This window comes from Globicephala melas, chromosome X (genome assembly GCF_963455315.2).
Source record: "Globicephala melas chromosome X, mGloMel1.2, whole genome shotgun sequence".
Taxonomy (NCBI): domain Eukaryota; kingdom Metazoa; phylum Chordata; class Mammalia; order Artiodactyla; family Delphinidae; genus Globicephala; species Globicephala melas.
Window position 1 is genome coordinate 113,114,780 of NC_083335.1, and position 67,673 is coordinate 113,182,452.

Consider the following 67,673-nt stretch of genomic DNA (forward strand, 5'->3'; position numbering starts at 1 on the left):
AGAAGGATGATGAAACTACAGATGCAGATTATCTATCTATCTATCTATCTACTTATCATCTATCTGCAGATAAAGATACAGGAGAGGGGGCCCAGTTCAGGACTGCAAAACGAGAACTTTGAGCGTCATTTGCTCCCTCACTTGTAAAATGAGAATGGAAATTCTGTCAAAGACGGTGAAGGATTGCAGTGATTGCAACAAACTTGCAAAATACAAATCGATTTTGCAAAATTATTGCAGTAGCGGTGATAAGCAGTTTCAGATTTACGTTAGAGAATTCCATTCTGCTATGATGTTGTAGACAAGCGATTCCAAAGAGCGCCAGATTTCAACACTGTGTAATTGTGTGTAAAATTTGTTCCAGAGGTTCAGCAGGGCTGAGGCATAGGGCTGTAGCTTTGCCAGTTGTTTTCAAATGGGCAGTCAGGGCATATGGGACAGTCAAATACTCAGAAGTATCAATAGTAAGACAAAGGGGAGTCGATTTGTATCACACATTCTCTTCAGAGATGAACTTTTTTAGTCCCTAAACAAGTTATGTTGCTACTTTTTAAAATGAATTACCAGTTCCCCTGGTAATTAAAGGCAATTTTCATCATTTAACAAGCAGTCATAACGTGCATTTGGCAGTGAGCTTATACTTTAAGGTTTTTTCTTCAGAAAGCTTTCCTTCAGCCTGTTTGGAGGTTCTAATAACTACAGTGACTATGTCTCATTGGTTTGTGGCAAACGCTAGTGGGCTCTTCGCCACACTTGTTTTCTTTCCTCCTAGGCCCACAGCTGGACTTCATTTCCCAGCTTCGCTTGCGGTTGGGTACTTTTAGGAGTGACTGAGCGCTGGTCCATGGAATGTAGGCGGAAGCTATGTGGTTCAGTTTCAGGTTTGACTCTTTACAAGTTCCTTGAAAGTTGCAAAGTCTTAGTCAGCCTGGGTCTCTGGAAGACTCTGTGGAACAGAGACCCAACCCACATCCCCAGCCTCCAGCTGACTGGGCTTGATTTGTGAGAGCAATCAGTTTTGATTGTTTAGACCACTGAGATTTCTGGGCAACCAGCATCACCCTAACTCACGTACAGGGTAGAGAATGAAAACACTCTAGAACAGAAGCAACAGAAACATGGACAAACAACAGAAGCGGGAATTGTGATGATCATTACAGTTGTAAAAATAGAAACGACAGAAGTATGTAGGCACACTTGACCTCTCCCATTGTAGTGATCTGAGCCAATCCATTTTCAAAATATTATGCAGCAGCTGCCCACATGCTGGGAAATAACTGAAGTGGGGCCTCAATAAGGACCAACGAAAATAATAACCAAACTGAATGTAAAACATTTCAGTTCAAAAAACCATTCATTAATGAAGAAGGACACTTTCCTATTTATAATTCAATGACAGAAGGGTTTTATTGCTTTTTTACTTACTGTGGTAACTTATTAAAAGTGGTGGGGGTGAGGAGAGGAAAGAGAAAGAAAGAAGAGAAGGGCTGTAAGGGAATAACAGTTGGCTTTCTCCAGTGGCTTTTCTGGTTCAGAACTTGATCCAAATAAGGTTGAGTGGGTCATGCAGGGTGTGACCACTCAGGAAAGGGGCACTGTGCTGGCCTAGGGCAAATATCCTAACCTTCACAAGAAGAGCCCTTGGGGACTCTGTAGTAAGAACCCCTCCTTGAGCATCATGAAGATGGAATATAGTAGGAAGGAATGAGAAATATAACCAACAGGATGATATACCATCAAATCCTGCTCCCTGAAGCTATCAGGCGAAAAAGACAGAGAAAAAAAAAAAAAGATCTTTTATGCTGAGTGAAAATTGAGTATCTCTTCAGCCCCTCTTATGATAGCATCAAAGCTTCTCTTATCCTAATACAATTTAACCCAATATTAGATAGCCCTGCGGAAACGTAAACCATACGATTATAACTAGGGTCACCATATAAGTTAGTCCAAACCAGGATGCTTTCAAAGTGAAAGGGGGAAGGTCTAAAATAAATATTTATTTATTGACCATCAAAATAAATATTTATTTATTGACAAATGATTTGGTTTTGTTATACTGATGGATCTAAAAATAGTTTTATTAGAAATAAAATCTTTCAAAATAAAAGTAATATATATGTGTATACATTACAGCAAAATGAAAACATTTTTACATTGATAACTTTGACATTAAAGAATAACAGAAGCAGAGCAATTATTGTATATATTTATACATTAAAAAGTTGAGGTATAACTAATATATAACATTATATTACTTTCAGGTATATAACATAATGAGTTAATGTTTGTAATTTATACATTTTTACTAGTTTCTTAGCTGTCTTTCTGCATTGAAACTGTGTCACTGATGTTTATCTAAAGAATGTATTTTTTTGGTAAATTTATTTATTTATTTAATGGCTGCGCTGGGTCTTTATTGCTGCGCGTGGGCTTTCTCTAGTTGTGGTGAGCAGGGGCTACTCTTTGTTGCGGTGCACGGGCTTCTCTTTGCGGGGGCTTCTCGTTGCTGAGCGTGGGATCTAGGCGCGTGGGCTTCAGCAGTTGTGGCTCATGGGCTCTAGAGCGCAGGCTCAGTAGTGGTGGCGCACAGGCTTAGTTGCTCTGAGGCATGTGAGATCTTCCCGGACCAGGGCTCGAACCCATGTCCCCTGCAGTGGCAGGCGGATTCTTAACCATTGCGCCACCAGGAAAGTCCTAAAGAATGTGTTTTAATATGGTTTTATTGTTTTTAATCATTTTTTCATAAAACTGGTTGTAATTTTCTTTAAAGTTGCATTTTTGTGGTTGATAATTTGAAGTTGTTGACAGATCAATCAACTCTTTCTCTTTAGACCACAATATTTTTAGTTGAGAATTTACCCTCTTTATAGATTCTGAACAAATTCTGCTAAAGGGGGATCCTCTCATCTCTATGTTTGTGGATATTGAAATGTGTAAGCATTTAAGCCCAACTAATTTTTTACAGGTACTATCATTTTGCTTCCAGGTATGTTCAAGAAATATTTTACAGACAAAACTTATCCAAAAAATTGTCTCTTTTTAATTCTTTTGTATGTCACCACATTTAGATGCTGCAAAATTGTAAGCTTTACCAATTTGAATTCATTTAGTGAAGAATCTATGGATTAACCCAGTTAATGAGAGGAGCGCCATCTAAAGGCTCTTCCTCAACAACATATCCCAAAACACAGTAATAGACTCTCAAAGTTAAATCATGTACGTGATCTGAGTTCTCATCATTTATATTGTTTGCTTTCTCTCTTGCATCTGCATGGATATGTTTTTGTGTGTGTGTGTGTGAACAAATTGTCATTTAACACTAGATATCATTTAAACTCTATTAGACAATTACTTTGGAAATACATGAAAGCAATTTCTGCTTAGATGAGGGTGATAACTGTTTTAACCTGCATGGATGTTTTAATGACTTCTGTTTACAGGCTTCATTTCAATTACTACAGTTTGTTGAAAGCCAAATATTTTGGTTCTCCATTGTTGAACACTTGACTAAAGATTTTCAGTAGATTTTGGAAAAATGTAACCAAAAGTTAGAGAACTCTTTGCACACTCGCAAAAATCCTATGCCGTGGGAAGACTCAGAAGCTCAAATATTTCTAAAATCGGGTGGATGAGGGTAGCAAAGAAAGAAAGCATGTATTGCCGTGCTGATTATTATCATTATTATTTGCATTTAACACTGTCTTTTTCAAAAAATTTTGAAATTCATTTGCTTTGTGTATTTATAGACACATTTGGAATTTTGACAGCTACAGCTTCTATTTTGATGGGTGGAATACTCCTGCTTGTTTGAGCACCATCAGATCATGAATAATGTATGCAGCAAACCAATTCCAAGAACCGTTTTATCCATAGGTTTCTTAATGAACTAATGCCATTGTTTGTACCGTATCACTGCCCTCCACGAAATAAGAAGTATATATTTCACATAAAAACAAGTACTTTTACCTTCCGTGTTGAGCTTTATAACTGAATGTGTACTAGTGTTCACAGCATCAGCTGCTTCACTTTCAACAGAATGACTTGAACTTTGCTTTGTTTTCATGAAACTGATGGAAAAATTGTCATTGGTATTAACTGACTTTCCATTTGAAACATCGGAAACCATTGATAAAAATCTGGCCTCATTTAATTGGGAAGTTCTTTTCTGCTAATTGACTTGACACATTACCTGTGATGTTATGTGCGCCAGAACATTTGGAATTGAAAATGAGCAAATGAAGAGTTGTCAGCTGGTCAAAATGAGCAGCCTTGCTGCGGAGTGCTAGATCCTCAGAACTTCGGCAGCTGCTTGTGTTAAATTATCTTTAGCTACAGAGGTTTTAAAATGGCAAATTTTGAAGGGATGCTGAGGCCTCCTTAGTAGGTTTGGTCTTCTGGTTTTCAGGTGGAAAATGATATCATAAGGATACCCTCACTGTAGATGGTAAATGTTAACAAATATTTTGTGCAAATTATAAATGTGTCAATACCTTGCTTGAGGAAAGGAAATTCAGTACTTAATATTTCATTAAACCTTTTTTGTTAGCTACAAAGTAAAAAAAAAGGTTTGCCAAACAATAAAATAAATCAATGTTTATGATTTACCTCATACGATAAATGACAAGAGCACCATAAAAAGAACATTCAGACTACTCTCCGCATACTCTACGACAGAATTGTTGTCCAGCCTTTCTTTAATTTTCTTTTTTTTTTTTTTTTTTTTTGCGGTACGCAGGCCTCTCACTGTTGCGGCTTCTCCCGTTGCGGAGCACAGGCTCCGGACGCGCAGGCTCAGCGGCCATGGCTCACGGGCCCAGCCGCTCCGCGGCATGTGGGATCTTCCCAGACCGGGGCACGAACCCGTGTCCCCTGCATCGGCAGGCGGACTCTCAACCACTGCGCCACCAGGGAAGCCCCAGCCTTTATTTTCCACACGTATTTCGCATAGTCTTATCCTAAATTGTCTTGTGTTCCCACCAGCACCACTTAGTGGTGACCTGACTCGTTTGTGTATTTCTCAGGCCGATAACAGACCATGTACTACCAGATGGCTCATGTGACCAGCTGAGTCAGCAGCGTCAACTATTTGCCCTACCACCACCTCGTTCTAGAAGGGGTTAGCTGTCCGAGGGAGATTGTTTGCCAAGAAGGCCATATCTTTGCGCTTCTACCACTGAGACCTGGGTCCTACTTCTTTTCCCTTTGAACCTGGGATAGCCCCGTGGTTTGTTTTGACCTTTAGAGGGTAGTGGAAGCACTCTTGAGGGATTGCTGATCAAGACGTCAAGACCCTTTGTAGCTTCCTCTTTTACTCTCTTTGCTGCCCTGAGATCACCATGGCTGGGGGGGATGGGAGACTGTATAATGAGAGAGAAGCCCGGGGGTCAGCTGGTACCAATTTTCAGACATGTGCACGAGATCATCTTAAGCCAGCAGTTCTCAAAGTGTGGTCTGATGACTCTTGGTGGTCCCTGAGGCCCTTTCAGGGGGTCTGTGAGTTCAAAACTATTTGCATAGTAATCCTAAGACATCTTATCCTAAGATGGGGATAATCCTAAGTGCCTTCTTTGCTCTCCTTCACTCACAAGTGCGTATTTGAATTTTCCAGAGGTTGTGTGATGTGTGATGACATCACTGCTGATGGTTAATAGAAAGTGTGTGCTTATGTATTCATGTTTAAAAAAAATTCTGTTTTCTAATATGGTGAATATCTATAACTATAATCCAGTTAAATGAAAGCTCTTTGTGGTCCTCAAGGGATCCCAAGACCAGAATGTTTGATAAGCACTGTCTAGATCATTTAGTGATATTTGAGCTACCAGGCCAAGCTGCCGGCACGTAGACTTATGAGCAAAGAAAACAGTGGTTGTTTTAAGTCGTGAAGTTTTGGGGTGGTTTGTTAGACAGTAACAGGTAACTGATGCCCTGTCCTTAGATGCTCTAGTCTGAGAGCACTTCATTTTATCAAGTGGTGCTCTGCATGCTGTCCTTGAAAGGGTGGTGGAGAGAAATCTGTATCTGGAAAAGACTGGAAAAGAAGCGATTGGTTATTAGTAGCCATGTTTAATACTTAATCACTTGTTAAAAGGTGAATTCTATTGGCTGCCTTTGGGTGTCGCACACTACTGCAGGAGGCCATAGCAGAGGGAGAGTGTAGAATGATGGTTGCCAGGACATGAGGGAAGGGAGAAATGGGGCGATATTGGTCAAAGGGTACAAAGTTTCAGTTATGCAAGGGGAATAAATTCTTTTTTTTTAATAGCCAATTTTTATTATTTATTATTTATTTTTGGTTGCGCGCGGGTTTTCTCTAGTTGCGGCGAGCAGGGGCTACTGTTTGTTGCGGTACGCGGCCTTCTCATTGCGGTGGCTTCTCTTGTTGCGGAGCATGGGCTCTAGGTGCATGGGCTTCAGCAGTTGTGGCACACAGGCTCAGTAGTTGTGGCTCGTGGGCTCTAGAGCGCAGGCTCAGTCGTTGTGGCGTACGGGCTTAGTTGCTCCATGGCGTTTGGGATCATCCCGGACCAGGGCTCGAATCCGTGTCCCGTGCTTTGGCAGGCAGATTCTTAACCACTGCGCAACCAGGGAAGTCCCAAGGTGAGTAAATTGTAGAGATCTAACGTACAGAACGGTGAGGATAGTTAACAGTACTGTGTTGTAGACTTGAAATTTGCTAGAAGGATAGATCTTAAATCTTCTCACCACACATGCACAGTGATAACTCTGCAGAGATGATGGATATGTTAATTAGCTTGATGTGGTGATCTTTTCACAAGATAGAGGTATATCAAAACATCATATTGGACACCTTAAATATATACAATTTTATATATTATATATTTTAAATATATACACAGATATCTCAATAAAGCTGTTAAAAAATAGTGTCACTTCATTAAAGATGAAAAATCCAGAACAAATGCTAAACTTGACAAGATGCTGGGACAGTGGATATATAAGCTGGCCTGTTCCAAACCAAAGAGTATGTGTCGTTATTTTATCTCTAACCCACCATCAGCTGGAGATACGTCCTGGGTGACCCTGCTTGTGGTGATGGTGATGCTTTTGAAACATACCATGAGAAGCCAGGAGAAGTATCAGTAGCATTGAATAAAATTGTAAATAGGTTCAAGACATTAAAACATTAGGTAGGTGTTTTTAAAAAGAGAGAGAGAGGGCTTCCCTGGTGGCGCAGTGGTTGAGAATCTGCCTGCTAACGCAGGGGACACGGGTTCGAGCCCTGGTCTGGGAAGATCCTACATGCCGCGGAGCAACTAGGCCCGTGAGCCACAACTACTGAGCCTGCGCGTCTGGAGCCTGTGCTCCGCAACAACAGAGGCCGCGATAGTGCTAGGCCCGCGCACCGCAATGAAGAGAGGCCCCCGCTTGCCACAACTAGAGAAAGCCCTCGCACAGAAACGAAGACCCAACACAGCCAAAAATAAATAAATAAATAAATAAGCCAAGCATTTGAAGCCCTTTAAAAAAAAGAGAGAGAGAGAGAGAGAGAGAGAATGGTCCACAAGGAATATAGTCGATATTTTATAATAATTTTATATAAGGTATAATGTACATTGTATACCTGAAACTAATATAATATTGAAAGTCAAGTATACTTCAATTTTAAAAAAAGAATGGTTACCCTAGGCATTTAAAGAATCATTGAGGGAAGCATTTCGGGCTCTTTGTGAGCCGCAGGCAATCAAATATAGGTGGAAGAGGGGTATGCTCTAGCATCAGCTGACACGGATTTGAATTCTGATGCATCTACCACTTAGTAGTTGGGATTCGGGGCACATCATTTAATTCCATATGCCCTCCCTTCCCCTCATCTGTATCATGGGAAAAATAACTACGTTTGCCACAGAATCCATCCAGGGATTAAATGCATAATATCTATAATACATTGAAAACAGTGCCTGGTCAATAGCAAGTACTCAATACAAGTTTATCATCGTCCTCAGGCTCTTAAGATGTGTTAGTGAATACAGTCCGTGACAACACTGGACCAGAAAAACCACAGGTCACGCCCAGTATAACCTTTCTTGCAGCTTATGTGTTTTATTTTTTTAGGTTACATGTTCCATTAATCAGTAATGATGGACACTGCCATTGCCATTAATGTTGGGTTGGTAGATCACACACATCAACCCATCTGAAAATCACCAACCAAACAAAGAAGCTGTAATCATTGGTTGGGTACACAACCGAAGTGGCTTAAACAAACAGTTATTTAATATTTTTCGCATAACAAAGAGTCTGGAGTTGGACATTCTAGGCCTGGTGACTCCGTAATGACTCCCCGGCTCCAGGCTCCAGCTCCTTCCTCAGCCATCCTCAGTGTGCGATTGCTGCTTGCGGGGCCGTAATCAGCTATTCCCCGCCCCCCAATGACCGTGCCCACATTGCAGGCATGAAGAAGGGCAGAGCAGAGCGTGCACGGTGGAGGATGCCGTGTCTGAGTCTGCCGTGGTGCAGGAGCTCCCTTAGAAGCCCCGCTCAACTTCCTACTACACTTCATTGGCCTCAGCTGTGTTATCTGGTTATCCTGTCTCCAAGAGAGGCTGGGGAAAGAAGTTTTTAGCCGGGCATATTGCCTCTTCCAGCAAAAGCAGAATTCTGTTAGGAAGGAAAAGAAGGAATAGCTATTGGATTGTTGTTCTTTTGTTTGAATTTTTTTTTATTGGGGTACAGTTGATTTACAATGTTGTGTTAGTTTCAGGTGTGCAGCAAAGTGATACAGTTTTATACATATATATATATGTAAACACATGTATACACATATATATACACACATATATTCTTTTTCAGATTCTTTTCCTTTGAGGTTATTACAAAATGTTGAGTATAGTTCCTGGTGCTCTATAGTAGGTCCTTGTTGGTTATCTATTTTACATATAGTAACGTGTATATATTAATCCCAAATTCCTAATTTATCCCTCCCCCATCCCCTTTTCTTCTTTGGTAATCATAACTTTGTTTTCTATGTCTGTGGGTCTGTTTCTACTGTGTATAAGTTCATTTGTATCTTTTTTTTTTTTAGATTCTACATATACGTAATATCATATATTTGTCTTTCTCTGACTCGCTTCACTCAGTATGATCATCTCTAGGTCCATCCATGTTGCTGCAAATGGCATTTTTTCATTCTTCTTTGTGGCTGAGTAGTATTCCATTACATATATGTACCACACCTTCTTTATCCGTTCATCTGTCGATGGGCATTTAGGTTGCTCCCATTAGGTCCCATTTGTTTGTGTTTGGTTTTATTTCCGTTACTCTAGGAGATGGATCCAAAAAGATCTTGCTGCGATTTATGTCAAAGAGTGTTCTGCCTATGTTTTCCTCTAGGAGTTTGATAGTATCCATCTTACATGTAGGTCTTTAATCCATTTTGAGTTTATTTTTGTGTATGGTGTTAGAGAATGTTCTCATTTCATTCTTTTACATGTTAGCTATTGGATTGTTAAAGGTAGAATTCTGTTTTCTGCCTGTAGGTCTCACTTGCTATTGCGTAAGACCATTGTGAATCTGGAATTACAAAGTGGATGTCTACTAAACCCATCCCAGCCAACTCTGCTCCACATCACGTTTTTCATTTTCCATCCAGTTGTCATGAAGTCACACTGATAACATTCATTAAGGGACTGGAGAAATTTATAAGCACCCGGGAGACCCAGCTCTCAATATGTTTATTTGAAAGACCATTTAGCCAATTCAAGAGATTGCATTGTGAGCAACAATTGGTCTTTTTACAGCAGTATAGGGAAAGTCGAGCCGTAGTGCTTTATTTTGGAGAATTTGTATCATCCCATCCGTGCATAGATTTTAACACCGCAGGCAAGAAATAAAAACAAGATTTTTTCTTGTTCTCAGAGGATTTTAAGGACAATCATATCTTTGAGTCCAGGTTTCGGTTGGTTTTCTCTGGTTCTTCTGCAACTGTTAGCAAATGCCTATTGTGATAATACCCAAATCTCTGTGAGAAAAATGATGCCGAAACACAGCAGGGTGATTTTCTGTGTATGAAATCCACGCCCACCCCGCCCAGAATCCCCCTTCAAATAAAACCCCGCGATGGAATGATTCCCTCCCCTTCACTCGGGTAGCACTCTCTCTCTCTATTCTTTTGTCTCACAGTCGCTCTGTCTTGTATCGGTTACTTTTGGATCTATTCCTCCTCTCCATTTCTCTCTCCACTATACTAAAGTCATCTTAAAGGTCAGAGACTAAGCCACTCATCTTTCTATCTCTGATAGCTTCTAGAGCAGCACCGCCCAGTAGACATAGAATGAGTCACTAAACTGCCTTCATGCTAAATATTCTCATAGCTACCTTAAAAAAGTAAAAAGAAATAGGTAAAATTAATTTTAATAATATATTTAGCCCAATATGATCATTTAACACGTAATCAATATAACATAATTGTTGAGATATTTTACATTCTTCTCTTCATTTTTTTGGTACTAAATGTTTGAAAGCCAGTGTGTATCTTATACTTACTTCACATCTCATTTTGGACCAGGCACATTTCAAGTGCCCAATAGCCATATGGGACTGACAGTTGCCATATTGGACAACATAGGTCTAGACGATGCCTTGGTCATTGAGAGTACGTAATAATCACCAGTACAGTTTTACTTCGGCCCCCAAAGAGGTTGCTAAATGCTAGGATTTTAGGATATATCTTAGTTATAGATTAACGTGGTTCGAAAAGATTTGAATGCTCCTTTATTAGTGTAGCCAGCTTTATGCTTCATTAATCAGGCTTAAGAGATGGGAGAGTAGGGAGACATTTCGCTTACCTGATTTCATATAGTAACTTGACCTCAGAGAACATAGAGTTGAGTTCTCTCATATTACAGATGGATGTAACTATGATTCAGACTGGTTAAGTGAGTTGTCCAAGGTCACGCATCTTGTTAGTGGCAGAGCAGTATTTGGACCCAGTGATTCATCCAGCATTTACTTAACAAAGTTATCGAGACCCATCTCTGTACAAGGTACTGTGGTAGGTGCTTGGGATACAAAGCTAATAAAACACAGTTCTAGTTCATGAGGAGTTTACAGATAAGAGTGGGAGACCAGGAATCATGCTCTAGAACATTCTGGGTATTATAAACCTTGTACGGTGGAGCCCAAAGAGGGGGAAGTGGTATAAGGGATGGGATGTGGGAAGGCTTATATGTCACCCACATCATTGCCTCCTCCATCCTGAATTCAAAATGGTGGGCAGGTGGGAGCACTTGATCCTTTAAATAACACACTATTAAATATGGAATTTCTTTCCTTTTGAATATAGTTAGGCATTTTCATCTGACATCTTTGGGTCATGTCTCCTGTTGCCCCAAAAGCATACCCTGAGACAAGGACTTGGGAACCGATCACTCAATTGGGAGGTGACTCCAGGATGCACGAGTGAAGGAGTGGGGAATGAGGTAAGGAAGAGAGAAAACCTGAGAAACAAGTTAATGTGTGTGTTACAGCTGTGGGCAACTGGGGCTCAATCCTGCTGGGCCTATTGGAAGACAATGTAGGAGACTCCTCAGAACTGTCCCAGCCTGTGAAGCGGAAGCTGGAGCATTTAGCCACTGACTCCTGTCCCGCCTTCATTGATTTGACCGAGGTGTTGAGACTGGGCTGCCCAGTGCACAGGCTGAACGCGCTTCCTTGGTCACAGAGAGGGACATGGGTGCTTGAGGCAGGGAGCTGCCAGGGGGTCTAGGACCACCCACTTTAGCTACAGGTGGACTCTGAAGTGGGTGGAGGTGAGACTGGGTGGGACACCAACAGCGTCTGCCACAGAAGATGTCCGACCCTTCATCATTCAGAACTAGTGTTATGTCTTAGTATCTTAAGTAGTAATGTTTTCTTCTCCTGGATCTTCACGTTTACTGTTTGCCCCCGTTGTCCTGGTTCCCCTTTGCAATGCCTATTTGCAGAAGCTTGCGTCTTTGTCCCCATAGCTATAGTCTCTTACATTTTCATCCGTCTATTCTTTTTCCTCGTCATTTTTGGAGTGCTGTTCAAGTTGGCCTTACACATTTTTGATTTGTTTGTTCTCTAATGTAGATTCCACCCCTTTGTTAGCTCCGGTGGACACTTCTGCCTTGGTAGTTTCCTTGGAGTCTTTTCAATTGTTTTCGGCTCTCACTTCGCGCTTGCCTTCTCAGAGCCTTCTATTTTCATTCCGGCCTTTTGTGCTTTCATTTCACCTTGAATTGCCTACTTCAGAGAGTTCGCATTTTCTTCTCTATTTTTTGAAAGCCCAGTTTTCTCCTGTTTTCCCACAGTCCCATGTTTCGCAGTTTGCTACTCAAACTGTGGTCTGAGCTCCAGCAGCATCCCCGTTCCCAGGGAGCTTGTTAGAAATGCAGATTTTTGGCCTTCACTCCACATTTCCTGAATTAGAAGCTGCATTGTAACAGGAAACCCCCCCCCCCGCCCCACTCTCCGCGATTTGTTTTTATAATGGAGTAAGGGTGAGAAAGTATTGAGAATCACAGATCCATATTTCCCTGGAAGACGGTTTGGGGTTGTGATTAGGAGCAGAGACTCAATTTTATTTGAGTCTCAGCCTTGCTGTTGCAGGAAGGGGGACCCCTTCCAGGGCCTGAGAGTGGGCTCTTGTCTAACACTCGGAAATGAATTGAAAAAGGAAGAGACTTTATTGGGAAGGGGCACCCGGGTGGAGAGCAGGAGGGCAAGAGAACCCAGGAGGACTGCTCTGCCACGTGGCTGGCAGTCTCGGGTTTTATGGTGATGGGGTTAGCTTCTGGGTTGTCTCTGGCCAGTCACTCTGACTCAGGGTCCTTTCTGGTGGCACACGCATCACTCAGCCAAGATGTATTCCAGCGAGAAGGATTCTGGGAGGTTGGTAGGACAGATGGACTGGCGTCTCCTCTCTCCTTTTGACCTTTCCCAAATTCTTCCAGTTGGTGGTAGCTTGTTAGTTCCGCGTTCCTTATGAGGACCTCCTGTTGTAAGATAACTCGTGCAAGTGGTTACTGTGGTGCCTGGCCAGCGCGGGCGGTTTTGGTCAGTGGTTCCCCTAACATTGCCACCCACCAGTCACATGACTTTGGGAGATTTAGCTATCCTTCCCACACTTCAGTTTCCTCACCTCCAGAATGGAAATAATTTCTGTTTTATGACGAGGGTCTGAAAATTAAATTAGATGAGTATGTAAAGTGCCAAGCAGAGTACCTGTACCATGATCATTTGAAAAATAGCTGCTATGTGATCAATCTTTAATGTTGCAAAATATTTTTATTGCTCTTTCCATGTTCAATTCTTTTTTTCTTATCTTCCTGCCAGTGTATCCTTGAAAGAAAGACCTAGCCTGTGTTGGGGAAGAAGAAATTTTCCTCCACCCTTCTAGATTCTTGTGACTGGTCTGAGAATTAACTTGACATGAGAAAGATTAACAGGAGAAAATCAAAAGTTTAATAACGTGTATATATGGGAGAGACCCAGGAAAACTGAGTCACTCGCCAAAATAGTTGAAACCCTCACCTTAAATACCATCTTCAGCTCAAGACAAAAGAGAATGTTGAGAGTAGTGGTTTGGGACTTCAGAAGGGAGAGAGGCAATTCACATGGAGCTGGAAAAGCAAGTGTTTGGTAACACATATTTGCTGGGCCAGGCAGAGACAGTGGGACACACAGTGGACTCTGATCTCTTAAGAGCTTCCCCGACCACATCTAGCTCTAATTGTTTGAAGATATCTCTGGTGATAGGTCTATGCCAGGAACAGGCCCTTTAAATTCTTTAGGGTGAGGTAGAAAGACTTCCTGAGTCTTTTGTTTCTTAAAAAATAATCTAAATTAATCCTCATGCCAAAGAGACGCGTTTTGGGGTGGCAGTTGCCCCCCTACACCTCGAACAGTGAAGATGATGCTATTCCCCCTGGTTAGGTTTATGGACCAAGTAGGGATTGTCACAATTTCTGACTCAGATTTTAACCTGGGTGGGGGGAGTTGATGGGTACAGCCCTTAGCCAAATTTCTGGTATCTGTAATCCTAAATGCCTCAGAAAATGGTTTTCCTGCAGAAAAGGTGTGGTCAGATCTGTTCTTTCTGAAATAGGAGTGGCTATTGGAGCAGGCAGTTACATCTCACCCCCACCCACTTCCTCTCTGACTCTGTCAGTTTCACAGTCAGGCTCATCTCCCCTACAGCCCTCAGAATTTCTCCCAGAGAACAGGGTGTTATTAATTGCTTTGCTCAGCTTCCAAGGCTACTCTGAATCGAACTGTGCTGTGCATCAGTGGACAGTCTGCAGGCGTAATGGATATGGAGAATCAGTGCAAGCTTGCTACCATCATACCTGGGAAGTTCAGAAGTGCTACCATCATACCTGGGAACGGGGATGCTGCTGGAGCTCAGACCACAGTTTGAGTAGCAAACTGCGAAACATGGGACTGTGGGAAAACAGGAGAAAACTGGGCTTTCAAAATTTTACCTTGGGGCTGTGCAGACCTTTGTCATTTGAGTTTTATGCATCCTACATATTAATCCATTATTCTTTGGGAAATCTTTAAACTGCCTTTCCTGAGCCAAATTGAAATTTTCATACAACAGGTGATGAATGAGGATTTCAGGCCATCACATATTGGGGCTACCTGTCATTCAGCGTAACCCAGCAGGACCCTATGGAGCCTTCCCGGGACAGACCACCCCCCACCCCCGCCCCCCATCCTCTGCTGTAGCTCCTCTCTGAAGTACCTAGATAATAGTATCTGATGCATATCTCCTGAGCTGTTTTACAGATGCTAAAACCACCACCAAATTGAAGAAATTAACTACTCAATGATAAGGAGAACGTGGTGCCAGACCTACCGGAGCCTAAGGACTGATATTGTCAAACCCCTGTGACACCGCCCTGTTACTTCGCCATCAACTAAGAATCAGAGAACTGTGCATGAGCTAATCACATACCCTGGGACGCCCCACCTTCACCTGCCCTTTGAAAATGCTTTGCTGAAACCCTGCGGAGAGTTCGGGTTTTTCAGCACCAACTGTCCTGAACTCCTTTCTTGCTGCCCTGTGATAAACGTTGCCCTTCCCTTCACCACAGCCTGGCGTCAGGAGATTGGCTTTACTGCTTGCGGGCCAGTGGACCCAAGTTTTGTTCGGTACCATCCACAGTCAGGTTTGGAAGCATCTCCATCTTTGCACAGCAGTGCTTGTGCCATTATTTGAATGTTTTGTTACATTTTTCTTTATTATTTTATAAAAATGTCAGTGAGAGAAGCCTGCATCTCAAACACAATATAGATTCTTAAGCATGCTGAAAGCTGATAATCTTTAACTTTATTTAGACGCTCATCAGACTTAGACATGTAGACTTCGTTAATTGTGAAGAAAATGAATACAAATAATAAACATCTCCAAAATGGTGAAAATATACTATTGAAGAGTGTGTGAAAATGATCGATGTGTTTTGAGTTTTTCTGATACTTTTTAATATCTCTGGGAATTACATCCTCTTGTAAGGGGGGAAAAATAATTTCCCTTTCACCCTTCTAGGTTCTTGGATGAGACCTGTAATAAAAGACAGATTAATGGGAGAAAAACAAACAGAAGTTTAATATCATGTATGCCTCTTGTATACATGAGAGAACCAGGAAGGCTGAGTCACTCCCGCAGATGGCCCATGCCACCACCTTCGATACCATCTGCAGCTAAAGACAAAAGACGTGGGGCAAGGGGAGAGCCAGGTTTTCAAGGCAAAGCACAGTAAACAAAGGTAAGGATGTTATGCACATTTAAGTCCAAGCTTTCTCCATTGATAAGAATTTCTAAAGATCTAGTCGTCCTCCTCTTCCTGGCACTAAGAGGGAGACACCCTTACATATGGAGATTTCCCTTGTAACTGTAAATTGTTCTTACTAAAGGGTAACTTCCACTTGGTTTTTAGAGCTTTTCGCATGTCTGCTGGGAAAAAAACCAGCCTTCTTAAAATAATCCTTATCCCAAAGAGGCATATTTTCTGTGGCAAATTCTGCTCCCTTTCATTCCTGTGTAATCCTATCGTTTGACTTTCTCACACTGGAATTTGCATACATCGTTAGAAAGATATTTTGTATCAAACTATGGGGCTCTTACACTGTGACATTTATAATATCATAATTAGGATTTATTTCCTATGTTTTCTATTTCTTTTTCCTATGTTTTCCTATTTATTTCCTATGTGTTACTTATTTCCTATGTTAAACATGATTAGGATTTATTTCCTATGTTTTCTGTATGTTTAAAGGTAGTTTAAAAATTCAAAGGATGGAGATTCCTATTAATTAATAAATAATCCTGTTGTTTTTTTCCTCATAAATGTGTTAAAAAGAAACACCAAGCCTCAAATGGAGTCACTTGTGCTAAGCCCCATGAAGACTTTATACCTGACCTAACTGCAGTTTCAGTCTTTCCCAATTGTGGAATTTTAAGCCAATCAATCTAGAATTTCCTAGTCAGCACTAGTGAGAAAAGAATCCTTGAATAAATCCAATTAGATCTTCGAATTTAGTCAGTTGAACTTTGTTTCTTAACATACGTGATGTGGCTTAAATAATGTTTCTGGGCTCTTGTTGGCACTAGAAAAATGACTGAGGACTATCGGTATCATTCCCAAGTTATAATTAACCTCATAACATTCAGGGAACTACCAAAAGAGATTTAGGATTACCCAGAGGCTAGTTCATCATTGAATAGCTTTTACAAACATCATAGCTTATATTTTCCCATTCCACTTGGGAAAAGGTATTTTCAGGTCTCAATTCCTGGCTGGAGAGTGTTTATTTTAGAAAAAAAATAGTGTTATTTTTTTGGCTCAGACCCTACATCCAGTTTTTTTACTAAGAACCTATGAAAGTTGCTGGCTTCCAAGACTACTTTGATGTGTCGAAATGTGATCAAAAGAATCCTGTGGATACATTTTGGGATTACATGTGGAATGAGACAGACGTGGTTCTTGCCATCAACCTGCTGTGTGATGTGAGGGGGTCTAATTAATCTATGGGAGTCCTGGTTTCCTCATATGTAAAGAGGAACCTAATAGGGTTATTTGGGCATTAATCTAACAGACTGATGATTGAACTAAACCAGTTGCACCTAGTCTATAATGCTTTTTCAGCAGCTTAGTAGAGTATTGACACATTTATTCATAAACTTCATCATCAATATCATTAATAACTTTATTCTCAGAAAGCACATTTGATGACTTTAATGACTGAATGTTCGAGAGTGCAGTGATAGGATGTCGATGACTAAATATAGATGGTGGTGGATATAAGTGGGTTCTGTGAAGTCTTTCTACGTGTCAGGCCCTGAAGGACACCTAATATTTATAAATGTTTTTCCATACTATATTTTCTTCAAAATAGGTGAATCATTTTTGACATCTTAGGCTATGAACATTCTATGATTGTTTTCCAAATGATTAATAGAAGCTCAGTAATATGTACAGTCCTAATTTCAGTTCCTACATTCATACCTGGGAACGCTGGAATGACCCTGTGAAAACCTTTCTGGATCATTTGTTTGTTGGGAGATAATCCTCCACGGGTGTCTCGCATTTCTGCACATCTTCTGAGCAAAGGCATCTGCAGATTTGCATTCTAGACTGTCTTTCAAAGGATACTTGTGTAATGAAAAGCCTTACAAGATAGAGATAGTGTCTTTCTCCAAAGTAGAGGGCAGATTTGCTTGCTTTCCGGGATAGTAATGAAATTTGTCTCTCTCCAGGGCAGATTTAGTAGCAGCCCTCTTATCAAAGAGCTGCGTTTCCAAGGCTCAGAGTTCCTCACTGCATGTTCAGGCATCAGTGTGGGAACTGGGGCTTGGGAACCAGTGCAATTGATGTTACTCTGACTACTGCCATTGCCGTCCTTCATCTTTGGCCTCTGAGCCAAGAGTCCAATTATTTCATATGTATAGAACATAGAGGATGGGACTGGTGCCTGAGAGATTTTATCTAGTTACTCCCAGCCTCTGCATCCCCTCCTCTCACCTCCCAGCAGGTGTGGCCAGGGGACAGAGGGAACCAAAAGCTAACGGTAGGAATTACTTCTTAGAGTTGTGTGAAGATTACAGATGATGGGTGTAAAGCATTCAGTGCAGTGTCTGGCACAGAGGAAGGGTTCAATAAAGCATAGCTATTTAATTTTTCGTCTTTCTATTCAAGAGCTTTGGTTACATTTCCCCAAGGTTCATCTGAGGATGCCTTTGGTTTTCTCTTAATTCGTGGATACTTGTGTCTCCGTTGATTTGAGTGGTCATTTGAAAATCAGCCCTAACCGACCCTTGGGGAAACAACCCTAGATCTTTATATATATGAGATGACATGGTGGGACTTCCCTGGTGGTCCAGGGGTTAAGACTCCGCACTTCCACTGCAGGGGGCACAGGTTCGATCCCCGGTCGGGGAACTAAGATCCTGCATGCTGCGCAGCATGGCCAAGAAAGAAAGAAAGAAAGAAAAAAAAAAGATGATTTGATACCTACCAGAGTAGTGCATAGTTTAAGGCAGAAACTCAATGAGTGTTAGATATGATGACAGCTGTTACTGTTACTTTTCCTTCCATCCAGACTCATGTATCTAACATCTTACTCTATTGCTTAGCCCAGCTCTTTTCCACCTGCTGGCTATACATAAAATTTAAAGTTACAGAAGGAGAAAATATTAAAGGAGCTTAAATTAAAAATGTGGAAGATCCTGTGCATTTTGTGGGGGGGGGCAGTTGGAGGAGGCCACTTTTTCTTGTGTTTATTTCTGTATCTGATTATGTCAGGTAAGGAAGCAAAATGGTGAAGATAAAAACTAAATGATCTTATATATCAGTGAATGCAGTAAGTAGACCTTGTTTGGACCTGATTAAACAATCCAAAGTTTTTTGAGATGGGGGAGGGGGTGGGAATTGAACATATACCAAGTATTAGAATTAGTAAAGAATTATTTTTAATTGTGTTAGGTGTGATAATGGTATTTTTAACAGTCCTTATCTGCTAGAGATACACTGAAATATTTATAGGTGAAATTATATGATGTCCAGGGAGTCTTTAACACACTTCAGGAAAAAAAAAAAATGCAGAGAGGGATAAGAAAGGCAAAATCTTGATTGTTGTTGAAACTGGTTGATGAGTATATGAAAGTTCATTGTAACTATTCTACTTTTTATATGTTTGGAAATTCTCTTAATAAAAACTTTAAAACAAAACAAAAAAGAAACTACCTGATTTTAGTTTAAGTTTCAGCTTTACTATTTAACTAGTTACGAAACCTTGCAAGTTTCCTTAACTTCTATGTTTCCTCATCTGTAAAATGTAGAAAATAATAGTATTGACCTCAAGGAATTATGAAGATTAAATGAATTAATACTTCTAGAACAGTGCTTTTTTCATGGTGAGGACTCAAGAAATGTTGTCTTATGAATACACTATTGCCTATTGTTTAGGAAGGCAGGGAGAGGCTTTTTTGTTGTTGGTGTTGATGTTAAGAAAAATATATCTCAACAATTCATGGAATTCAGAGCAAAGGAGATATATTAGTGGGAAAACTCTTCCTTATTTCTTTTGAAATCAATCACTTTCTATGATATTGTATCAGTTGTATCAATTCAGACTGAATTTGGCTATAAGAAATACAAAGCGTAACTTTTATGACTTAAATAGGAAGTACTGCATCTCTGGAGGCAGGGAGCTACTGGTATTGATTTGGCAGGTCAGCTATGTCAAGGCCCGATATGTCTTAATTCCCTAGGCCTTTTCCTCATGGTTACAATAGGGCTGCCACAGCTCCAGGCATTGGGCCATAGCCAAGGCAGGAAGAAAGAGGGAAGAGTGGTGGCAGCATTATTTGCCTATTTTATCAAAATCTTTCCTGGAAACCCTTTAAACAAATGACTATTTCTGTCTCATTGGCCAGCATTATGTTACATGGCCACCACTGATGGCAAGGGAAGCTGAAAAAACCAATTAGTAGTGTTTCCAGTGTGTTAGTGTGAAAGCAACAAGTGATAAGGGAATGATTGTTGGGTCATCCAATTAATGGTATGGGTTTCAGGTAGTGTTTGGACTTCTTCTCTAAAAGTGAGCATTCGATCTAGCAATCTGCAGATTCTATTGAAAGAATAGTCTGACAGATTCTGTGATTATCCATGAACATCAAAATGTTATTTCTGGAAGGAGCATTTAGTCCAACTCTCATTTTAATAATGTCTGGCATGTTAGGCAGTAAATATTTGTTGACTGAATAAAAATAACCTGAGAAATGGCAACATAAAATGGCTCCTCCTACTGGGTAATTGTATTAGTTACCTATTGTTACTGTAAGTACCCCAGAATTTAGTGGCTTAAGAGAATGAATGCTTCCAGTTGACCTTTGAATAACACAAGTTTGAACTGCACAGGTCCACTTATATGCAGATTGTTTTCAGTATACTTGGCCCTTCATATCCGGGGGTTCCACATCGGCGGATTCAACCAACTGCAGATAATGTAACGACATTTGTGATGTGATGTGTGCTTGGTTGAATGTGCAGATTCAGAACCCATGCATATGGAGGGCCGACTACGGGACTTGAGCATCCAGGGATTTTGGTATCAGCAGTGGGTCCTGAAACCGACGCCCCGTGGATACCAAAGGACGATTGTATTATGTCATAGTTTCTGAGGGTCAGGAACTGAGGAACTACTTAATTGGTTCTGGCTCAGGATCTCTCATGAGGTCGCAGTCAAAATGTCAGCCAAGACTTGAGTCATCAGAAGGCTTGACTGGGGCTGGAAGATTTCCTTCCAAGCCCACTGAAGTGACTGTTGGTCATAAATCTCTGTTCCTCACCATGTGGGCTGTAGGGGAGGAAAGTTTCCCTTCTTCTATCCTAGGTTCTTTGGCTGGTGTAATAAGTAAATTGACATAAGACACATTAATTGTATGTATGGGAGCCACACAGACATGTGAGGGTCAAAGACAGTCAGGCAATTGAAGCTTATATGCCATCCTGAGCTAAGGAGAACGGGGTAGGGATCTGGGGCTGTAAAGAGGAGGAAGGCAATTCACAGGGAGGTAAGAAAAGCAAATGTTTGGTAAACAAATGTTTGTCATGCCTGCAGAGACAATGGGACATGCAGAAAGCTTTGAACAAACAGGCCCTGCTGACATCCCCTCCCAGTCCCCAAGCTCACCACACCTAAGCCATACTCTTTGTAGGTATCTTCTAGGACCAGGACTTCTATGTAAATTCTTTTTTTTTTTTTTTTTTTTGCGGTACGCGGGCCTGTCACCGCTGTGGCCTCTCCCGCTGCGGAGCACAGGCTCCGGACGCGCAGGCTCAGCGGCCATGGCTCACGGGCCCAGCCGCTCCGCGGCACGTGGGGTCTTCCCGGACCAGGGCACGAACCCGTGTCCCCTGCATCGGCAGGCGGACTCTCAACCACTGCACCACCAGGGAAGCCCTATGTAAATTCTTATATGGAGTTAAGGGGGAGGTAAAAAACTCTTCCTGAGTCTGTTGGACCTTGACTGTCTTCAGTTCAAAATAATCCACATGCCAAAGTGGCACATTCTGGAGTGGCCTTCCCTGAACCCCATCAGGGCCCCTCCACAGGGCTGCTTGAGTGTTCTCATAACATAGCAACTGGCTTCCCTCAGAGTAAGTAAGCCAAGAGAGCCAGGTAGACAAGCCACAATGTCTCTTATGCTCTAGCCTCAGCAGTGGTAAACGTTACTTCTGCCGTGTGCTGTCAATTACATAGACCTACCCTGATGGAATGTGGGCGGGGACCATGTAAGTGCGGAAGGAAGAGATCATGAACACCATCTTGGAGGCTGACTACCACACTCACAGACCTATTTAGCCGAGAAATGAGAACTGAAAGCCCTGCTTTTCTGATGATCAACCTGTGGCCCACGTGACATTTCGCTTCCTCTTAGTAAAGAGAAATTTTTGTTAAAAACAGTTATCATTTAAATTAGCCTATTGCTTCCTCTGTGTTTTGTATATGCCCACACAGACACATGGACACAAACACACAAACACTCAAATGGGTGTTTTGCTATGGCTCAATTTCTGTCTGTATTCTTTAGAGAGGACAAAAACCAGAGTTCTTGCCTAATGTAGCTAAAACCCACAATTGGAAAATTAAGAGAGCTCTGTCATCAACAGGGTATAGATCTACCATAAGAATTATGCAGTTGGCTTCCTTTTCCATAAGTGAAATGGAAAGCAACCAAGAAAGAAGAAAAGCAGTCATCTGTAAGGTAGAACAGAAGGAAGCAAAAGGTAATTGAAACATTTTTAAATGAAAAGAGCAGCTATTATTTTTTATTGTGGAGCAGAGTTCCCAAACTATTCTTTCATGCACCTGTGTTTGTACAGAAGTACAGATTGCTAGAAAATTTCTCCCTCTAGTTAAATCCTATTGTGAAAGGAGACCACATTGAGTTTCAACTTATTACAGTGATTTTATCTTCCAAGTGTATCTTAAAGGAAGTATACATTTGTTTTCAGAATGACCAGTGCTTTAGAGCTTGCAGAAATACGCAGTTTTCAATTTTTATCCATTCTAGTTTTGGAGCTAAAAATAATAGTAAGCATTTGCTTTATTTTATTTTATTTTTTTTTTTTTTTGTGGTACGCGGGCCTCTCACTGTTGTGGCCTCTCCTGTTGCGGAGCACAGGCTCCGGACGCGCAGGCTCAGCGGCCATGGCTCACGGGCACAGCCGCTCCGCGGCATGTGGGATCTTCCCGGACCGGGACACGAACCCGTGTCCCCTGCATCGGCAGGCAGACTCTCAACCACTGCGCCACCAGGGAAGCCCATTTGCTTTATTTTAGTAGTGTACTTTTGTTCCTATTCCTCTGAAGTCCATGAAAACCACTTTCTGGGTGTATGTCAATAATTTGACACCTCTTGGAATAATGAAGGGGGAAGGAACAAAGAAGATTCTTTTGATCTGGCTTCTTCCTTATAGAAATGTATATTTCAGTTACCTTCAGTTAAAATTGAAGTGGGTTCCTTTGTGGCTCATACATTTATGTTTTTAAAATATGTGTTCAGATCTAATTGAATACAGTTACTCACTGGTTTAATCTGAGTATATGAAATGGATCACACTCCAGGGCCATTTTTTGAATTCACTGAAAATACCAGTTTTTGAGACAGGAAGGAAACTTAACGTTTCTGAGGCAGCAAATAGGGGGTTAAAGACTGTACCAGGCGATGTTGATGTTTTCAGGTCGGATCCCAATTTATAGCTGGGAGAACTGAGGCTCAGAGAGGTTAACCTCATTCATTCAATACCTGTTCCTTGAGCTCTTGCTGTAAGTGATAATGTACTCTACTGGGTGGTAGAAATACAGTGATAAATAAGACTAGGCCACACAGCCAGTGAGTGGAAAAGGTATGAGTAGGAGGTTTCAAAGTCCAGTGTCCCTTGATCCTACCTCTGTGTACTTACACACGAAGAGCCATGACACAGCGATGAATGTATCATTGGTCATAAAGAGGTTCATATTGGGGGCATACTAATACTGAGTGCTGACTTTCTGCCAGGCATTAGGCAAAATGTTTGCCATGTTTTAGTGTATATGACACTCAAAACCACCCTTTGAATTGGGTATTAACATTTCATTAACCCATGAAAAGTGGAGGCACAGAGGGGCTCAGATTGTTGCTAGTACTTGCTCAGCTATTCAGGAGTGGAATATAATATGAGCCAAAGAGGGAGGGTTTATTTCTAGCAGGAATGGTGAGAGAAAGCTTTTATGGAGGAGGGAGATGTCTGCTATGCAAAAAATGGCAAAGAGCTGGGACATACTTTACTACTTCCTCTTTCTGTGGCGATCGTCAACTCCACTAATCAGTCACGGCACCTTTGGACATGGTTTCAGAAACCTTCTCAGCATATACTCCAGGCAGCCACCACCAACCAATTGGAGTTTGTACTTGAGAGAAACCGTATTTTCCACTTAGAGCAAGCATTTGTTACTGTTTTTGATCGCCCAGCGTCCATCTCATCTGTCTGGTATCATTTGGATTTCTTTTGGGGGAGTTAGGTTTTTGCATAGTGTAGTCTTGGTGGGAGAGTAATTCCAAATGCCAACAAATTTTTACAGAAGCCAAGAGGACCTGGCAGGATAAAAGTATATCACCTAAGGGACTTCCCTGGTGGTGCAGGGGTTAAGAATCCGCTTGCCAATGCAGGGGACACGGGTTCGATCCCTGGTCCAGGAAGATCCCACATGCCACGGAGCAACTAAGCCTGTGCTCCACAACTACTGAGCCTGCGCTCTGGAGCCCGCGAGCCACAACTACCGAAGCCCATGAGCCCGTGCTCTGCAGCAAGAGAAGCCACTGCAATGAGAAACCTGCGTACCACAACAAAGAGTAGCCCCCGCTCACCGCAATTAGAGAAAGCCCACGCACAGCAACGAAGACCCAACCCAGCCAAAATAAAAAGTACGTCACCTAAGCTTGGCCAACGGGAAGTTCTCTTCTGGGACTTTAACTCAAGGGCAGGAAGGAATGGTGTGCTAAACAGACTTTGTCTGATCTAAGACTGTGGCTGGGGTTTCTGCTTCCTAATCCTCTGGGATTCTTTTGGTTCTTGTCCATTCCCAAGACCCATCATTTCTGTAAGCATCTATAGTCCTCCAGTAAGTTGCCTTATGTTCAAGTCAGCCAGACTTGGTTTCTGTTCCTTGCAAGTATGGAATCCTGATGGATAATACCATCCTGGATGGTTCATTGTCACTGCTGACCGTGGGTAACTCTGTGGTATCATCACCTGAAATTATCAAAAACAAAACAAAACTCTCTTCTCTGGAAGCACCCTGTCCGTTTGAGTTGAATTCACACTGTCAATTTGAGTCTTATACCCTTAAGATAATTGCTGGGACAATCTCAGCTTGGAGAGTTAACCTGTACTTTCCAGCTTTTTCCATTTTCATGCTTTTATTTTTATGCCTCTACTTACAGACCCAGGCTTTGAAACTCACTGTGCTTATTAATTCACTCAGGTAGGCTGAGCTATCTTTTTCCAAACCATCAACGTTATCAATATAAATGAATCTTTCCTAAATGTCCCATTATTGGTTTCAGGATGCAGGTACCCTACAGGAACAAGTTGTCCCTTTGATTGGGAAGTTCATCTGGGCATTCTCGTCAGGAGGCTTCCATACTGCTCTGCCTGTTATGGAGAACTGAGTTTCCTTTTTCCTACGAGTGCATATCGATGCCTATTCCTCTACTTCAGGTTTATTCCTTTTTATCTCCTTTTTCTTCTCCTGGCCCTCAGTATCCTAGGGACTCAATGCTCAAAGTGTGGTGCACGGGTCAGAAGCATTGGCATCACTTGGGAAAGGCAGAATCTCGGGCCTCACCCCAGACCTGCTCATTCAGAATCTACAGTTGAACGAAGTTCCCAGGTAACTTATAGGCACATTGAATTTGAGGAGCACTGCTCTAAAGGAGCACCTAAGTGGTGGCAGATACTGTGTTCCGGCCGACTTACATTCCAACCTGTGTATTCTAAGCTCTGCATCAACTATTCCAGCCTTGTGGTCTAACTCTGGAGACTGGAAAGCTAAGAACTCATATCTCCAGCCTCCTTTCCAGCTAATATTGGACCCATGCGTTAGTCTTGACCAAATGAGATATATGCAGAATCTGCTGTGCTGTTTCGCCTCCTCCTTCCCGCTTGGAACACCTCTGATGCTAAGAGGTGTCAGCCCTGTTGCTAAGAATGGGAGAGACTGAAGGAGCCTGTTTTCTCCTGCCATCTATGAGCTGCTGAACCAGCCCTGGCTACCTACTCCCAAACTTCTTGGAGCCTGAAATAAACACATCCCTATTTGGGTGAACTATAATCAACGGCTTCCCAGACATGGCTAACTAAAACACTGGCTTCCCCAGCTTGTCTGGTTAAGCACCAAACATGTTTAAATTTTGATTTCTTAACTCAGATACACGGGGCTGGCTTTCAACCTTGAGGCTCCAAGCCATTTCCAAGAAAACAGTGGAATTTAGTGGTGAGACGCAAACCTGTGTAGTTGTACAGGCTCCCGTGCTCGGGAGCGCTTTATGTTTGGTTTAATGCTCTGCTGTTGGGATCTTGAAATTCTTAATTTTTGAACAAGGGGCCCATTTTCATTTTCACTGGGCCCTACAAATGATATAGCTGATCTGGGTAACAAACTTATACCAATCAGGTTCCAATTTATCTTATGAACTGAGCTGGGAGAGAATTAATTTAGTAGCAGAACTTAGATTTCTTAGTCTTTGGCTCAACATTACCCAAGTTATAGTTGGATTGTAGAAACCTTTTTTTTTTTAAACTACTTAACAATGTTTCAAAAGTTACCTCACTCTCAAACCTTAGATAAAAGCATAGAAAGGGTATGAATTTACCAGAAATTTGAGATTCAAGGAAAAACTTTATTCTGAGATTGTTGCTGCTGAGGCTAAATGTGCTTAATATAAAATATAAATATATTACATTTGTAAATACAGAAGTATTTTGGTAAATATGTATAAAAATAAATATAAAATATTCATAACAGCTCCAAGGACTTGGAGTCAAAGTTCCTCATCCACGACAAAGGAAGCGGAACTCTTTGAAGCCCCACTGACAGTGCTGAGGAACATCACGCAGGTGCTGGGAGAGGAGGGTGTTACAGAGAGGACCAACGCCATCCCAGCCAGAGAGCATCTTGACACCTGACGACAGCAGGAAGGCCTGATGCCAGAAAAAACGTCAGCGTAACATGAATCCCCGTAGGTATTTGTGGCTCTGCTGCCGAATTGATTTTACAGTACTGACAGCAGAAATTGAACAAGGGGCTCATTTATAGACTAATTGGGCTTTATAGACCAATTTCCAATGTCCACACCTCTGAAATCCTCCATCCTGCACCCAGTTTCTAGATGGATACTATAGCAATTTGTTGGACTAATCAGGACCTTGGGTCTTGATGGACATGTTCACATCCACTGAAATACAGTATGCACGATGTTGTGTTGGTTTTTCAGAGCCTAGGCAATGGCAGGCTTTGCCAAAGTAACTCTTTCAAAAATTTTTTGAGTTAAGGGGTTACCCTAAAGCGAGAGGAGAGAACAATGAGATTGAAAGTAAAATGAGGGGGGCTTCCCTGGTGGCGCAGTGGTTGAGAGTCCGCCTGCCGATGCAGGGGACGCAGGTTCGTGCCCCGGTCCGGGAAAATCCCACATGCCGCGGAGCGGCTGGGCCCGTGAGCCATGGCCGCTGAGCCTGCGCGTCCGGAGCCTGTGCTCCGCAACGGGAGAGGCCACAGCAGTGAGAGGCCCGCGTACCGCAAAAAAAAAAAAAAAAAAAAAAAGTAAAATGAGGGGATTACATGCTTTAATATTTGAAAGGAAGGATATGATTTTTGTCAATTAGTCAAGCACTCTTGCTCTGAGCCAGGTTCTGTATGCTGAGTGGTGGAGGGAAGCACATCACCCAAAGTCTCCCGGGTACCTTGGCTTCAGGCTGCTGGGTGTGGGTGCCTGATGTGCAGGGGAGATGGATGATTCCCGTGGATGGGTCAAGGATGATTCTAGTTGAAGTGCTAAAGCAGATCCCTAAGAAAAGGAAAAAAAAGATTCCTGCATGGAGGAAAGGCCCTCCAGACTGGCTAGGGGAGTTGATGTGTGTGTGAGAGGAGATAAGAGGATACAAAATAGGAATCCCCTTCTCTCCTCACCAGAGAAGGTAAGACAGCTGCAGCAGTGATGGATACAGATGCAGGGGTGGTGGGAAAGCTCACTGACCAGGGTTAGCAGGGGGGACTGAGGCTGGTGGGCAGACTTGGGGATTCCTCTGAGCTGTGTGGTAGGTGGGCTTTGATGCTGATGTGATCCAGTTAGGAGGAATTGGGGATTAAACAGAAAAGGATGTTGCTCCAGAAGCCAAGTAGCAGAGGGTGGACAAGAGCCACACAGAAATCACTTCGCCTTGGATGCGCAGGGGAAAGGTAGGCGGTACGGGGAACTGTCATCCGGTGACAAGGAGTGGACTTGAAAGGTTTAGACCTCTGAGCAAAGGGACATAGTGGTTGGTACTTATCCACTTGTGTCCAGACTTTGGCCCAAATGTTTTTAAAAATTAATTTACTTCCGTATATGTTTTATTATAATGTAGTTTGACTCACAAGGAATTGCAAAAATAGTACAGAGTTTCCATGTACCGTTCGCCCAGTTTCCCCTTATGATAGCATCTTTTAAAAAAACTTTTCTTCCTGTGATAACATCTTTTTTTTAAATTGAAGTATAGTTGATTTACAGTGTTGTGTTAGTTTCATGTGTGCAGCAAAGTGATTCAGTTGTATATGTATTGGGTTGGCCAAAAAGTTTGTTCGGTTTTAAGTAAAAATAAAAGACACATTAAACAAAAAATTTTTTTTTGTTTATTTTTTGGCTGCTTTGGGTCTTCATTACTGCATGCGGGCTTTCTATAGTTGCGGTGAGCGGGGGCTACTCTTCCTTGCGGTGCGCGGGCTTCTCATTGCGGTGGCTTCTCTTGTTGCGGAGCAAGGGCTCTAGGTGCACGGGCTTCAGTAGATGTAGCACGTGGGCTCAGTAGTTGTGTGTGGGCTTAGTCGTGGCTCGCAGACTATAGAGCGCAGGCTCAGTAGCTGTGGCACACAGGCTTAGTCGCTGCGCGGCATGTGGGATCTTCCCGGACCATGGCTCGAACCCATGTCCCCTGCATTGGCAGGCGGATTCTTAACCACTGTGCCACCAGGGAAGTCCCAAAAGACACATTTTTCATTTTCACCAAGAACTTTTTTGGGTAGCATATTCATTAACACACATAGGTATTCTTTTTCAGATTCTTTTCCCATATAGGTTATTACAAAATTTTGCGTATAGTTCCCTGTGCTATACAGTAGGTCCTTGTTGTTTATGTATTTTATATATAGTAGGGTGTATATGTTAATCTTAAACTCCTAATTTATCCCCCTTCCCCGCTATCCCCTTTGGTAACCATAAGTTTGTTTTCTATGTCTGTGAGTCTGTTTCTGTTTTGTAAAGAAGTTCATTTGTATCATATTTTAGATTCCACATATAAGTGATATCATATGGTATTTGTCTTTCTCTGTCTGACTTCATTTAGTATGATAATCTCACAAGAAACTGCAAAAATAGTACAGAGTTTCCATGTACCATTCAGCCAGTTTTCCCTTACGATGTCATCATGGGAAGAAAAGTCTTTTTAAAAGATGTTATCTTGCATAACCACAGTACATGTCTTAGTCCTTTCAGCCTGCTATAACAAAGGACCGTAGACTGCGTGGCCTAGAGACAACAGAAATTTATTTCTCATAGTTCTGGGGGATGGAAGTCTGAGATCAGGGTGCCAGCCTGCTCAGGTTTGGTGAAGGCCCTCTTGCAGGTTTCAGCTGCTTTGTTAGCTTCCTTGATGTCTTCTTGCTTATCCATCCATCTATCCATCCATCTGCTGCCAGAATAAGTGTCCTAAAACACCGCACATATTATGCTCTTCCTCTGCTCAAAAAGCTGTAATAGCTTTCTGTTTTTTCAACGAAGAAGTCAAGACTACCAGTGTTAGGGTAGGTGATCTCTGCAAGGGTACATTTGATCTAAAGGGCAAATTCAAGCAAGCAGTCTCTAAAAGGACACGCTCATCTTAACTGATAGCCTCTTGAAACTCTGTGCCACGTTCAACTCAGTATTCTGTTTTCTTAATTTGGGTTCCCCAGCAAGTAGACCTGCAGACAAGGATTGAGTGCTAGGAGTTAATGTGCAAGGCGGTCCCAGGAAACACCAGTAGGAGCATGGGGAAGGTAAGGAATTCATTGCAGGGTATGGTATCAAGACATTAAATTAAGGGCAATTTGAGCTTAATCCCAGTCTGGGGAATTCTGGTGGACAGTGTAGATTATGGAAGTTGGAGTCATCCCACCCAAGGGGTGAGAGGGCTGGAGTCTTGCCCACCAACTCATGTCAGCCAGTGGTTGAAGGCTGCTCCTGTATCTGTAGCCTGCTCTGTACTTTGAGCCTAAGCATGGGCAGCACAAGCTTTGGCAGCCAGAGAAAGTCCCCTGACAAAATGTTGCAGGCATTCACAGTTGGAAGTTGAGCCTATGTGCACTGAAAAGTAAGAGCCAAGGGGCTGTGGGCACGGCACCAACGGCACTTATTACGTGTAAGTTCCTTTATCCCACATGCACTGGGCAGTGCCTATGGGGAAGACTCCAGGAATTCAAAGATGTTTGTGATCATTTCTTTGTCCTACCTCATACCCTGGACAGGAAGATGGCAATAGAGTGTGGCCATGGCTGGAGTTGGTGTATACACTGTTAAGAGAACAAAGGAAAGGAGAATCAACTCTGCTTGGGATCATTAAGGACCATCTCAATAAAGGAAGAGACATACGCACTGGTTCTTAATGAGGTCCAGATAAGTAAGATTTTGCCAGGATGCCAGGGGAATAGTGGGGAAGGTAGGGGAGGCATTCTAGGTGGAGGGAATAAAACATGACAAGATTAGATGGAGAGTAATGACCTGTTCCAGAAAGAATGGCTATTCGTTAATAATTAGAGCCTAGAAAGCATGGTAGCAGCAGGGTGTGATGGGAATTAATGTTGAAAGACATGTTGGAACCAGGTTATAAAAGCCTTCTTTGCCATGCCTTTGGTATCGCAACTTCAGAATCACATTGTTTTTGCAGATTTCCAAGAAAAAATTTAAGGAATTCCAATTTCCAGTAACAGGCAAGAGTGATTTCCTTTTATAAAAGAGAAATGACTATACATTAAACTTTATTTTATTTATTTATTATTTATTTATTTTTGGCTGCGTTGGGTCCTCATTGCTGTGTGTGGTCTTTCTTTAGTTGCGATGAGTGGGGGCTACTCTTTGTTGCGGTGCGCGGGCTTCTCATTGCAGTGGCTTCTCTTGTTGCGGAGCAGGGACTCTAGGCGTGCGGGCTTCAGTAGTTGTGGCACGCAGGCTCAGTAGTTGTGACTTGTGGGCTCTAGAGCACAGGCTCAGTAGTTGTGGCGCACGGGCTTAGTTGCTCCACGGCACGTAGGATCTTCCTGGACCAGGGCTCGAACCCATGTTCCCTGCATTGGCAGGTGGATTCTTAACCACTGCGCCACCACGGAAGGCCGCACATTAAACTTTAAAATATTATTAGACTTAGAGTCTATGTTTAGCCTTATATAGGGAAACATACATTTTTTTCCCTAAAAGAATTTTCTTGTTTAGAATAGAATTTTTACTTGATAGCTTATCTTACCTAAGTAAATAGCAGGAATTTCTTTCTGTCCTAGTTAGTATGACATATTTGGTACCATTGCCTTTAAAATATTGCATCTCAAACTCCAGCTAGGATGATTTCCATGTATGGATGTTAACACTGATTTTTAATTCAGGATTTAAATTCCTTAATCTTATTTATTAGTGTACTGTACCAAAGGTCATCAACTGTCTTTCTGAGATCCAGATAAATTGCCTCTGGTGGCACTGCTAGCATCTGTTATCCTTTTCTACCACTATAAAAAGCAATGTGATTTTTTTTTTTTAAGATTTATCCCTTAAACATATCTGTTAACAGCCACTTCATTTGCTACACTCTTCAACTTACATTCATCTCATTCTTTAGTAAAAGTAAACAGAAGTGGTGTGTGGTTTATAGAAAGGCAGCCACAAAGAAACCTCTTTATTCATGACGGTTCATCCGTTTTAAGGTGTTATTCAACACGGATAAGTCATCAGCAGCGGAGACTCGGCTGCCTAAGGAAGGACCACTTTGTTTTTCCAACCACTTGCCCATTTTAGAATTGATGCCAGGCTCCATTTAGACCATTCTTCAATCTTCATGTGAAATGCAGTGGTTTAGATTATTCTGATCAATGTCAGTAACGAGACGATTATATTTTTAGTCAAAAGATGGTATTTTTGAACAACGTCTCCTTTGCTGCTGCTGCAGCACCTCTTCATTGTGCTTATCTGGAGGAATATATTATGGCCTCAGGAAAGAGCTTCCAAAAACTGAGGAGGGATATTGCATTTCTTGGCTCTATACTTAAGGAAACCAAGTACATTCTTCTCTCCCTTTCCCCCAAGGGTGTCTTGGTTAGAAATAAATGTGATTCATTTTCGGCAAAAGTGGGACTGGAAGATGGCCTTGGGTGTAACAACGTCAAAGCACGTGATAAATGAAGAACACAAAGCCAGAGAAAAATACATTTAGGAAGCCATTTTGGACTTGATTGGTTAAAAACTGACAAGTCCTTCCCCTAGTGATTTGTTTTGAATCATGAGGGAAATATAAAAAGCAAGAGGGAGAAAGTTACTTAGCCAAACCTAGAAGGGAATTCGCTAAATTTGTGTGTTGGGTAAAGGTCCTTCCCCAAATGCCTGAGATTTTGTTAGCACATTCTGTCATGTAGCTTGAGGCTTTGCTCAGCAGTGCCATCTGGGAAAGCATGACACTGTGACAGGCCAATACTTTCAAAGGGGAAGTCCTTTTTTTTTTTTTTTGGCTGCGTTGAGTCTTCATTGCTGTGCGCAGGCTTTCTCTAGTTGTGGCGAGCAGGGGCTACTTTTCACTGCGATGCGCGGGCTTCTCATTGTGGTGGCTTGTCTTGTTGCGGAGCATGGGCTCCAGGCATGCGGGCTTCAGTAGTTGTGACACATGGGCTCAGTAGTTGTGGCGAGCGGGCTCTAGAGTGCAGGCCCATTAGTTTTGGTGCACGGGCTTAGTTGCTCCACCCATGTGGGATCTTCCCCCCTCCCGTGCCCCCTGCATTGGCAGGCAGATTCTTAACCACTGTACCACCAGGGAAGTCCCTGGGGAGGTGCTTTTAAAATGCAGGCACCCAGTGTGCAAATGATGGGGTAGGAACTCTGCCCCTTGTTTGGAAATGTTTAAGCCTGTGCCCCTTTGCTGCTCTGATCCATGCAGAGATTAACAGAGGGGTTTTGAAAGGCAGCTTGTTGCCCCCTGAACCCATTCTCCTCTTCTCCCAGGTGGTAGAATCTACACTCCGAGATCCCCTTGGAATTAGGTGTGTCCATGGGACCAAGTTCTCCTCAGTGCCATTTGAAAATGTGCAGCTTCCAGTTCCTTTGCTCGGTCCCTCTTCGTGCTAGCCACAGTGCCAGACTTACCCGCAGCCTGGCTTTGACCATGGAGATAAGAACTATGCCCTGGGGGTCTTGGAGTCACATATTGAGGGACCCACGAGTCCTGAATGACCTCATTCCCAGGAACATTGGAGTCCTGGGATAATGAAAGGAGGACAAGGACCAATTCCATGGGAGGATTAGGACCCTCACGCAACCAGTGGGCTGCATAGGACCCACATAATAATTGAATCCTGTCTCCAGGGTGTGAGTCCTTTATGGAGGCTTAGTGAGTGCTCGAGAATCTTCTAAAGCAGCCTACCATTAAGCTTCTTCACAGTGTATAACAGTGGGGCTGGAGGAACCCTGTAGGGGCTGTGATAAGCCACCTGATGCTGCAAATGGTGATTCAACTCATCTCCCATCTTTGGGCGCTCTTGGCATCTCATGATCTTCAGCATATGAAGAATCTGGACTATTTTAGATATATTGGGCCTTGGGGTCATCCACCATGTCCATAATCAGTAGATAAGCAGGCAAATATTCAGATGTACATAAATATTAAATTTCAACTAGTTGAGAAGGGAAAAAAGTTGATGGAAGTAATCACCAGGTAACTCTATTCTAGAAGAAGTACGGACTGAAGAGCAGTAGCCTTGCTTGAGACAGGATGGGACACATGAACATGCGTCCTGATTCTGGAACACCTGTGTTCTTCCAAAGTGCAGGATATTCCTCTAATCTCATTGATGCTGTCATAGGCCAAATCTTTCTCTTTTTCACCTTACTTGAAATTACAAGGATGGTTAGAGTAAAAGATCGGATCATAACACACATTTTTGAGATAATTCCATTTTTTAATTTTAAAATATTTTTGATTGGAATTGCATTATATGTAAATCATTTTAGGAAGAATTGACAATGACATTCTGTCAGTGACAGCCAGGAGTATGGCACAATTCTATACATTTAACTCCGTCTTTATATGTCTTAATAAAATTTTATATTTTTTATAACTTTTATTTATTTTTAATATATTTATTTATTTTTGGCTGTGTTGGGTCTTTGTTGCTGCGCACAGGCCTTCTCTAGTTGCAGCAAGCGGGGGGCTATTCTTCGTTGCTGTACGTGGGCTTCTCATTGTGGTGGCTTCTCCTGTTGCGGAGCACGGGCTCTAGGTGCATGGGCTTCAGTAGTTGTGTCTCGCAGGCTCTAGAGCACAGGCTCAGTAGTTGTGGTGCACGGGCTTAGTTGCTCTGCAGCATGTGGTATCTTCCTGGACCAAGGTTTGAATCCGTGTCCCCTGCACTGGCAGGTGGATTCTTAACCACTGTGCCACCAGGGAAGTCCCAGATTTCATAGTTTTTAATCACTGGGGTTCTGCATATTAAATAAATGGGTAGTTCATGTTTTTGTTGCTCTTGTGGGTATGATCTGTTTTTCAAGTATTTATTCTATTTGGCTACTTTGGGGAAGGAAAACTATTAATTTCTGTATATTTACCTTGTGTGTAGCTACTTTACTGAATGTTCTTATCAATGTAAATAATTCTAAGTGGGCTTTATTTTTTATATTTTTTATTGAAGTATAGTTGATTTACAATGTTGTGTTAATTTCCGCTATATATCAAAGTGATTCAGTTATATATACATTCTTTTTTTAATATTCTTTTCCATTATGGTTTATCATAGGATATGAATACAGTTCTCTATACTCTACAGTAGGACCTTGTTGTTTATCCATTCCATGTACAATAGCTTACATCTCCTAACCCCAACCTCCCACTCCACCCCACCCTCCCTTGGCAACCAGAAGTCTGTCCTCTATGTCGTTGAGTCTGTTTCTGTTTCATAGATAGGTTCATTTGTGTCATATTTTAGATTCTACATATAAGTGATATCATATGGTATTTGTCTTTCTCTTTCTGACTTACTTCCCTTAGTATGATAATCTCTAGTTGCATCCATGTTGCTGCAAATGGTATTCTTTCTTTCTTTTTTATGTCTGAGTAGTATTCCATTGTACATAGGTACCATATCTTCTTTATCCATTCCTCTGTCGATGGACATTTAGGTTGCTTCCATGTCTTGGCTAGTATAAATAGTGCTGCTATGAACATAGGGGTGCATGTGTCTTTCTGGATTAGAGTTTTGTCTGGATGTATGCCCAGGAGTGGGATTGCTGGATCATATGGTAGCTCTAGTTTTAGTTTTCTGAGGAACCTCCATACTATTTTCCATAGTGGCTGTACCAATTTACATTCCCTTCAACAGTATAGGAGGGTTCCCTTTTCTCCACATCCTCTACAGCATTTGTTATTTGTAGCGTTTTTAATGATGGCCATTCTGACCAGTGTGAGGTGGTACCTCACTGTAATTTTGATTTGCATTTCCCTATAATTAGCAATGTTGAGCATCTTTTCATGTGCCTATTGGCCACTTGTATTTCTCCTTTGGAGAAATGTCTTTTACGGTCTTCTGACCATTTTCCTATTGGGTTGTTTGTTTTTTTGTTGTTAAGTTGCATGAACTGTTCATATGTTTTGAAAATTAAGCCCTTATCGGGCACATTGTTTGCAAATATTTTCTCCCATTCTGTAGGTTGTCTTTTTTTTTTTTTATGGTTTACTTTGCTGTGCAAAAGCTTGTAAGTTTGATTAGGTCCCATTTGTTTATTTTTGTTTTTATTTCTATTGCGTTGGGAGACTGACCTAAGAAAACATTGCTATGATTTATGTCAGAGAATGTTTTGCCTATGATCTCTTCTAGGAGTTTTATAGTGTCATGTTGTATGTTTAAGTCTTTAAGCCATTTTGAGTTTATTTTTGTGTATGGTGAGAGGGTGTGTTCTAACTTCATTGATTTACATGTGGCTGTCCAGCTTTCCCAGCAACACTTGCTGAAGAAACTGTCATCTCTCCATTGTATATTCTTGCCTCCTCTGTTGAAGATTAATTGACTGTAGGTGTGTGGGTTTACTTCTGGGCTCTCTATTCTGTTCCATTGATCCATATGTCTGTTTTTGTGCCAATACCATGCTGTTTTGATTACTGTAGCTTTGTAGTATTGTCTCAAGTCTGGGAGGGTTATGTCTCCTGCTTTGTTCTTTTCTTCAGGATTCCTTTGGCAAATCTGGGTCTCTTATTGTTCCATATAAATTTTAGGATTATGTGTTCTAGTTCTGTGAAAAATGTCATGGGTAATTTGATAGGGATTGCATTAAATCTGTAGATTGCTTTGGGTAGTATTGACATTTTAGCAATATTAATTCTTCCAATCCAAGAGCATGGGATATCTTTCCATTTCTTTGAATCATCTTCAATTTCCTTTATTAATGTTTTATAGTTCTCAGAGTATAAGTCTTTCACGTCCTTGGTCAGGTTTATTCCTAAGTATTTTATTTTGGGGGGTGTGATTTTGAAAGGTATTTTTTTTTACATTCCCTTTCTGATATTTCATTTTTAGTGTAAAGAAATGCAACAGATTTCTGTATGTTAATCTTGTATCCTGCTACGTTGCTGAATTCGTTGATCAGTTCTAGTAGTTCTTGTGTGGAGTCCTTAGGGTTTTCTATATATAGAATCATGTCATCTGCATATAATGACAATTTTACCTCTTCCCTTCCAATTTGGATATCTTTTATTTGCTTTTCTTGTCTGATTACTGTGGCTAGGACTTCCAATCCTATGTTGAACAGAAGAGGTGAGAGTGGGCATCCTTGTCTTGTTGCAGCTTTTAGTGGGAAGGCTTTCAGCTTTTCACCATTGAGTATTACATTGGCTGTGGATTTGTCACATATAGCTTTTATTATGTTGGGATATGTTCCCTCTATACCCACTTTGATAAGCGTTTTTATCATGAATGGATGTTGAATTTTGTCAAATGCTTTTTCTGCATCTATTGTGATGATCATGTGGTTTTTGTCTTTTGTTTATGTGGTGTTATCACATTGATTTGTGTATGTAGAACTATCCTCGTTAATTGGGGATGAATTCCACTTGGTGGTGGTATATGATCTTTTTAATGTGTTGTTGGATTTGGTTTGCTACTGTTTTGTTCAGAATTTTTGAAAATTCTATATTCTCAAAGATACTGGTCTGTAATTTGTTTTGGTGGTATCTTTGTCTGGCTTTGGTATTAGGGTGATGGTGGCTTCATAGAATGTCTTTGGGAGTGTTCCCTCCTCAAGTTTTTGGAAAAGTTTGAGAAGGATCAGTATAAGTATTTCTTTATATGTTTGGTAGAATTCACCTGTGAAGCCATCTGGTCGTGGACTTTTGTTTGTAGGGAGTTTTTCTTTTTTTTTTTTTTTAAATTACAGATTCTCTCTCACCTCTAGTGATGAGTCAGTTCAAATTATCTATTTCTTCTTGATTCAGTTTTGGTGGGCTGTATTTGTCTAGAAAGTTGTCCATTTCTTCTAGGTTGTTGAATTTGTTGGCATATAATTGTTCATAGTAATCCCTTATGGTTTTTTGTATTCTGTGGTATCAGTTGTTGTGTCTCCTTTTTCATTTTATATTTTGTTTATTTGGGTTCTCTCTCTTTTCTTGGTGAGCCTTGCCAGAGGTTTGTCAGTCTTATTTATCCTTTCAAAGAACCAACTCTTGGTTTTATTGATTTTTTCTATTTTTTCAGTCTCTGTTTTATTTATTTCCTCCCTGATCTTTATTATTTCCTTCCTTCTGCTGACTTTAGGTTTTGTTTGTTCTTCTTTCTCTAATTCTTTTAAGTTGTAAGTTATGTTGTTTTATTTGAGATTTTTCTTGTTTTTTTGAAGAAGGCCTGTATCGCTATGAACTTCCTTCTAAGAACTGCTTTTACTGCATCCCATAGATTTTGTTATGGTTGTGTTTTCATTGTCATTTGTCTCAAGGTATTTTCAAATTTCCTCTTTGATTTCATCATTGACCCATTGGTTTTTTAATAGCATATTATTTAGTCTCCATGTAATCTCTTTTTTTGTTCCTTCATTTCTTTTTCTGTGGTTGATGTCTAGTGTCATGCTGCTGTGGTCAGAAAAGACGCTTGAGATAATTCTATACTCTTAAATTTGTTGAGGCTTGTTTTGTGCCCTAGTATGTGGTCAGTCCTAGAGAATGTTCCATGTACACTTGAAAAGAATGTGTATTCTGGTTTTTAATTTTTTTTGGATGTAATGTCCTGGAAATATCAATTAAGTCTTACTGTTTGATTGTATCATTTAGGATCTCTGTTTCCTTATTGATTTTCTGTCTAGAAGATCTGTCCATTGATGTGAGTGGGGTGTTAAATTCTCCTACTATTATTGTATTCTTATCAGTTTCTCCCTTTATGTCTGTTAGTATTTGTTTTATGTATTTGGGTGCTCCTATATTAGGTGCATATATGTTGATGACTGTAAAATCCTCTTCTTGTGTTGATCCTTTTATTGTCATATAGTGTCCTTTTTTATCTTTGTTTATGACCTTTGTTTCAAAGTCTATTTTGTCTGATAGGAGTATGGCGACCCCCGCTTTCTTTTCATTTCTGTTTCCATGAAATATCTTCTTCTATCCCCTCACTTTCAATCTATGTGTGTCCTTTGCCCTAAAGTGGGTCTCTTGTAGGCAGCATATTATAGGCTCTTGTTTTTTATCCAATCCACCACTCTGTGTCTTTTGATTGGAGCATTTAGTTCATTGACATTTAAGGTAATTATTGATAGATATGTATTTATTGCCATTTTAACCTTGTTTCCCCCTGGATTTTATATTTCTTCTTTGTCCCTTTTTCTTTTTCCTTTTGTGGTGTGATGATTTTATTTTATATTATATTTATGTTCTCTTCTTGTTGGTTTTTGTGAATCTATTCTATGTTTTTGATTTGTGGTTACCCTGTTTTTCAAGTATGTTAACCCCATCCTATATCTACTTCCCTTCGACTGGTAGTCATTTATGCTCAAACACATTCTAGGAAATGAAAAAACAAACAACAACAACTATGTTTTCTTATGCTTCTCCCCCACATTTTATGATTTTGATGTCCTCTTTTACATCTTCACGTTCATCCTTTTGCTGTTCATGGTGGTTATCATCACTTTCACAGAAATTTTTTGATTTTTTAAAATCTGGGTACTGGCTTATTTAGGTGATGTGCTTTCCAATTGTGATTCTCTCTTTCCTATATATTCTTACTTCTTTTCTATTTAGAGAAGACCTTTCAACATTTCGTTTAGGATAGGCTTAGTATTGCTGTATTCTTTTAGTTTTTCACTTGTCTGAGAAATTCTTTCTCTCTCCTTCTATTCTAAATGATAATCTTGCTGGGTAGAGTATCCTAGGTTGCAGATTTTTCCCTTTCAGGACTTTGAATGTCTCTTGCCACTCCCTTCTGGCCTGCAACATTTCTGTAGAGAAATCAACTGATAGCTTTATATGGGGGTTCCCTTGTAATTAGCTCTTTTTTTTCTTGCTGCTTTTAGCATCCTCTCTTTAACTTTTGCCATTTTTATTGTAATATGTCTTTGTGTAGGTCTGTTTGGGTTTACCTTGTTTGGGATGCTCTGTGCTCCCTGCACCTGGATGTCTGTTTCCTTATTTAGGTTTGGAAAGTTTTCAGCTGTAATTTCTTCAAATACATTTTCGATCCCCTTTTCTCTTTCTTCCCCTTCTGGAATCCCTATTATGCATAGGTTGACATGCTTTATATTATCCCATACGTCTCTTATGTTTTATTTCTTTTTCATTTGGCTTTCTATCTGCTGTCCTGATTGGCTGATTTCCATTATTCTATCTTCCAGGTCACTTATTTGTTCTTCTGCATTATTTATTTTGTTTTGGGTTTTTTTGGCCATGCCACACAGCTGTGGGGGTCTTAGTTCCCTGACCAGGGATTGAACCCATGCCCTTGGCAGTGAAGTTGCGGGGTCCTCACCACTGGACCACCAGGGAATTCTCCCTTCTTCTGCATTATTTATTCTGCTATTCATTGCCTTTAGTTCACTTTTTGTCTCAGCAGATGAGTTTTCTGATTTTTCTTGGTTCCTCTTTATAGTTTCTAGTTCCTTTTTATGGTACTCTGAATTACTGTCAATAGCCTTTCTTAATTCCTTCAATATTTTCATTATCTCCTTTTAATTTTTTATTTTATTTTATTTTTGTGGTACACAGGCCTCTCACTGTTGTGGCCTCTCCGTTGCAGAGCACAGGCTCCGGACGCGCAGGCTCAGCAGCCATGGCTCACAGGCCCAACTGCTCTGCGGCATGTGGGATCTTCCCAGACCGGGGCACAAAGCCGTGTCCCCTGCATTGGCAGGTGGACTCTCAACCACTGTGCCACCAGGGAAGCCCTCATTATCTCCTTTTTGAAATTGGTGTCTATTAGACTGAAGAGGTATGTTTCATTGTTTGTTCTTTCAGGGGAATTCTCTTGGTCTTTTAACTGGGAGTGATTCCTCTGCTTCTTCATTTTACTTCTATTTCTCTTATTCTGTGAGTTTAGGAGACACAGTTATCTACTGGGGTCTTGGAGGGCTATTTATATGTGGGAGTGTCCCTGTGTAGCTTGTGTGAGTTTAATATTTTTGGTGCATGGGCTCTTTTTAGTATGGATGCCTGTTGCCTCTTTCCTCAGTGTGTGCTGGCTGTTATCCCCTTGATACGGGGTGTGCAGATGCAGCGACTGGTGCCCAGTCATGAGGTTCTTGGTGGTGTGTTGGCTCACGCGTACCCCTGAAGCACATGATGGGAATAGAGGCAGCTTGAGACTGCTCCTGAAGATGAGGGGGTGGTGGTGGTGGTGGCTTACAACCACTCCTGGAGCTCGTGTAAGTGGTGTCCTGTTGACTGAGAGCTCACACAGGGAAAAAGGGTGTAATGGCAGGTCCCACCCCTCTCTGCATGCATTGCCCCCACAATGGCACCTGGACTCTAAGGCGGCCCAGGCTTCCTCCACGTAAACCCTCAGGTTCGGCTGCACCAGACTCCAGCCCCTTCAGTCTGTTTCTGTGCAGCCCACCCCATTCCTCTCCCCAGGTCTGATCTCCGAAGCCCGAGCTTCCACACCCAGCCCCTGCTTGCATTGGCGGATACACGTCTCAGGCTGGGGAGTGCAGAGCAGTGGCACTCACAGTCTCTGCAGGTCTCTCTCCATCCTAGCTGCTGCAAACCGGTTGCTGCACTCTTCTCTGAGGCTCCAAAGCTCCCCCTCTGTCCCAGCTGATCTCTCCTCCGGTGATGGGACTTCCCGGGGTGCAGGAAACTTTCCTCTTTCACAGCTCCCTCCCAGGGGTGTATGTACTGTCCCGATTCCTTTCTCACTTTTTTTCTCTCTTTTTTCTTCTGTCCTACCTGGTTACGTGGAGATTTTCTTGCCCTTTCAGAAGTCTGAGGTCTTCTTCCAGCATTCAGTAGATATTCTGTGAGAATCATTCCACATGTAGATGTATTTTGATGTATTTGTGGGAGAAGGTGAGCTTCATGTCCTACGACTGCCATCTTGATTGCTCCTCTAAGTGGATTTTATTTTGTTTTGTATGTTTTCTTGATATTCTGTTTGATTTCTCATTGTTAGTGTACAGAAATACAATTTATTTTTGAGTGTTGATTTTGCCTCCTGCAACTTTATTAGTTGTAACAGTTCTTTTGGTAGAGTCTATACAATTTTATATATTTCAGATCATGTCATCTGCAGACAGAGACAGTTTTACTTCTTCCTTTCCTGTTTGGATGCCTTCCATTTCTTTTTCTTGTCTAATGGCTCTGGCTAGGACTTTAAGTACTATGTTGCATAAAAGTGGAGAGAGTGGGCATCCTAGTCTTGTTCCTGATCTTAGAAGAAAAGCTTTCAGCTTTTCACCATTCAGTATGATGTTAACTGTGGGCTTGTCATATATGACCTTTATTATGTTGAGGTACAATTCATTCTGTACCTAATTTATTGAGAATTTTTATTATGAAAGGATGTTGAATTTTGCCAAATGATTTTTCTGCATCTACTGAGACAATAATAAGATTTTTTCCCTTCATTTTGTTAATGTGGTGTATCACATTTATTGATTTGTGTATGTTGAACCATTCTTGCATCCCACGGATAAATCCCACTTGATCATGGTATATGATCCTTTGAATGTACTGTTGAGTTTGGTTTGCTAATATTTTGTTGAGGATCTTTTCATCTGTGTTCATCAGAGATATTGGTCTGTAATTTTCTCTTCTTGTAATGTCACATGAGTCCTTATTAAGAGGGATTCTGGAGGAGTCAGAGTGAGAGCAGGAGACAGTGTGATAATGGAAGCAGAGATTGGGTGATGCATTTTGAAGATTCAGGAAGAGGCCAGAAGCCAAGGAATACTGACGTCCACTAGAAGGCTGGATGAAGAAAAGGAATGGATTCTCCCTGGAGCCTCCAGAAGGAATCGGCCCTGTGGCACCTTGACGTTAGCCCAGTGAAACTTATTTTGAACTTCTTGCCTCCAGAACTGTAAGAGAATAAGTTTGTGTGTTTTTTTTAACTTTATTTATTTATTTACATATATTTATATTTATTTATTTTTGGCTGTGTTGGGTCCTTGTTGCTGCGCACGGGCTTCCTCCAGTTGTGGCGAGTGGGGGCTACTCCTCATTGTGGTTCACGGGCCTCATTGAGGTGTCCTCTCTCTGTTGGGGAGCCATGGGTTCTAGGCATGCGGGCCTCAGTAGCTGTGGCACACGGACTCAGTAGTTGTGGCTCGTGGGCTCTAGAGCGCAGGTGCAGTTGTGGTGCATGGGCCCAGCTGCTCCATGGCATGTGTGATCCTCCTGGACCAGGGCTCAATCCCACGTCCCCTGCCCTGGCAGGCGGATTCCCAACCACTGCGCCACCAGGGAAGTCCAAGTTTGTGTTTTTTTAAGCCATCACATTTGTTACAACAGCAATAGAAAACTAATACACTTCCTTGCTCCCCTACAGATTTTTACCTCTTACAAAACTACTTGCATTCAAACTGTCCTCTCAAGGTGTGCTTCTGGGGGAACCCAAACTATAATACTCACCATCTTTGCTCTACTCACCATCCCCTTCTTACCACCCCAGGCCAAGTCCACATTGTCTTTTCCTGGAAAGTTGCTGGAGTCTCTACCAGCAACTATTGAAATATTAAACCCACTACCAAATATTACACCCACTACCAATATTAAACTCATGCAGCCATATTTATTGATTTAATTAGAGGTTATGCTTTCCGTATTCTCTTCATTTGCTTATTTCTCTATACCTATACTATTTTACTTGCTATGACAGTGTGACAGGAGATATTTGTTGACATGAAATTGTCACTCCTGGAAGTTCAAAGTGATTTGGCATTCATTAATTTCATTTGAATAACACTTTTATTTTCTTCACAATGATTTTGAAGATTTTTTTGTGCCTTTTTAAAATTTTTATTTATAAGTTGGAGTATAATTGCTTTACAATGTTGTGTTAGTTTCTGCTGTACAATGAAGTGAATCAGCTGTATGTATACATACATCCCCTCCCTCTTGGACCTCCCTCCCATCCCCACCCCCCATCCCGCCCATCTAGGTCGTCACAGAGCACCGAGCTGAGCTCCCTGTGCTATACAGCAGGTTCCCACTGGTTAGCTATTTTACACATGGTAGTGTGTTTATGTCAAACCCAATCTCCCAATTCATCCCACCCTCCCCTTCCCTCGCTGTGTCCACACATCCATTGATTTTGAAGATTTTTAAGGCACTTACTCATCAAGCATATATATTATTACTGTATTAAGGCAGGGAAGTAAATATCTATTATATTTGGAAATTAGTTACAGAGATAGAATCAATTATAGCTGGGTTGAGTGGAAAGGGAATAATAATGGGTATAAAGTAGCAATATAGTTGGAAGGGCTGAGGAGAGGTAGACTGCCAGAACCCACTTTGAAAGCAAACCGCAGAACTGAGTCTCCAGGGGCACTGCTCCTCCTGCCATAAACCGAAAGGTGTTTTTTGAGTGGACCACTACCACCAAAGTGCTGATGTGGGAGCCACTGCCTCTGCTGTGATAGGGAAGCCACTTCTGCTAAGTCAGGAAACTACAGCCTCAGCTGCTGGCATTGGAACCAGGCCACCTCAGTTATGATCTGCATCCACAAGAATGAATTCCTTGCACCTGGCCTCTGTTGCTACAGCACTTGGTTCCAAATCCAAGCATTGGATGCATGCATCTGTTATGCAGAATCTGAATCTCATCCACAATTTTAGTTGTAAGAGATCTGGAAAATAGACCTTGTGGCTTTCAAGTCTCTGTGAGCCAGGAAGGCCCAGAATGGAATTGGAGCAGAATGGAGCAAGCCAGTGCACAAAACCCAGTACCACCATGTGCTAGCAACAATATTGGAACCATAAAAAGGAAAAAATGTTTTGGTTAATGTTCCCTGGAATAGAAAACTGCATTAGGTACAGCAGCCTATTCCTGTTCATTGTGATTAGTAGTCTATTATTACTATACTTGTTCTGTAGCAATATTGGTTCTCCTTTGCTTATGCCAATATTTTGGTAAGCTTTAGTGAGCCCATGTTTAAAATAACTGCCTCAGGTCACAGATTGCAAGTTCTCTCTTTTATTTTTCCATGTGTCAGCCGCAGTGTTTGAGAGCCTAGGGGCACTGGATAATAGTTATTGGCTGATGATCTTGAGCCTTCATTCCATAACCAAAGGGGAAAGTTCTTGAATTCATGTAGAAATTATTTTGTTGAATTAGATCCTGCGGCTAAAAACTTTTGAATTCTGCCCTAACCACATAACCACAGTAATTTTTCTGGGCTGTTGCTATGCTGTGATGTTTTGAACATCCAGCATCCACGCTCAGAGGAAAGGAGAAGGAAGTGGTGTGCTGTGCAAAGACTTACGCGTGAAGTCCTGTTTGAATGAAGCTGAGGAACTTTGATGGGGGCGGTCACAATTCTTCCTTCTTTCTTGTTTCATAGTGTTTAATTTGCTAAGACTTCTAGTTCCATCGGACGCTATAATAGGGGAAAAGCCACACCAACTGCTCTTCAATTGACAGTTGTTTTGCTCCCCACGGAAAACATTGGAAGCCATCTGATAAATTTAGCTTTGTGAAAATAGCATTTTAAAGGCAGATGATCGTTGGCTGTTATAATTTTACTCCTGGATTTTCATGCATGCCTCTTCAAAGATTTTTGGATTGTAAAGAGAAACCAAAACATAACTTTAGGAAGATGGTTTATCCATCAAAGGTTGTGAAAATAAATGCTCAAATATGAATTGTGATACTGGGCTCTTTGAAAGAGCTCTAAGAGCAAGATGCTTCTTTTCAGAGAGCATCATCAAAGTTTGTGTATTGCAGTCATTTGAATAATGATAGGGGATCTTGGCAAACCAGCAGCAAAATATAAAATGACAAACATCTGGGAAGTTGGCAGCTGTGAGTTGGAAGGCTATCTCGTGGTGTCACAGGTGTGCAAAGTAAATGCTCGGGGATCAGGTGGAAGCAGTTATTGTAGGTAGTAGGACTAGAGGCTGCAACATGAGAGATTGAGGTTTTCTGTCTTTATTTGTTCCCCAAACAGATGACCAGGAAACTAGCCATTAATTTATGCATGTATTGCATATTGTACACATCTTTCTAGAAATATTTTGCATTTTTATCAAACAAATCCAACACTGAGCGTTCTTTTAAAATAAATTTTTTTTTATTGTAGTTGATTTATAATGTTGGGTTAGTTTCTGGTGTACAGCAAAGTGATCCGGCTATATACTTTTCTTTTCTAATATGGTTTATTACAGGATATTGAATATAGTTCCCTGTGCTATACAGTAGGACGTTGTTTATTTTATATATAGTAGTGTATATCTGCTAATCCAAAACTCCTAATTTATCTCTTCCTCACCCCTTTCCCCTTTGGTAACCATAACTTTGTTTTCTATGTCTGTGAGTCTGTTTCTGTTTCGTAGATAAGTTCATTTGTGTCTTTTTTTTAATTTTTATTTTTTTGGCTGCGCTGCGCAGCATGCAGGATCTTAGTTTCCCAACCAGAGATCAAACCTGTGACCCCTGCAGTGGAATTGCATAGTCCTAACCACTGCACTGCCAGGGAATTCCCTCTTCTTTTTTTAAATATTGGCTATATTCCTTATAGCTTATTTTATTATTATTATTGTTGTTATTGTTTTACTTTTTGGCCGCACCACACGGCATGTGGGAGGCATGCAGGATCTTAGTTCCCTGACCAGGGATCAAACCCATGCCCCGTGCAGTGGAACTGTGGAGTCTTAACCACTGGACTGCCAGGGAAGTCCCTGTGTCATATTTTAGATTCCACATATAAGTGATATCATATAACATTTGTTTTTGTCTGACTTACTTCACTTAGTATAATCTCTAGGTCCATCCAGGACTTACTTCACTTAGTATAATCTCTAGGTCCATCCATGTTGCTGCAAATGGGATTTTTTCATTCTTATTTATGGCTGAGTAGTATTCCATTGTATATATTTACCACATCTTCTTTATCCATTCCTCTGTCAACGGACATTTAGGTTGCTTCCACATCTTGGCTATTGTAAATAGTGCCGCTATGAACATTGAGGTGCACGTATCTTTTAAAATTAGTTTTCTCTGGATATATGCCCAGGAGCAGGATTGCTGGATCATATGGCAACTCTATTTTTAGCTTTGTAAGGAACCTCCATACTGTTTTCCATAGGGGCTGCACCGATTTATTTTCCCACCAACAGTATGGGGGGGTTCCCTTTTCCCCACACCCTTTACAGTATTTGTTATTTGTCGACTTTTTAATGATGGCCGTTGTGAGTGGTGTGTGGTGATACCTCATTGTAGTTTTGATTTGCATTTCTCTAATAATTAGCAATGCTGAGCATCTTTTCGTGTGCTATTGGCTATTCACATGTCTTCTTTGGAGAAATATCTTTAGGTCTTCTGCCCATTTTTTGATTGGGTTGCCTGTTATTGAGTTATATGAGCTGTTTGTATATTTTTGAAATTAAGCCCTTATCGGTTGCATCGTGTGCAAATATTTTCTCCCATTCTGTAAGTTGTCATTTCGTTTTGTTTACGGTTTCCTTTGCTTTCCAAAAGCTTATGTTTGATTAGGTCCCATTTCTTTATTTTGCTTTTATTTCTATTGCCTTGGGAGACTGACCTAAGAAAACATTGCTACAATTTATGTCAGACAATGTTTTGCCTATGCTCTCTTCTAGGAGTTTTATGGTGTCATGTCTTTAAGCCATTTTGAGTTTATTTTTGTGTATGGTGTGAGGGAGTGTTTTAACTTCCATTGATTTACATGAGGCTGTCCAGCTTTCCCAACATCACTTGCTGAAGAGACTCTGTTCTCCATTGTATATTCTTGCCTCCTTTGTCAAAGATTGACTGTAGGCATATAGGTTTATTTCTGGGCTGTCTATTCTGTTCCATTTATCCATATGTCTGTTTTTGTGCCAATACTGTGCTGTTTTGATTACTGTAGCTTTGTAGTATTGTTTGAAGTCTGGGAGGGTCATGCCTCCTGCTTTGTTCTTTTTCTTCAGGATTCCTTTGGCAATTCTGGGTCTTTTATGGTTCCATATGAATTTTAGGATTCTTTGTTCTAGTTCTGTGAAAAATGTCATGGGTAATTTGATAGGGATCGGATTAAATCTGTACAGTAAGTCCCCTATATACGAACCTTCAAGTTGCGAACTTTCAAAGATGCGAATGTACGTTCACACGTCCAATCTCATAAGTTAGTTCATGTGTCTGGAGTACATTGTCACGTGTGTGCATCCTCTACAAGTGGTTGTGCTTTTGTGTACTTTACAGTACTGTATAGAGCACAGTAGTACAGTATCTTTATTTCAGGCCCAGGATGTCTGGAAGAAAGCATGAAAGCAGTGATGATGTAGCTGGTACTGCTAAGAAGTGCCAGCTGTTGTACTGTACTACTGTACTTTTCAAGGTACTGTACTGTAAGATTAAAAATGTTTTATTTTTTGTTTGTTTTTTATGTATCATTTGTGTGAAAAGTATTATAAACCTATTACAGTACAGTACTATATAGCCAATTGTGTTAGTTGGGTACCTAGGCTTTGTTGGACTTACGAACAAATTAGACTTATGAATGTGCTCTTGGAATGGAACTCGTTCATATGTAGGGGACTAACTGTAGATTGCTTTGGGCAGTATGGCCATTTTAACAACTTTCTTCCAATCTAAGAGTGTGGGATATCTTTCCATTTCTTTATATCATCTTCAATTTCCTTTATCAATGTTTTTTTTTTTTCTTTTTTTTTTTTGCGGTACGCGGACCTCTCACTGTTGTGGCCTCTCCCGTTACGGAGCCCAGGCTCCGGACGTGCAGGCCCAGCCGCTCCGCGGCATGTGGGATCTTCCTGGATCGGGGCACGAACCCGTGTACCCTGCATCGGCAGGCGGACTCTCAACCACTGCGCCACCAGGGAAGCCCTATCAATGTTTTATAGTTCTCAATATATAAGTCTTTTACCTCCTTGGTCAGGTTTATCCCTAAGTATTTTATTTTTCTGATGTGATTTTAAAAGGGATTTTTTTTTTCTTTTTTTTTTTTACTTTCCCTTTCTGATACTTCAATGTTAGTGTAAAGAAATGCCACTGGGGCTTCCCTGGTGGTGCAGTGGTTGAGAGTCCGCCTGCCAATGCAGGGGACATGGGTTCGTGCCCCGGTCCGGGAAGATCCCACATGCTGCGGAGTGGCTGGGCCCGTGAGCCATGGCTGCTGAGCCTTTGCGTCCAGAGCCTGTGCTCCATAATGGGAGAGGCCATGGCAGTGAGAGGCCTGTGTACTGCAAAAAAAAAAAAAAAAAAATGCAAGTGATTTCTGTATGTTAATCTTGTATCCTGCTACCTTGCTGAATTTGTTGATTAGTTCTAGTAGCTTTTGTGTGGAGTCCTCAGAGTTTTCTGTATATAGTATCATGTCATCAGTGTATAATGACAATTTTACCTCTTCCTTTCCAATTTGGATACCTTTTATTTCTTGTCTGATTGCTGTGGCTAGAACTACCATTACTATGTTGAAAGGAAGTGGTGAAAGTGGGGATCCTTGTCTTGTTTCAGATTTTATCAGGAAGGTTTTCAGCTTTTCACTATCGAGTTTTATGTTGGCTGTGGGTCTCATAAATAGCTTTTATTATGTTGAGATATGTTCCCTCTATACCTACTTTGGTGAGAGTTTTTATCATGAATGGATGTTGAATTTTGTCAGATGCTTTTTCTGCATCTATTGAGATGATCGTGTGGTTCTTGTCTTTTCTTTAGTTGATGTGGTATATCACATTGATTTGTGTATGTTGAACCATCCTTGTGACCCTGGGAGGAATCCAACTTGGTCATGATCTTTTTTATGTGTTGTTGGATTCGGTTTGCTAATATTTTGTTGAGAATATTTGTATTTATATTCATCAAAGATATTGGCCTGTAATTTTCTTTTTTGGTAGCCACACTTGGCATTCTTAATGCTGTGTTGGATTCTTCCTTTCCCTTGGATTTATTGGGCCTCAAGTAAATTAATGAATATTTTAATAAAACCAATATTATTTGTCAAATAAAATGATCATGTTAAAAAGCCTCTACCATGGATTTAAAACTTTGCTGTAATTATAAATTCTCCACATTTAAATCAGCCTTCATTTTAATTAAGTTTTCTTTTTTCCTTAGATCAGTGTTTCTCAAAAGTATGGTCACCAGACTAACAGCATCAGATTCACATGGGAACTTGTTAGAAATGCAGATTCTCAGGCCTGGCCAAGACCCATGGAATCAGAACTCTGGTGGTGGAGTCCAGCAGTCTGTGTTTAAACAAGCCATTCAGGAGAGCCAGATGTGAGAACCAAGTGTGAGAACCACTGCTAGTCTAGGGTCAGAGACATTAGACAGTAGGCTCTGGTCATCTCAACTCAAACCTCTAATGAAATTGTGTTTCTTTCCATTTCAGAGGGTAACCTTCTGTGCAGGTAATTTAGATTGGAAGACAGTACTACTGGAACTATATGTTGCTGAGGTCATCCTCATCAGAGCTGGGAAAATTCCCTTCAGGTGATTAACCACAATGTAGGACTAGGAGGAAATGATCTCTTGCTCATTTATACCTAGTTCTTTATTACTTGACAATAATTATATTATTTTTTAATTTATGTATTTTTGAAAAATTTTTAAAGATTCAGAAATGATTACAGATTATGTGACAGATAGTAGCCACTTTGAACCAATAAACATTAACATTTATTAATTAAATATTAACATATTTTCTTCTAGTGTTACTTTTTACCACTTGAAATTGAAATGTTCTGTTATCTCTGTCCCAAACCTATTCTCCTTCCTGTCTTTACCTCCCTTCCTTCCCAGAAGCAACCTCCACCATGGATTTGGCACTATCTACTGTATGTGTTTTCATCACATACATATGTATTCACAAGTGATATTAGTACTGTTTTTGGTAGTTCTTCCTACATTGACATCAACGGTGTTACATGAGGCACATAATATAAACTTGCACATCACCTTCTTCTGCCCTGAACCAGGTGACCATGAAATGAAAAATTGTTTTTTCCTTCAGTTTATGGATGGATAGGTGTTCATTGGGACTAAATTATAGTATCTGCTTATGGGAAGGTATTACAGGTTGAATTGTGCCCCCCCCCGCCACAAGATATGTTGAAGTTCTAATCCCCCATTACCTCAGAATGTGACCTTATTTGGAAATAGGGTAATTGCAGATAAAGCAGTTAGGTAAAGATAAGGTCATACTGGACTAGGGTGGGTACTTAATCCAGTATGGCTGGTGTCCTTACAAGAAGAGGAGACACAGACAAGAGACACACTGCATGAGACAAGAGGCAGAGACTAGAGTGATGGGTCTATAAGCCCAGGAATGTGGAGGGTTGCTGGCAACCACCAGAGGCTAGAAGAGGCAAGGAAGGACTGTTTCCTAGAGCCCTCAGAAGGAGGATGACCCTGCTGACATCTTGATTTTGGAATTCTAGACTCCAGAATTGTGAGAGAATAAATGTCTGTTGTTTGAAGCCACCCAATTTGTGGTACTATGTTGCAGCAGCCCTAGGAAACTAATACAAATGGAAATGAAGAGTCAGTTTAGCTCAACTCAATATGCCGTAGAGAGCGCCCATAACATGTGAGTAAACTGATTATTTCAGAAATGTTGGGGAATTAGTCTAGTTAACTGAATTTTCTGGTTTGGGCATTAACCAGCTTACTCTGTATTTAATTTCTACCAACAGTATTACATGTTTAAACATCTGGGTTGTTCAGTTATAAAGAAACTAAAAAAGCCACATGGCCACCAAATTCACTGTAGATCCTATAATATTACCATGTTCTAATAAAGAAATTAAAGTACTGGGAAAAACTTGTAGATGAAACAGTTATATTTAACTGAACCAAATTCCAAGATTAAGAAGACAATGTGATATAATTAAAACTAAAGCTATATTGCCCTTAATTTACTCCTTCTTTGATAATGCATAAAGCACTTTTAATGTTGCAAATATATGCTCATTATCAAACTAGTTATGGTTGTTACTCCAGTATTGTAGAACAACTCAGTTTATTCATTTCTTCTTCCTCTCTTACCACCTCTGCTGCCGCCGCCGCCACCATCAGCTCCACTGCCTCCAGCACCTCCTCCTTCTCCACCAGCACCTCCTCCACAATTGCTCCAGCACCACCACCACCACTTCATGCTTCAGGCAGCCTTTGTGTTGCTGGGTTGACCGAGAGTTACTCATCAAACGTCTCCTGGAAACAAGACTTGAGGAAAAAAGACAGATGACTCAGTCTATGTATGTAGCAAGGTGGGGGACATAAAAACTTATATGGACATCCTTAATATAAGGCAAAACAGGAAAACAGAGATTCTAAAGATGCAAAAATAAACTGTTACATTAGTCCAGATCTGGATGACTACTTTTAGCCATGGATGTCTTCAGCCATGATGATAATGAATTGGGGGTAGATCTTCTATTAGGTAAGTCATTAACTGGCCAATCATTAAAAAACACTCCAGTCATAAAATCATTTTGAGTGATTTCTACCGACCAGGTTTTAGAACTTTTACCTGAAGAGACAGTGTCTTATTCTTTTGGTTTCCCCATGTGTAGGATAGGCATGGATGATATTTAGATACTCAGTAAGTATTTGATGATTTAATTCCTATTGTGATTCTGACACTAGAAGCTACAAATATACTTATTTTTTTGTTAATTATTTTTTTTGGAAAAGGTAATACAAATTTGGCCATACCTACCAAACTTTCAGATTGATTGCTTTATTTATGTATTTATGTTGAAGTATAGTTGCTGTACAACATTTTATAAGTTACGGGTGTATAAATGTGATTCATAATTTTTAAAGGTTATACTCCATTTAGTTAATATAAAATATTGGCTGTATTCCCTGTGCTGTACCATACATCCTAATAGCTTATTTCATACATAATAATTCGTACCAGATGTATTTCTTCTCTGCCCCAGTAATTCCACCTCTTAACATTGCTCCTGAAGATACATATGTACATAAAAGAAAGGCCGTGTGTAGAAGGTTACTCATGGCAGCGTTGCTCACAACCTAGAATCCAGCACTAGGACACTAGGTTGTGAGGAACGCCTGTTATATTGGAACACAGCCATGCCCAATCATTTACATATGGTCAAAGGCTGTTTCTGTGCCACAGGGAGGAGTTCAGTGGTTCTGACAGAGACTATATGGCCCACAAAAACCTAAAATAGTTACTATGTGACGCTTAAAAAAGAAAAAGCTTATGGACCTCAGCTCTAAGTGCTTCAGTTTAACAAAATCTTACCTATGCTTTTATAGTACATGCAAATACAAGTACAAAACAGTTAGAGTACAAAATAGTTAAAAAGGAAACCCAAACGATGAGCTTCACTCTTGAGAAGGCACAGGAGGGATGGTGTTCCTTTTCAGTTTGACAATCCTTACCCTCAAGAGAAAAAAAGTGGAAGGCAAGATTGCTTCATCTTTAATTTATGTGACAAAGATTCGTTGGGTGTATACTCAGGGGAAGGTACTCCAGGGACTGCAGGATGCAGAGACAAAGAAAGCACGATCCTTCTTCTTCGGGGCTCACAGTCTAGCAAGGGACTCAGACATGTTAAGCAATTAGATGCAAAATGATGAATGCTGTAAGAAAGAGAAGAAAAAAGTGCCGTGAGAGCATGAACAGCCACAGAAGATGTGTGAATCTGCCCAAGGCCTTTTAAAAAAATCATGAGAGGGGCTTTTTACAAAAGGGTGTCAAGGTGAAATAAAAATTGCCAATGAGACAGGTTTTACTCTTTCTGAGCAAAAGAGGGTAGTGAAAGAGTATCTGTCTAAACCCTAAACAAAATGTTTAAGCCCAAGAGCATTACTGTATCCTTTTTGTTTTTCAGGGCCCTAACTTCATGCAGCTAGATTTGTTGTTTGAATTCTGACCTGTTCAAGCTTTTACAGTGGATCATTTGATGCTTCATGAAAGTAAAATCTGCATCTTATTGTTGTAGGCATTTTTCACAAGAGCAAAATTTATTTTCCTCGTTTGGTTTCCCATAGGTTTAGCATGTAAGAGAAGCGTATCAGTCTGTCAGTGTGTTTCAAAAAGAAGAGAGATGAGAAACCACGGGCTTCACTTCCCATGTGCTGAATTTTCTTTTTCACTTTAGATTAGGTCACACAGCTTGTTTTGGACACTGTTCTACCCAAGGTGACCTTAGTATTGCTCAGATATGGAACAAAAGGCAAAGTTGTATGACAGAAGTTGATCCATAAACTTCAGGTTCACATTGTTTCCTTGATCACCTCCTTTTGCTTCTGCAGACCAACTCTCCACCCTTTCTACTCTCCTTTCTGGACCCAAAGGCTGACCTGCATGGATTCCATCAGTATGCTTCCTGGCCTCTGGCTTCTGGCTGGGTTCAGCCAACGAGAAGACATGGCTGACAGCAGGAAGGGAAGAGAGTGAAGTTCCAGGTATTTGTTTCCCCACTTTGTCCTGTAGGATCATCATAAGCTGCATCCCTCTGCTGCAGGAAGGACTGGGGCCAATTTCACTCAACTCTCACTGTGTACAGGTTCCAGTAACTGCTTCCTGTTGGCTCTTCTGTGCCCTGTTGTTACTGGCCTTGGGGTACTTCATTGTGCCTGGTGATTTTCCCCATTGCCTCCCACACGTTTGTTAGCAATTTCTTTATGAAACTCTCCTCACATTAGCCCAGCTGACTGTGCTGTGCCAGGGATTTGAGGGATGCAGTATATATTCCTGTAAGGTTTCACAAATCAAAAGTTTTATTCGGTTCCACGGTACTGATTTCCACCACTCTGTCTTCCAGCACACTGATCCGTTCTTCTGCCTCATTTATTCTGCTGTTGATTCCTTCTAGTGTAATTTTCATTTCAGTTATTGTATTCTTTAGTTCTGTTTGGTTGTTCTTTACATTTCCTACTCTTTGTTAAAAACTAAACTTCTCAGTCTCTGCATCCATTCTTTTCCCGAGTTCTTGGATCATCTTTATGATCATTATTCTGAATTCTTTCTTTCTTGAAGTGGAGATTTCCTATCTCTACTTCACTTAGTAGTTCTTCTGGGGTTTTATCTTGTTCCTTTACCGGGAACATATTCCATTGCCATCTCATTTTGTTTAAATTTCTATTTGTATTTTTATGAATGTGGTAGGTTAGTTACACTTCTTGACCTTGCAGATGTAGCCCTCTGTGTCCCAGCAGTACATGCCCCTCTTGTCACCCAAGGGCCAGCTGGTCCAGGGTAGGTTCTGACATGTGTTGGCAGACTAAGTTCCACAGGCTGTAGGACTGTTCTGTTCTTGTGTCTGCCCCCTGGTGGGTGAGGCTGGGTCTTTGCCCTCTGGTGGGCAGGTCCATGTCAAGAGGTGGCTGTGGGCAGCTTCTCTGCTGATGGGTGGGGCTGTGTTCCTCACCTGTTGGGTTTTTGGCCTGAGGTGTGCCAGCACTGCAGCCTACATGCTGTTGGGTAGGGCCAGGTTTTGGTGCTAATGACCCAGGCAAGATGTCCACCTCCAGCAAGAGTTCATATAGATGAACACTCACTGGGTATCTCTGCCACCGGCATCCATGTCTCCAGGGCGAGCCACAGCCACCCCTTGCTTCCCCAGGAAACCCTATGAGACCAGCAGGTAGGTCTGGCCCAGGCTCCTCTGAAGTCACTGCTTTTGCCCTGGGTCCCAGTGTGCATGAGACCTTGTGTACGCCCTCCAAGAGTAGAGTCTGTTTCCCCAGTCCTGTGCAGCTCCTGCACTCAAGCCTTGCTGGCCTTCAAAGCCAAGTGCTCTGGGGGTTCCTACTCCCAAGGCCAGACCCCTGTGCTGGGGAGCCTGATGTGGGGCCCAGAGCTTTTACTCCTGTGGGAGAACATATAAAACATAATTGTTCTCCAGTTTGTGGGTCACCCACCCGGCTAATATGGGATTTAATTATATTGCAAGTGTGCCCCTCTTACCATCTCACTGTGGTTTCTTCTTTAGGTCTTTGGATATAGAATATCTTTCTTTGGTAGGTTCCAGTCTTTTTTTTTATCAGTGGCTCTCCAACAGTTCGTTGTGACTTTGGTGTGCTCATGAGAGGAGGTTACTTCAGGGTCCTTCTAGTCCACATCTTGTCTCCAATCCAGTTCAGTTTTTGTGAGTCAGAAATCCAGATATGGCTTAGCTGAATGCCTCTGATTCAGATTCTTTCATGAATGAGGTTGCAGTGGAGTTGTCTGTCTGCTGAGGCTGCATTCACCTTGAAACTCAAATGGAAAAGACAGAGCAGTGGAAATCACTGTTGCAGAACAGAATAAAGAAGAATGAATGAAAAGAAATGACGACAGTCTCAGAGACCTCTGGGACAACATTAAATTCACCAACGTTTTGCATTATAGGGGTCCCACAAGGAGAAGAGAGAGAGAAAGGGCCTGAGAGAAAATTTGAAGAGACAATATTGAAAACTTCCCTAGCATGGGAAAGGAAACAGCCACCCAAGTCCAGGGAGCTCAGAGAGTCCCATACAGGACTGACCCAAGGAGGAACACACGGATTCACACAGTAATGAAATTGACAAAAATTAATTACAGGTAAGGAAAATATTAAAAGCAACAAGGGAAAAGCACCAAATGGCATACAAGGGAATCCACATAAGGCCATCAACTGATTTTTCAGCAGAAACTCTGCAGGCAAGAAGGAAGTAGCATGATATATTTAAAGTAATGAAAGGGAAAAACCTACAACCAAGAATACTCTACCCAGAAAGGCTCTTGTTCAGATGCTATGGCGGAATCAAAAGCTTTACAGACAAGCAAAAGCTAAAAGAATTCAGCACCGACAAAGCAGCTTCACAACAAATGGAAGTTTTACAACACGTTCCTAGGAACTTCTCTAGGAAGAAAAAGGCCACAACTAGAAACAAAATTATGAAATGGGAAAGCTCACCAGAAAAGGCAAACATACAGTAAAGGTAGGAACTCATCCACATAAATATGCTATCAAAACCAGCAACTGTGAGAAGAGGAGAGTACAGATACAGGATATTGGAAATGCATTTGAAATTAAGAGACCAGCAATTTAAAACAATCTTCTTAATATATATAGACTGCTATATCAAAACGTCATGACAACTGCAAACAAAAAATCTACAATAGATAAACACACACATACACAAAAGCAATCCAGACACAGTACTAAAGATAGTCATCAAAGCACGAGAGAACAAAAGAGGAAGGGAAAAACAAAAACCTACAAAAACAAATCCAAAATCCAAAACAATTCACAAGATGGCCATAAGAACATACATCTCAGTAATTACCTTAAATGTAAATGGACTCAATGCCCCAACCAAAAGACACAAACTGGCTGAATAGATACAAACACAAGACCCATATATATGCTGTCTACAAGAGACCCACTTCTGATCTAAGGACACATACAGACTGAAAGTAAGGGGGTGGAAAAATGTATTCCATGTAAATGGAAATCAAAAGAAAGCTGGAGTAGCAAAACTCATATCAGACAAAATAGACTTTAAAATAAAGACTGTTACAAGAGACAAAGAAAGAAGATATAATGATTGTAAATATATATGCACACAGCACCTCAATACATAAGGCAAATGTTAACAGATATAAAAGGAGAAATGGACAGTAACACAATAATAGTGGAGAATTTTAACACCTCACTTACATCAATGGACAGATTATCCAGACAGAATATCAATAAGGAAACACAGGTCTTAAATGACACATTAGACTAGATGGACTTTATTGATATTTATCGAACATTCCATCTGAAAGCAGCAGAATACACATTCTTCTCAAGTGCACATGGAAAATTCTCCAGCATAGTTCACATGCTGGGCCACAAAGCAACCCTTGGTAAATTTAAGAAAACTGAAATCATATCAAGCATCTTCTCTGACCACAGCACTATGAGATTAGAAATCAACTATAAGAAAAAAAACTGTAAAAAACAAACACACGGAGGCTAAACAATATGTTTACTAAACAACCAGTGGATTACTAAACAACCAGTGGATCACTGTGGAAACCAAAAAGGAAATAAAAAAATACCTAAAGACAAATGAAAACAAAAACATGATGATTCAAAACCTATGGGGTGCATCAAAAGCAGTTCTAAGAGCGAAGTTTACTGCAATACAAGCTCTCCTCAGGAAACAAGAAAAATATCAACCTAATGTTACACTTAAAGTAGCTATAAAAAGAAGAACAAAGCAAACCCCAAATTAGAAGTAATCATAAAAAGCAGAGCAGAAATAAATGAACTAGAGACTAAAATAACAATAGAAAAGATAAATGAAACTAAAAGCTGGTTCAGATAAACAAAATTGATAAAGTTTTAGCCAGACTCATCAAGAAAAAAAGGGAGAGGGCCCAAATCAAAATTAGAAATGAAAAAGAAGTTACAACCAACGTAAGAGACTACCACAAGCAACTACATGCCATTAAACAGACAACATAGAAGAAATTGTACCTTTCTGAGAATTTGTCCACCTTCTAAGACTGAATCAGGAAGAAATAGAAAATATGAACAGACCAATTACAAGTACTGAAAATGAACCTGTAATTAAAAAACTCCCAACAAGCCAGATGGCTTCACAGGCGAATCCTACCAAACATTTAGAGAGGAGTTAAGACCTATCCTTCTGAGACTATTTCAAAAAATTGCAGAGAGAGGAAGGAACACCCCTGAACTCATTCTATGAGGCCACTATCACCCAGATACCAAAACCAAAGATACCACCCAAAAAAATTTACAAGGCAATATCACTGATAAACATAGACACAAAAATCCTCAACAAAATACTAGCAATCTATGGGCTTCCCTGGTGGCCCAGTGGTTGGGGGTCCACCTGCCGATGCAGAGGACATGGGTTCTTGCCCTGGTCCAGGAAGATCTCACATGCCGTGGAGCGGCTGGGCCCGTGAGCCATGGCCGCTGAGCCTGCGCGTCCAGAGCCTGTGCTCCGCAACCGGAGAGGCCACAACAGTGAGAGGCCTGCGTACCACAAAAAATAATAATAATAAAACAATACTAGCAATCTAAATCCAACAATACATTAAAAGCATCGTACACCATGATCAAGTGGGAATTATCCCAGGAATGCAAGGATTTTTCAATATCCATAAATCAGTGTGATACACAAATTAACAAGCTGAAGAACAAAAACCTTATGATCATCTCAATAGATGCAGAACAATTTTTTGATAAAATTCAACATCCACTTATGAGAACGCTCCAGAAAGTGGGCATAGAAGAAACATACCTCAACATATAATAAAGGCTGTAATTGACAAACCTACAGCTAATGTCATACTCAATGGTGAAAAGCTGAAAGCATTTCCTCTAAGATCAGGAACAAGACAAGGAATGCCCACTGTCACCACTTTTATTCAACATAGTTTTGGAACTTCTAGCCATGGGAATCAGAGCAGCAAAAGAAATAAAAGGAAGACAAACTGGAAAAGAAGAAGTCACAATGTCACTCTTTGCAGATGACATGATTCTATACTTAGAGAATCCTAAAGATGCCACCATAAAACTAGTAGAGCTAATCCATGGATTTGGAAACATTGCAGGACAAAAAATGAACGCACAGACATCCCTTGCATTCCTATACATTAATGAAGAAAAAAAGAAAGAGAAATTAAGGAAGGACTCCCATTTACCCCTGCAAGTAAAGGAGTAAAATACCTAGGAATAAACCTACCTAGGGCGACAGAAAACCTGTGTACAGAAAAGTATAAGACACTGATGAATGAAACTGAGGATCATACAAACAGATGAAGAGATATACCATGTTCTTGGATTGGAAGAATCAATATTGTGAAAATGACTATACTACCCAAAGCAATCAACATATTCAGTGCAATCCCTCTCAAATTACCAATGGCATTTTTTACAGAACTAGAACAAAAAATCTTAAAATTTGTATGGAGACACAAAAATCCCCGAGTAGCCAAAGCAGTTTGATGGAAAAAAAAGGAGCTGGAGGAATCAGGCTCTGTGACTTCACACTGTACTACAAAGCTACAGTAATCAAGACAGCATGGGACTGGCACAAAAACAGAAATATAGATCAATGCAACAGGATAGAAAGCCCAGAGATAAAGCCACACACCTATGGTCAACTAATCTATGACAAAGGAGGCAAGGATACACAATGGAGAAAAAACAGTCTCTTCAATACGTGGTGCTGGGGAAACTGGACAGAGACATGTAAAACAATAAAATTAGAACACTCCCAAACACCGTACACAAAAATAAAGTCAAAATGGAACAGAGACCTAAACTTAAGGCTGGACACTATAAAACTCGTAGAGGAAAACATAAGAAGAACATCGTTGGACATAAAACACAAGAAGATCTTTTGTAATCCTCCTGCTAGAGTCATGGAAATGAAAACAGAAATATACAAGTGGGACCTAAGAAAACTTAAGAGATTTTGCTAAGCACAGGAAACTACGAAAACACAACCCTCAGAATGGGAAAAATATTTACATACAAATCAGCGGTCTGAGGATCAATCTCAAAAATATGTAAACAGCTCATGCTGCTTGGTATTAAAAAAACCAACAACCCAATCTAAAAATGGGCAGAAGTCCTAAACAGACTATTCTCCACAGAAGACATACAGGTGGCCAACAAGCAGATAAAAACCTGCTCAACATCACTAATTATTAGAGAGATGCACATCAAAACTACACTGAGGTATCACCTCACACCATTTAGAACGGGCACCATCAGAAAATCAACAAAAAACAACTGCTGGACACGGTGTGGAGAAAAGAGAACGCTCTTGCACTGTTGGTGGGAGTGCAAATTGATAGAGCCACTAGGGAGAAGAGTAAGGAGATTGCTTAAAAAACTAAAAATAGAAATACCATATGACCCAGCGATCCCACTACAGAGCATAAACCCAGAGAAGAGCATAATTCTAAAAGACACATGCACCCCAATGTTCATTGCAGCACTATTTACAATAGCCAGGTCATGGAAACAACCTAAATGGCCACCCAAAGACGAATGGATAAAGAAGATGTGGTACCTATATACCGTGGAATATTATACAGCCACGAAAAGGAACTATGTTGGTTCATTTGTACAGGCGTGGATAGATCTAGACACTGTCATACAGAGGGAAGTCGGTCAGAAAGAGAAAAACAGATATCGTATATAAACGCACATGTATGCAACCTAGAAAAATGGTACAGCTGAACCAGTGTGCAGGATAGAATTGATACACAGATGTGGAGAAGCAATGTATGGCCACCAAGGGGGGAAAGTGGAGGGGTTGGTGGTGGTTGTGTGATGAATTCGGAGATTGGGATTGACATATATACAGTAATATGTATAAGGTGGATAACTAATAAGAACCTGCTGTATAAAAAAATGAAGTAACATTCAAAAGCTCAAAAGACAATAAGATAAAAGGAAGAAGTTGTGTTCATTTGAACTGATCATTTACTATGTAGACAACAAACTCTGAAGGTAGTTGGGACTGTCAATAAAAAGGTAGAAAAAAAAGAAATAACTGAAATAGCAACAAAGAAAACAATATCAAAGATCAAAAAAACAAAAAGCTGGTTCTTTGAGAAGATAAACCATATCGATAAATCTTGAGCCAGACTCATCAAGATAAAGAGGGAGAGGACTGAAATCAATAAAATTAGAAAGGTAAAAGAAGTTACAACAGACAACACAGAAATACAAAACGTTGTAAGAGACTACTGCAATCAACTCTATGCTAATAAAATGGACAATCTGGAAGAAATGGACAAATTCTTAGGAAGGTACAACCTTCCAAGACTGAAGCAGGAAAAAATAGAAAATATGAACAGACCCAGTACGAGTAATGAACTTCAAACTCCGATTACAAATCGTCCAACAAACAAAAGCCCAGGACCAGATGGCTTCACAGGTTATTTCTATCCAACATGTAGAAAAGAACTAACACCCACCTTTCTCAAACTCTTCCAAACTATTGGCATAGAAGGAACACTCTGAAACTCTTTCTATGAGGCCACCGTCACCCTGTTACAAAAACCAGACAAAGACAGTAGGAAAAAAAGTTACACCCCGATATCACTGATGAACTTAGATGCAAAGCGGCTCAACAAAATAGTAGCCAACAGAATCCAATACCACATTAAAAGTATCATACCTCATGATCAAGTGGGATTTATCCCAGGGATGCAAGGATTCTTCAATACACGCAAATCAATGTGATTCCCCCTATTGACAAATTGAAGAGGAAAAACCATATGATCAAGTCAATCGATGCAGAAAAGCTTGTGACAAATGTCAACACACATTTATGATATAAAGCCTCCAGGACGTGGGCTTAGAGGGAACCTCACTCAACTTAACCAAGGACGTATACAACAAACCCACAGCAAACATTTTCAGTGGTGAAGAACTGAAAGCATGTCCTCTGAGATCAGGAACAAGACAAGGATGACCACTCTCACCACTATTATTCAACATAGTTTTGGAACTTCTAGCCACGGGAATCAGAGCAGCAAAAGAAAGAAAACGAAGACAAATTGGAAAAGAAGTGAAACTGTCACTGTTTGCAGATTACATGATACTATACATAGAAAATCCTAAAGATGCTACCAGAAAACTACTAGACCTCATCAATGAATTTGGTAAAGTTGCAGGATACAAAATTAATACACACAAATCCCTTGCATTTCTATACACTAACAATGAAAGATCAGAAAGAAACAATCCCATTTACCATCCCATCAAAAAGAATAAAATACCTAGGAATAAACCTATTTAAGAAGACAAAAGACCTGTACTTCAAAAACTATAAGACGCTGATAAAAGAAATTGAAGATGACACAAACAGATGGAAAGATATACTGTGTTCTTGGACAGGAAGAATCAGTATTGTAAAAAGACCATACTACCCAAGGCAATCTAGGGATTGCATTGCATCTATATCAAATTACCAATGGCATTTTTCACAGAACTAGAACAAAAAATTTTCAAATTTGTATAGAAACATAAAAGACCCTAAACAGCTAAAGCAATCTTGAGAAAGAAAAATGGAGCTGGAGAGATCAGGCTCCCTGACTTCAGACTGTACTACAAAGAGCTACAGTTATCATCAGACTGTACTACAAAGAGCTACAGTTATCATAACAGTAACGCATCAATACTTGCACAAAAACAGATATACAAATCAACAAAACAGGATAGAAAGTGCAGAAATAAACCCACATACTTATGGTCAATTAATTTACAACAAAGGAGGCAATAATATACAGTGGAGAAGACAGTCTCTTCAATAAGTGGTGCTGAGAAAACTGGACAGCTACATGCAAAAGAATGAAATTAGAACATTCTCTAACATCATATTCAAAACTAAAAGACCTAAATGTAAGATCAGTTACTATAAAGTTCCTTCAGGAAAACATAGTTGGAACACTCTTTGATGTAAATCTCAGCAACATCTTTTTGGGTTCGTCTCCTAGAGTAATGGAAATAAAAACAAAAATAAACAAATGGGATCCAATTAAACTTAAAAGCTTTTGCACAGTAAAGGAAACCATAAACAAAACAAAAAGACAACCTATGGATCAGGAGAAAATATTTGCAAACAATGCAACAGACAAGGGCTTAATTTACAAAATACACAAACAGTGCATATAGCTCAATATAAAAAAAAATCAAAAAATGGGCATAAGTTCTAAATAGACATTTTTCCAAAGAAGATATACAGATAGCCAAGAGGCACATGAAAAGATGCTCAACATTGCTAATAATTAGAGAAATGCAAATCAAAACTATAAGGAGGTTATCACCTCACACCAGTCAGAATGGCCATCATCGAAATGTGTAATAAATGCTAGAGTGGGTGTAGAGAAAAAGGAACCCTCCTACACTTGGTGGGAATGTAAATTGGTATAGCCACTATGGAGAACAGCATGAAAGTTCCTTCAAAAACTAAAAACAGAGTTGCCATAAGATCCTGCAATCCCACTCCTGGGCCTACATCCAGAGAAAACTATAACTCAAAAAGACATGCACCCCAATATTCACAGCAGAACTATGCAATAGTGAAGGAGTGGTGGAGTGGTGTATATATACAATGGAATATTACTCAGCCATAAAAAAGAATGAAATAATGCCATTTGCAGCAACATGGTTGGACCCAGAGAGTGTCATACTAAGTGAAGTAAGTCAGACAGACAAATATCATATGATATCACTTATATGTGGAATCTAAAATATGATACAAATGAACTTACTTACAAAACAGAAATAGACCCACAGACATGGAATACAAACTTATGGTTACCAAATGGGATGGGGGTGAGGGATAAATTAGGATTTTGGGATCAACAGATACATACTACTATATATAAAATAAATAACCAATAAGGACCTAGTGTATAGCACAGGAACTATACTCAATATTCTGTAATAACCTATAAGGGAAAAGAATCTGAAAAAGAATAGATATCTATGTATAGCTGAATCACTGTGCTGTATATCTGAAACTAACAACACTGTAAATCAACTACATTTCAAAAGATAAAAATCTTAAATGCATAAAGTAACTTACTGTTAAGAGGACACTGAGGTGGATCATTTTTATAGAGGGAAGAATTTCTCTGTAAATCTAAATGGGCATTCCTTAATTAATTTTTTTTTTTTTTTTTTTTTTTTTTTTTTTTTTTTGGTACGCGGGCCTCTCACTGTTGTGGCCTCTCCCGTTGCGGAGCACAGGCTCCGGACGCGCAGGCCCAGTGGCCGTGGCTCACAGGCCCAGCCGCTCTGCCGCATGTGGGATCTTCCCGGACCCGGGCACGAACCCGTGTCCCCTGCATCGGCAGGCGGACTCTCAACCACTGCGCCACCAGGGAAGCCCCCTTAATTAATTTTTAAACAAATCTAGATGTGTATACATCATGTTTATATGGAGTGATTCTTTTTCTTTTTAATGCAGTTTCAATTTGTGGATTTTCAGATCCCTTTCAAAATACATTTTATTCCTCTTCCTCATGACAGTCCCCCAAATATTTGAGGATATTTACTATTTTGTCCGTCTGAGGTTCCTCTTCATTATGGTGGGCCACTCCCCTCCCACTCAAATACTCCTTATAGAACATAATTTAAAATTTGTTCATCATTCTAATTTATCTCCTCTGAATACACTTTGTTGGAAGCATCCAGATTGCCTGACTCAGATGCAGTCTACTGGAAAATTATAAGCAAAGATAATAATTTTAACTACATTCAGTAGCACCCATGGAACACTAAAGTATAATCAAATTCCTATAAGGTACTGGAGGAGCTATGTTGAAGAAACATGAGTCTGACTGTGAACTGAGGGCTGCCAGCTGTGGTCTGACTAGGGCAGAAAGACTTCAATCTGACCATCACTGCCCTCATTCTACATGGTACCCTTGTAGAACTGCATCCATTTCCCCAGCCTCCCTTCCCCCTCCCCACAGTTTTAGCTCACTGAGTTATATTCATCTTCCCATCAACCTAAAACCTTCAAGTCTTTTCTGTATTTGTGCAGCCATTAGGTTTTTCTTTTGACAGAAGGTCATTCTGTGACATTTACCCCTGCTCCCCTGCTTATATACTAGGCAATCTCACCTTGAACCTTGTGAAGACTAAGAAACCATAACAAAGAGACCCTCCATACAATGGCTTATATATCATGTAACAGCTATGAAGTGAGCAATCCAAGTCATCAGAGGAGCTTTGCTCCACATGGTCATCCAGGGACTCAGGCCCTCTCCATCTTGTAGTTCAGCTACTGTCCCAGGGCACTGTCGTCATTGGCATCCTTGATGCTGGGGCTGGGCCACTGTCAAGTCTATTCCAGTTCCATCCAGTGGGAAAAGGAAGGAGAATATATAAGCGACACCCCAACATCTTAAGACAGACCTGGAAGTAGCGCTCATCATGTGTGCCAAGATTTCATAAGTGAAAACTCACTCATGACCAAACCTAACTGCAAGGGAAGCTGGGAAATATAGCCTAGTTGAGCAATCATGTGCCCAGCCACAACTCCATTCCTGTGTAAGATGGGGAGGACAAATCTTGGTGGTCAACTAGCAGTTTACACTACTAATCTCATCTTAGATACTTTCTATCATTTGTTCATTCACTCATTCATTCATTTGCTCATTCATAAAACTTTCATTGAGAACTTACTGTCAGGAACTAAGCTGCATGTTAGAGGAATTCAAAAGCTAAGGAGACAGGTACCACACAATGAAACAACTGAAAATCTAGTTTGTTGAAACTTCTTTGGATTAGCATTATGCCACCCAATGTATTACTTAACATATCCAGCTTCCTGTAATTCCTATGTATACCAGCAATTTTCTCTTTCAAATCTGTGATCAGTACGTTAAATGGTCAGAGGTAAGAATAAAGCCTTTTGGCAGCCACTGAGAACTTTCCCCTATGTTGACTTGACCCAGCAATGAGATGCTATGAGGTAAGGATATTTAAGCATTAAAAATGTACCCAACTCTCATTCAGCCTGTCCCCAAGTATATCTTGACAGACTTTGTCAATGACCTTGCTAGTCTTCAGATTCTCTCTGGCTACCACATTCTTTGGTCTACCATTCAGATGTTCCCATTACAAATGAGATTCAAATGACCAGATGTTACTGGTCCTGAGAGAATCTTTCCCCCCTCATGAGTTCCACATCCACCTTTCAGTCTTCATAAATAGTCCTTTCAATAAGATAGTCTATAATTTTGTTTTACAAATTGCTCATTAGCCTATAGCTACAGAATTCTTTGCCCTTTTAAAAATTAAGCCTACTTGATCTGTTCATGCTTTTAGTATCTCTCACATACCTCATGATTCTTCAAAGTTATTAAATATAATGTCATCATTCTTCAAAGTTATTAAATATAATGTCACATCCAAGTTTTTTCTGGAGTCCTGGGATGTAACTGGTTCAAGCCAAAGAATTTAAAAAGACTTATTACCCTCTTAAGTCTTCTCACCCATCTTTGTCTCCAATTCACTCTTCACTGTTTGATTTATACCGTCCAATCCAAAGATCATTCTTCTTAATAGAGAAGAATAGAAAATGGCTTTGGGTTGAGTACGGTTGCTTTCTCTATCATCTATTAACATTACATTATCTGCCCCAAGTAAACATATTTTTTCCATCTTAATTTGTCTTTTTTCTACTACACATTTTAAAAATGGGAGCTCCTGTCTTCTCGGTGCTGCCTTAGCTAAGCTCACTATATTTGACGCTGCCTCCCTTAAGCTTTGGGATCTGCTGGGTCCTCTCCAGCCTATCTACTCTCCCAAATCAAAGATATCAACCTCTTACCCTCTCTCCCTCATATCCCCACTCAATAATTTATCCTCTTTTTCTCCCATTTTGGAGTGGTGTAATCTCTTTGGTTCATATTTTGCCAGTGTCTCCTGGTTCCTTGCCCTCTTCCCTGGCCAGATCTCTGAGAATTAGGGTTAAACTATGCATGGTAAGTGTATGTGTGTGTGTGAGATAGAGTCTGTGTGATGAACCTCTCACACTTACTTGCTTAGTTATTTCTCATTTGACACTGAAATATCCATGAAAGAGAGATGCTATCTTGTTCAGCACTGTATCCCCAGCATCTAGCACAGTGCTTGATGTTAACATGCCCATAAAAGGTTATTGAATAAATGACCTCTTTCTCATGTAAAGGCCTTGTGAGCAGCATTTTCTTGAATCAAGCTCTCAGATGACTCATGGTCAAACTAAGGAAGAAATAAGCAGTGTGTTTCCATGACTTACTAAAAAGCTAGTGCCCACAGAAGATGGACTCTTTTTCTCCAATAGAAAGAATAGATAAAATAGTAGACATAAAAGGAAGACGAGGTATGTTGGTCTTCAGCAATCCCCTAGAATTTCATTTCTCCTTCAGCCAATAGCATCCCTTTATACCTACTGAGCTCATGGATTTTTCCTTCTGTTAACTAAAACAGACATTGTGGAAAAATATTTATCAAGTGCTTGATATTTGTCAG

General features: G+C 40.6%; 1 long non-coding RNA gene across 1 annotated transcript; it reads right to left on the reverse strand.

The window, feature by feature from the left end:
* Positions 1-50,874: 50,874 nt before the first annotated feature.
* LOC132594571 (uncharacterized) lies at positions 50,875-57,220 on the reverse strand. Its single transcript, XR_009560778.1, has 3 exons — positions 55,604-57,220; positions 53,071-53,271; positions 50,875-51,879 (listed from the first exon to the last, which is right to left on the reverse strand). It is a non-coding gene; the product is annotated as an uncharacterized lncRNA (long non-coding RNA).
* Positions 57,221-67,673: the final 10,453 nt, after the last annotated feature.